The sequence below is a fragment of the Lycium ferocissimum genome, chromosome 6 (genome assembly GCF_029784015.1).
Source record: "Lycium ferocissimum isolate CSIRO_LF1 chromosome 6, AGI_CSIRO_Lferr_CH_V1, whole genome shotgun sequence".
Taxonomy (NCBI): Eukaryota; Viridiplantae; Streptophyta; class Magnoliopsida; order Solanales; family Solanaceae; genus Lycium; species Lycium ferocissimum.
Genome location: NC_081347.1, coordinates 16719276 through 16791364, shown reverse-complemented (window position 1 = coordinate 16791364; position 72089 = coordinate 16719276). Strand labels below are relative to the sequence as shown.

Here is a 72089-nt window from a genome sequence, read left to right as displayed (position 1 = left end):
TAAGCAACAACAATTCTACGCATCTATTGCAACAATTAGTAAGCAAAATAAATAAGTTCATAAACAAAAATTGTTCAATGACCACCTTGGCTCTAAATACCACAACTAATCAAAATAAATAAGTTCATAAACATCATTCACAAATAACATAAAGGACAAAATATTTATAATTATTTATGAAAAACTACTATTATACATATAAATAATTATAAAATTTATGTATATAAATTGGTTTAGTTCAGTTATTTATTCTGTTATTTTTTAATAGAACCATAACCAAACCAAATATTATCGGTTTTTAAAATTTAAAACCAAACCAAACCAAATATATACATTTGGTTTTTTTTAGTTATTTTCGGTTTGGTTTTGGTTTAGTTAAATTTTCGGTTTGGTTTTTTTTAACCAAAACGTGATTTGTAACAACCGTATTGTCTACTTGTTTAAACAACTAAAAATACGGTTGGATATTTTCTACAAAAACGAACCAAATACTTGTTGCAAGCAGAGCTTATGTCCATGATTTGTAGTTGTTGCAATAAATTGTATAGTAGTTGTTGTTGCCACAAGTGTAGAACTTTTGCAACAACTAAAATCATGGATATTTTCATAAATGTAACCAAATAAAATGTTGGATATCTTCTATACTTGTTGCCACAAGTGTAGAACTTGTTGCAAACCGGATAAATACCCGAGGGATAAGAACAAAAAAAATCATATGTTGGATATCTTTTCCTAAACCACGAACCATACGAGGCAACAACGAGAAAAACTTTCTATTTCACTACAAACACACAACAACAACAACTTTGGATTTTATCCAAATTTTTCCTAAACCCAAAACAAAAAAAAAAAAAATTCAAAACTTCCTTTCAAGATTTTTTTTTTTTTTGGAGTAGGGGGCGGGGGTGGACGGATTTTTTTTTAAAAAAAAATTAATTTTTTTTTCGGATGGGTGGGGAAGTAAGAAACCAAAAAAAAAAAAAATTTCAAAACTTCTTTTCAAGAAAAATCATTTATTTTTAAGGAGGGGAGGGGGGAGGGTGGTGCAAAAAAAAAAAATTTTTTTGAAAAACTTCCTTTTTGGAAGGGTGGGGGTGCAAAAAAACAAAAAGAAAAACTTTTCAAAATTTTTTTTTTGGGCGGGGGGGGGGGGGGGGGGGGGGGGGAAGGTTGGCGGGGAGGAGAAAGGGGGTGAAAAAATAAATAGAAAAAATCAAAAAAAAAAAATTTAAAAATTTGGTGGGGGATGGTAAAAAAAAATCAAATTTGTTTTTTTAATTTTTTTTGAGGGGTGGGGGTGAAAAAACAAATAAAGAAAATTAAAATTAAAAAAAAAAAAATTGGGGGGGTGGGGGCGGGGGAGGAGGAGGTGGGGGTTAAAAAGCAAATAAAAAATTAAAACTTTGAAAAGCAAAAAAAAAAAAAAACTTTTTTTGGGGGGGGGGGGGGGGGAGGGGGAGGGCGGAGGAAAGTGAAAAAGCAAATAAAAAAATTAAAACTTTTTTTTTAAAAAAAAATTTGGAGGGCGGGGGGGGGGGGGGGGGGAGTCTAAAACCATAACCAAACCAAGTAAAATAATAACCAATTTGGGTGGGGAGGAGGGGGGTTAGTGAAAAAGCAAATAAAAAATATCAAAACTTTTTTTAAAAAAAAAAATTACATCGGGGTGGGGTGTGGGGTGGGGGGAGGGGTGGGAGCCTTAAAAAGGGAGACTAAAATTAAATTAATAATTAAAAGGTATAAAATATCTTTAATTATTTATGACAAATTATACATATAAATAATTATAAATTTTATGTATATAATAAAAAATATCAAAACTTAAAAAAAAAAAAATTGGGGGAGGGGGTGGGGTGTGGGGGCTGGGGGACCGGGGGGGTGGGAGGATGAGAAGGGGGCTAGTGGGTTTTTTGAATTAAGTTGGGATCTTTTTGTATTTTATAAAAGATTAAGAAGTTTTAAAAAATACACTTTGAACCTCAATTATCTTAATCTCATATTTAAATGGGTTTTGAGATGAAATGGTCCCCACAAGTCACCTATACTAATTTCATAACTAAAAAGTCACCTTTAGTTAATTCTTCCATAAATCTGAGTGTTCAAACCAACTATTATGCTGAAACAATTGCTCTAAAGACTGGAATTATTTGATGCCTGAATAATGGAGTGAGCAAAATTTCCATCCAAAGTGACTCTATGCTTCTTGGTAACTGGATCATGGAATGGATACGTTTTCTACTCCCTGGAATCTTTTGGATTTAGTGTCAAGACATTAAAATTAAGCTGGATCAATTTGAAGAGAAGAAACTGTTGGAGTTTAGTGCACTTTAATATTAAAATAAAAATATTAAAGTGCATTATATCTTGTTAGGTTAATGGTTATAAATTGACAAGAAAGTGATGGTGTAAGTCATCTTACTAATTACCCTACCCATTTGGATTGGCTTATAAGCTGATCATTTTTAACTTATAAGTCATTTTTAACTTTTTTAGGTGTTTGACAAAATAGAAAAGTGCTTAAAATAAGCCAACAATAAGAAGTTGGGGAACCCCAACTTTTTTCTTTTTGGCTTAAAAGCCATTTTGCTTTGACCAACGATTTTACTCTTTTATCCTTGATATTTTCTTCTAATTCCAATATTACCCTTATTACTAAAAACCCTAAACTATCATCTTTCCCTCTCAACAACTTATTTTCAGCTTCATTGCTTTATCCAATCACGTAACTGCTTATTTATAAAATAAATTTGTACTTAAAAAGTACTTTAAGCACTTATGCTCAAAAGTCACTTTTTTCAGTTAATCCAAACGACTGTAAGACTTAAATCTTGTAACCTCATTGCCATGTTCTATCACAAATGTCCAGCCCTGGGCGTCCGGGGGGGGGGAGTTGTTGAGTCCCACTTCGGTGGGCTTTAGAGAAACTCAATCTCTTTATATGGTCTTGGGAAATCCTCCGGGCTAGCTCTTGAGTTGACTTAGGCCCATCCATTTCTTTATCATTCATAAGCATACAGATAGGGGCATTCTTTGGTTGAAAATCAAACCAAATCTAGGGGTGTACATGGACCGGGTTGGTTTGATTTTTTCAAATACCAAACTAAACCAATTCCCTCAGGTTTTTCAACCTCAGATTTTCTCGGGTTTCGTAAAAGTCTTCATACAAAACATATAACTTTTACTTCAAATATTTCTTTAGTCCTAGTATGATACAACTATATAATTAAGGTATTTCTTAAGAAAATAACACAAACGTGAGATGAATGATGACATTATATTAAAATATTCAATAAAAATTAAAATAAAATCGATTAAAAAATTAAATATTGCTTATTAATAAAGAACCTGAATAAATGATTATTATTAATATTTGAGAGTTAGGTAGCACCATAAATCTAGATGTTGGAATTTTTAATGGGACATTTCACAAATATTTGAAAATGTCACTACTTTTTTTACAGTCACCATAATGTGGATGACATTTTGTGTAAATGTCGTAATTTTTTTTATTTTTTTTGACATTAACCAAAATGTCGTGATTTTTTTACCAAAATTAATCTAAATGTCAGAAATTTTAAATGATATTTCAAAAATGGTGTAAATAAATGTCGTAAATTTCTTACTGACACTTATCTAAATGTTAAAAAAATTCGATACTAAAATTTACGACATTGGCTCCAAATGTGACTTAAATGTCGGTAAACGAGTATCCGACATTCAAGTAGCATAAAACTAGGGGCGTTTTATAGGCTTATTTATGGGGTGCACGCGAACCCATGATTTTTGGCCAAACTAGGTATTTTATGTACATATTTTCTATAATTGATGTGATATTATTAGTTAGCACTCACACTCTAAAAGGGTTAAATGGTGCACCTGGTTGAATGCAGAGTTATTTACAAAGAGGAATAGAGATCAATCCTCGTGTAATATTTTCTTTTTTCTCCCTTTTAGTGGTGCACCCATGTTATAGAAATTCTAGATTCGCCTCTGCATAAAAAGATTACATAATGTCATCGTATCCTCACTTTCTTGTAGTATTTTCTAAGATCAATCAATTCCATTGAATTGAGTATGATTGTATGTGTGATAGCATCTACTATACCCTCACTTTCTTGTAGTATTTTCTTAGTAATCAACAGTTGTTATGAGATTAATAATTTCGTAAACATTATCTGATGTAAAATGAATTCCTAAATAATTTTAATAATTTAACACATGTCAAATATCTAGAGCAACTGGAGGAAAATAGAGATGAGCCTAATATGCAGAAATAAATCTAAGATTTCTAGAAGATGGTGCACCACTAAAAAAAAGAAGGAAAAAATGTATTAAGTGAAATTTTCTAATCCTCCAAGTAAATAATTCAACATTCAATCAAGTACATTATTTAATCTTTTTATAATATGGGTGTCAACATATTGTATTGTACCAATTTTAAAAAAAAAATATATATAAAATATCTAAATTTAGGAAAAGATCATGAATCCCCGTGCCCAAAATTTGCTCGTGAATTGGCCCCTGCTAATATATACAAAGCAATAATTTGTGAGCAAAACCCGAACTGCCCTTATTTCCGATTTAGGTGCCAGCAAGTAATCACAAGGGTGATTTCATAGACGTGTGTTTGAAAGAGACCTCTAGATTGTCACTATTCACTAGTATAATCAACTCGTCTGCTATTATTTCGGAATTTTTTTTTACTTTTTTTCGAAATTAGCGTTTGGCCATGAGAATTCTAAATACAATTTGAAATTGTATTCCGAAATATAAAAAACTCAAAAACTTATTTTTCAAATTTTTCTTACTTTTCTTATTTTTTTTATAACTACATTTCACTAAAAAATACAATTTAAAAAATTATGACCAAACACAACTCCAACATCAAAATTTCAAAAAAAAAGTGATTTTTTTTTTATATCTATGGATAAACGAGGCCTTAAAGTCCTATCAATGAATTTCTCCATTTAAACATAACCCTCAATAAAGTGACCAACGCGTTCCCCAAGTAAATACCTTTTCTGTTCCAATTTATGTGATATAATTTAAATTTTAAGAATCAAATAAAAAAAATTGGCCTTAATATATTCGTATTCCCTTTAACTATTTTAAATTTATTAATTTTTATGATTTATATATCTTTTATGTAATTTTTAAATATGTAAATTATTTTTCAAAAAGCTTAGAGTCGTATCACGTGAATTGGGATGGAGTTATCAATAAGAATTTTTGGGTTTTTGTCGTGTGGTCTTTCCTTTGTCCATTCGTTTCCACCACAATTCCTCTGCTTCCGGCAAGTGCTACAGTCTATAAATAAAATCGTTTCAACGTTCAATTAGTTTTTAAAAAAAAAAAAAAAGTGGTGTCAATTCCATGGATTTTCTCTGGCTAGCTCTTGCATTCTTTGCCCTATTTTTCCTTCTTCAAGAACTACAAAAAAAGTTCAGTAAGAAGAAGAAACTTAAACTTCCTCCAGGTCCAAGAGGTCTCCCACTTCTTGGAAATCTTCACATGGTTGGTGAAAATCTTCACCAAGATCTCCATAAAATAGCCAAAAAGCATGGTCCCATAATGTCCATGCATTTTGGTCTTGTTCCTGTCATTGTTGCTTCCTCTCCTTATGCTGCTGAACAATTCTTGAAAATCCATGATTTAATATTTTCCAGTAGACCCTCTAATGAAGTTTCAGAGGGCATTTTTTACAATAGGAGAAATTTGGTTTCGGCCAAATATGGTCCTTATTGGCGAAACATGCGAAAATTGTGCACTTTGCAATTGTTAAGCAATGCAAAGATCCTTGCTTTTCAGCCTATGAGGAAACAAGAACTTGGGATTCTTGTAAATTTCATCAAACAGGCAGCTAATGATCGCGATGTGATTGATCTTAGTGCAAAAGTTGCGTCTCTCAGTGCGAATATGTCGTGTTTGATGATATTTGGGAAGAAGTACATGGACGAAGATCTTGGCGAAAAGGGGTTCAAGAGTTTGATTCAAGATATACTGCATTTAGCAGCATTGCCAAATGTTGCTGAATTTTTCCCCTTTCTTCGTGTTCTTGATCTTCAGGGATTTAGTCGTCGTACGAAGGAATTAGCTAAGCTTTTTGATGAGTTCTTGGAGAGAGTTATCGACGAACATGTTTGTGAATCTGGTGCGGGGAAGCAAGCGAATGATATGGTGGATACACTGATGGGGATTATGCAATCTGGTGAAGCTGAATTTGAGTTTGATCGTCGACATGTCAAAGCTATTTTGTTGGTAATGTTTGTTCATTCTAATTGCGTATTTTTTTTTGTTTTAGTTCAAATGATTAGGAGGTCGTACAAGTTCTTTTCCACTTAAAAGGGTGGCAATAAATTGGCAATAGAGTAACAACCAACCAAAATTATGAATAGTTTCACACCCTCCACTGACATTGACAAGATATTTCTATTACTAATCCGTTAGAAAAAAGAAAGACAAACAGAGTTTCGCTTAATGAGAATTTTTTTTTTAACCACACAAATGATATGACATGTTTAAAATACTTGTTTGATTTATTTTTTTATTAAAATTTATGTCAAATTAAACTATGACAAACAAAGTAAAATGACGAAAGTATATTTTTAGAACTCCGTTTCTCCAGTTGGATTTCATGTTATGTTTTTTTTTTTTTTAAACTATCCCTTTCTCACAAGATACATATTTTTTCCTTTCATTTTAGGTGAAAGTGTTTTTTAGAATTTATGGATTTAAACATGTCATTAACTTATTTATTTTTTTAATTTTGAAATCATTTAATGAAGGATAAAATGAAAAATTTCAAGATTAAATTATTTTTAAATATAAAAATATATAAATTTTTTAGATGAATTATAAGAAATGTGTCACCAAAAAAAAAAAAATGCTCCCTCCATTTCATATTATGTGACATTATTTTCTTATTAATTGGTACCATAAAGAATGACACATTTCTATATTAGAAACAACTAACTTTATACTTCTCATTTTATCTTTAATAATAATAAAAAAAATTATAATCACACACATGTTATATTAGGTTCAGGCTACAAGTTTCAAAAGTTTTATAATCACACAAATGCTATGCATGTTTAAGATAACAAGTTTTAAAGATCTTCATTTCTTTTTAAAATTTTGTATCGATAAAAATATGTTACATAAACTGAAAGTGAGAAAGTAGATGGTTTATTTGCTATAGCAGGATAGATCTAGAGCATTGTCTACAGATTCATGTGAACTTGTTAGTTTTGGTTCAGGACTTGTATATGCATTAAGAAATTTACTGAATATTTTATAAATATTTGATTGTAAACTCGACTGTTTTATATATTAGCCTTGAGTTCTTTGTCGGATTTCATAAATTTTAAATTCTGAATTTATTTGTATTTGCTACTCCCTCCTGTAAAAAAAATAAGTGAATTTCTAGAAGCTTTTCTTTGGTCCAAAATAAATGAATCAATCAAAACCCAAAGAGGTTATAGTTATTTTTGTTCAAAGTTTACCCTCTCTTTAAAATGGGTTTTTCAACTCCCAGCGCTGACTTTCTAAAAGTTTGGCGAAAGTAAAAGGTAATATTGTCAAATGACTTTTTGATTAGTGTAATCAATACAAAGAAACTATTTTAAGAACTAAACTTAAGTTCGTATTTATTTACCCCCCTTAACAATATTAATTAAATACCCCCTTAACGGCGGACTCGATGAGAGTGTTGTTCACCACTCGAGTGATTGGTCCACGTCATTAAATATTTTTTTAATTATTTTTATTTATTTAATTTTCTCTTTCTTCTTCATCCCTTCTCCTTCTAACCCCCAACCCCCGCTCCTCTCCTTCTTCCCCCAATGCTGCTATCTTCTTCTTCTTCAACAACATTCACGTATGAGCAACACCCAACACCCAGAATCAACACCAAATTGAAATACATTCATTTCTTCAACACAATCCCAAACCAAAAAAAAAAAAAGGAAAAACTAATTGTATAAAATTAACAAAACTCCACCCATTCCCTAATTCATAGCACAATTCATCACTAACCCACCCTATTCTTCTTCCATGGATTAAATGTTGGAGAGAAATAAATTAATAAATTAACGACTATAAATATTATAATTTTGTATAAAATAAATTGGCACTGTCAAAGAATACCACGAAATAAAGTATACCAAGAATTTTCATTTTTGTGTTTTGCTGCTGCCCCCATCCCTCCGCCCCCACTCACCCCTCCTCTCCTTCTCCTTATTTTTCAGCTGTTGCTGCTGCCCCCATCTCCTTATTCCCCACAACAATTCAAGTGAGTTTTTTGCTTTGTGTGCTTTTTAACCGAAGATTGAAGCTTCAAAGGATGAAATTGTAACAAAAAAAGTGGAGAAATAAGTGATTTAGATAAGTGGGTATTGTTTAAATTGGGTTTGAACAACAAGCATATCTAGAAAAAGAATATCTACTCTCTTCAATTTATCGTTTAAAGCATATCTGCTCTCTTCAATTTATCTAGAAAAAGAAAGGAAAAAAATAAAAAGAAGAAGAAAGAAGATGCGGATTGAGAGCAGAAGCGAGAGGATAGAAAAGAAAGGGAAAAGAATAAGAAAGAAAAGAAAAAGGAAAAGAATAAGAAAGAAAAGAAAAAAGTTAATTTAAAATGGAAAATAAAATATAAAGAAAATCTTAATATATCATTAGAAGATGACATCCGGATTTTAGTATTTTTTTTTCATCCCACGCGCTTTTAAGATTGAGTACACTTTCTTTGCTTTCAGGTTTCTGTTTCAGTTGTTAGGGGGGTAAATCTCCCATTCCAAAACATGTCTTTTCTCTTAGTGTAATCAATTAACTATTTTTAGGGGTATGGATATTTTGGACGGCGGAGAGTAGCATGAGTGTCACCTTAATAAAAAGAATTGTCTCAAAATAATTATCATTTTACGAATTTAATATTAAATTATATAAGTATTTTTAACTATACGCTTAGAATTAAAAAAGTAGCCCTCTTTAGTATTATCCTCAAAAATATCTACTAATTATAAATAGAGATAGTTTATTAAACTCTAAATTTTATTTATTAATTTTTTAATGGATGTGATTTTTGCTAATGTGATACTTATTTTAGCAAAGGGTCTTAAAATTGTCCTTTTGGACTTGGATATTATTGCTTTCTGGATTTTAGTAGACACAATTGCGGCACGTGAATGGTCTGCTTGACAGGTTTCTGTTTCACTCTCCCCATCACATGATCAATGAATTTTTTGCAGAAGATGTCCAGTCTATTTTGAGCCCGTTTGGATTGGCTTATAAGTTGCTTATGTTGTATTTAATTTTACCATCCAAAGAAATATTTTGTATTTAAAATAAACCCAAAAAATTAATTGGGTCGGTTGGTTTAAAATCAGCACTTATAAGCAAAACAAATTATAAGCTGCTTTTTTTAAGCCCATCCAAACAGGCTCTTTGTCAATAATAGAGTCTCTAGTTCCTTCGTTGAGATTATTTTTATTACACTTCTCTTAGTGACGACATAAAGTTGCTTATCTCTTCAAGTGTAAAACCGAACTGAAAAATGTGCTTTTAAGATTTCTGTCTAAAGTTGCGCAAGGGGCCTAGTTTTAACCTTTATAAATGATGCCAATCAAGGTATTCAAAATAGGGTAAAACATAGACGCACACATATTCAATCCTTTAGGTAGCTCTCATGCATTATTTTAACTTGTTATAATAAGTAACAGACCAGTATTATTTTTAAAGTCAATAATCTCACATTTTATTGATAGTTATTACCTATAGTTATCCTTAAAAGTATTTCAATGTATAATTTTGTTGCACTGTCATTGCATAGAAATTGAGTTTAAGGTTTATCCATTGATAAATGTAAAAATAATTTGCACAATCAGATTACTCAAAAGGTAACCACATATAAACCTTATTATAAGGATTATTAACTGACCAATTCTAATTTTGTAGAGTTCTCCAATTGCTACATAGAAATAGGTGTAGTACAATTATATTTTTCCATATGTAATATGCCAGTGTGTTTTTCATTTGCTTCTTATCTTTGATTGTACAATGCAAACCTTGGGTTTTCCAATTTTAAGTAATATGTTATGAGTTCAATAGCTAAAGAATATACTGATATATGCAGGACTTGCTGATAGCATCTATGGATACTTCATCGACAACAATCGAATGGATTCTAACCGAACTTCTAAGGCACCCAAATGTGATGAAAAAGCTTCAAAATGAGTTGAAGCAAGTAGTTGGCAAAAACAGAATGGTGGAAGAATCAGACTTAGAAAGCTTGGAATATTTAGATATGGTCATAAAAGAAAGTAGTAGACTCCATCCTGTTGCACCCTTATTGCTTCCTCACGAGTCCATTGAGGATTGCACGGTTGATGGTTTTCACTTACCTAAAGGATCCCGAATTTTGATTAACGTTTGGGCAATTGGGAGAGATCCAGATACTTGGATTGAGCCTGAAATGTTCAAACCGGAGAGGTTTCAGGGGAGCAACATTGATCTTCGGGGAAGACATTTTCAGCTTTTACCGTTTGGCTCTGGCAGAAGAAGTTGCCCTGGTTTGCAATTAGGGCTCACCGTTGTTCGTTTGGTGGTCGCGCAATTGGTTCACTGCTTTGATTGGGAGATGCCGAATGGTATGAAGCCGAACGATATTGACATGACTGAGAAATTTGGTTTAGTAACGGCTAGAGCGCAACATCTTATGGCGATTCCTAATTATCGGTTGCATATGTAAAGTAAATGCAAATGTCAAAATATGTCTAAGAGTTGCATATTTGCCTCTGAATAAGACGAGGATTAGACAAAAAAGACTGGCAATTTGCATTATTTCCACTTATATGTTGAACGTATTTAAAAGAATTATGTAATATTATCTAAGTTTGAGTCATTGTGAATCGCATCAATGCTTTTTAGATGCATTTTCATTCGGAACATCCCCACATAAAAATTATTTCACAAGGGGGTCTATGTTTTTGTGGCCACTAAGTTGGATTCGCTATTTTCGAGCTAAGTCACGTACTCCCTCCGTCCCATATTACTTGGTTCGCTATTTTCGAGCCAAGTCACGTACTCCCTCCGTCCCATATTACTTGACCACTTTTCCTTTTGCACGTCCCTTAAGAAATCATAAATAAAAGATATATTTTACTACTTTACCCCTATCTCACTCCAATAAATAGGTTCTAATCAATATTGATTATTTTCAAGAACATTTAATACTAAGGGTAAGATGGAAAGATTTAATTAATTTTATCTTGATTTTGCAAATGAACAAGTAATTTTTAATCAGTTTGGTTTTGATTTTCGGTTTGGATCGGTTTTTTACCAAACCGAAAATCAAAACCAAACCGATTAAATAAACTGATATTTACTTGGGTTAGGTTTGATTTGGTTTTGAATTTTTAAAAACCGATAATATTTGGTTTGGTTTTAGTTTTACTAAAAGCAAACGAAGAAATAACCGAACCAAACCGACAAATTTTAAACATAATTTTTATAATGATGTATATACAATATATTAATTTTTATAAATAATTTTAAATAATTTATATATTTTTAAGAAAAATTTTATTTATCTCTAATAGGCTAATGAATTTTATACCTTAAGCCGATTTTCCAAGAGAAATCCATGAATTCAAACTCATTTATTAAAAAAAAAACAACTATACGAAATTTACCTAGATTTTCTTTTTGTATTTCTAATAAACTTTATTCACTTAATTAAATTTATAAATCCTAAGACATTTTCTCCATAATGCAAGAAACTATAGCTACCACAATAAAAGGGTAATAACAGACTATAAGTTGGAAAATGATAGAAAATTCTCTCCTAATTGTAGGAAAAAAACATGAAAGAGAGAAATACCGTTAGTTTTCTTAAAAACCAAAAAACGGACCCAAACGGAACCACACCGACTATAACCAAACCGATGGATATGTATTATATTTAGATTGGGTTGGTTTTGGTTTTAACCCAAAACCGACCCATGAACACCCCTCCGGTTAGGGCACACGGCATAGAGGATAAGTCATAAGGCGAGTCAGCACTGCTACCACCGGTGGCAGAACCATGATACCGGAGAAAGCGCTAGGTCCGGTGTAACTTTACAATAGCTTCAGACCAAGAACGCAACGGTACCGCCTTACGTGCCGTCGAGCGTTACTAAGTATTTACGGTGTTATTACGTTTAATGGTCCTTTTCATTACTCATTATTGCCATATATTTAAAGCTCATTATGAGTAGGGGCAGAATACAAGGAATATGCACCCCTAGCTCTTAGTATAAATAGAGATGGTCATTTTTCATTGTAGAGGACACGAGATACAAGCTAATATACTCAGTTCCTACACTTATTCTTTGCAAAATCTTTATTCTTATTGTATTCTTTGTTACGCTCCGGTGCCACGTCTGACCAGAACGAATAAGCCTTAGTTTGGAATTGACACCTGCAGTCTGGGCTTTCCCTTACTTCTTACTTTGTTTACGCATATTTATATTATTTCAATACGAATATCATTGTCTTACTGGTTACTTAGATCCACGTTTCTTTGACCACATCTATAAATTCAACTAAATCGTTTTACGGGTAAATAGTTTGGCGCCTACTGTGGGGCCGGGACAGTTGTGGTTGTCATTGTGACCATTATTTATTTTATGGAAAAGGGCCTAAAATACCCTCGAACTATTAGAATATGTATAAAAATACCCTCCATCCACCTTTGAGCCCCCAAATACCCCTGCCGTCCACCTATGGGGTCTAATATACCCCTGCCCTCCACCTACGGGGTCTAATATACACTTATTTCTAGCAGCCCCATTTTATTGAGGACGTGACAGCATTTAATTCATACTTCATACTTTTCTATCTATAGGGCTTCAGAATTAGATAAATGAAGTTAAGAAATAGAAATAATCTTATCAAACTAGAAAAAAGTTATAACTAAGAGATTAATGGAACCAAATTAGATTTTCGATGAGCTAAAGAGACAAAACCTCCATATCAGTGATTTTGACGATGTTGTTAAGAATAAAACTGCAGAACGTCAAAAATAGTAAATAACTATGGAAAAGAAAATAATTCACGAGTACAACGCATAGTGTAAAATATGTTACACTATGTAAAATATACTATATAATTTAATTAGTATAAAGAGGATTCATCTTGCCTTTAATATTCTATAGGTAAATTATAATTATATTAAAAAAGGTAATAGAATTACTTAAGAAATTATTGTGGTTATTTACCTTTGAAATCACATCATAGTGTAAAATATTTTTGTCCATTGACGGTGCACCAAACTTAAACTCTTTTTTTTTTGTTGCTAATTTTAACTATTTTTTCCCTTTCTTTTGGTTTTTGTTAAATTACTCTTCCTTTTAGAAGGTTATATGAGGTTTATTAGCTGGATGAGAATAACTGAGCGAACAGTGGCTACCACAATTTTTATTGTTTCCAGCAGAAATAAGTGATAATTTGATAAAATTGCTTCATTTTTAGCCTTATTTAATTTGGGGTGGGGCGGTTTTGCCGGGTAGGTGGGTTGGGATCCGGTCAACATAATTTAAAATTAATTAGATTAGTTAATTATATGGGGTAACCAATTAACTGTTGCCATGTCATAAATGAAATGGGGCTGTTAGAAATAAGGGTATATTAGACCCCGTAGGTGGAGGGCAGGGGTATATTAGACCCCATAGGTGGACGGTAGGGGTATTTGGGGGCTCAAAGGTGGATGAAGGTTATTTTGGTACCAATTCGAATAGTTAGAGGGTATTTTAGGCCCTTTTCCGTTTATTTTACTAACTTCGTTTGAGTTTCCTGTTTGCCTAAGTATCCATTTCAGGTATGACAGGAGTTAACGACAACACAAATAATGGAAACCAACGGGGTAACCTCCCACTGGTACTGAATGGACAACCCCTTGAAACTGTCTTGCAGCCACCGCACGTGGAAAATCAAACAACAGAAGGAGAACATGACCTCAACACCGGAGCAGACGGTGACCCTACCGATGAAACTATGCCGGAAACCATCCAGATTCTGAGAGGGCAACACTATGGAACGATGGCAAGCGGGAACCAGCTGAAGAACTCGTTAAAGCCCTCACGGCATACCGGGAGGGGGACGTCGCTCCCACCGGGTACGCCAAAGAATCGCCGCCAATTTGAACACCACTGATGGAAGTAGGCAAACTGTGGGAAGAAATGGAGATGCTTCCGGAAACGAATCTGCTCCCGATGATCCTTTCCAGATTGAAGTCAAGCGGTTCATGAGGAAGATCACCGGGAAGATGGACCAAACTACCAAAGAGGCCAAAAAGAACGCGAAGGAGTTTCAGAAGCGCCTCAGTCAAATTCCCGAGGTACCTCCGGTCATCGAAGGGCCCGATTCAAAGAAATACAGTCGGCGGGCATACACACCCGAGGCGGCTCCGAATTCACCATGCTTGCTGACACTTTTATTAAAGCTCATGCTGGAGCAAAAAAGGTGAAAACCAGAAAGGCGGATATCTTCCGTATCGCTCAGGGAGAGTCGGAACGTCTCAGGGATTTTGTTACCCGGTTCCAAAAGGAACGTATGTTGCTACCTGCCGTACCGGACAAGTGGGTTGCGCAAGCTTTTACCAAGGGTTTGAACCCTTTAAGTTCGGATGCTTCCCAAAGGCTCAAGGAAAGCCTCTTGGAATTTCAAGCTACAACTTGGGAGGACATGCATAACCGGTATGAATCCAAGATCCGGGTGGAAGATGAGTTGCTGGGGGATCCCTCCTCAGTTTCCCCTGTGAAGGTGGACAAAGGTTTCGGACCAGACTGAAACTCCTCAAATAATTGTTTCCAACCGTACCCACCACCAGAAGCTGCCAGTGGTGGATCCGGTTATCAATAGTTGGATAAGCCTGGGGGAAGCAAAAAATATAACTCTGGGAAGAACGAACGGGGGCTGCTGCCTAAGAACAACCAGTCCGGGTTTCCTCTGAAGGCGACGGAGCATCCCAAACTCTCGGATTACAGTTTCATCATTAGCGAACCTCAAATGGTTGACGTTCTGAAAACCCATCCGTCATCATGCCCTCCTAGGCCGTTGCGATCTGACCTAAACTCGAGAGATCAGACGCTCTGGTGCGAGTTCCACGGAACCCATGGGCACAAAACCACCGATTGTAGACAACTCCGGGAGGAGGTGGCCAACATGCTTGCCTGGGGACATCTTCGGGAGTACCTGAGCGAGAGAGGAAGGAATAATTATGGTAGAGCCAATCCCGCCGAAGAGATGGACGCGCCAAATGCTCCCCCGCACGTCATTAATATTATTTTCGGAGGAGCTATGATCGCTGGAACCAGCTTCATAACATCAAGAAAGATGAAGAATTTGGTAACTCGAGAAAAGAGAACTCGGGAACTTCCAGATGATGATACAATTACTTTCTCCGACGAAGTCGCAGTAGGTGTCACCTTACCCCATAATGATGCTCTTGTCATCACCGTACTCATCGAAAGCTGCCAAGTCAAGAGGGTCATGGTAGATCCGGGGAGTTTTGCTAATATCCTTCGCTGGAAGGTGGTGGAAGAAATGGTACTTCTTGAGAAAATGATCTATCGGGCCAGACGCTTTCCGGGTTCAATATGGCCAGTGAGATCACCAAGGGCGAGATTGACCTGCCCGTGAAAGCTGGCGGGGTCACAAAGTTGACAAAGCTTTATGTGATTGATAGTGACAACGCTATTTTCGGGAGGCCCTGGCTCTACGATATGAAAGTTGTCCCTTCGACGCTTCATTTACTGCTAAATTTCCTACTCCGGACGGGATCAGGCAGATTCGGGGGGAGCAGTCGGCAAGGGATATGTTCATCATAGAGGAGCCCGCAGCAGTGGAAAGACCAAGAAAACCTGCCTTATAGCAATTACAGAGCCCGGGTCCTGCATCGGATGCAGATCAACAATCGCCAACGGATAGCAAAAATGATGTGAGGCCCGAGAAGGTTGAAGATGATTATGGGGTTCTAAGGTATTTCCAGCTCCCGGACGATTCAGCTGCTACCAAATCCATAGCCGAGGAGCTGGACCAAATAACATTACATCCAGAACTTTCGGAATGAAAGGTATACCTGGGCACAAGGTTAACCCCGGAGCTCAGGGAGACAATACTTGCTTACTTAAGAGATAACAACGATGGTTTTGCTTGGTCCCATAAGGATATGACAGGTATTCCATCTGACGTATCAACTCACAAGCTCGGACTAGATCTCAGCTTTCGGCCGGTGCGCTAAAAGAAGCGTCCCATAGCGGAAGTCTACAACAGGTTTGTTAAAGAAGAGGTAGCTCTCCTTACGGGAAGTCAAATACCCGGACTGGCTCGTAAATATGGTTGTAGTACCGAAAGGGTAATAAATTTAGGATGTGTATAGAATTTAAAGATCTGAATAAAACATACCCGAAGGATTCATTTTACGTTGCCGAGTATCGATCAAATGATTGAAGCTATGGCCGGACATAAGGTAATGAGTTTTCTCGACGCGTACTCCGGGTATAACCAGATAAGGATGCACCCGGAGGATTAAGAGAAAGCTTCCTTCATAACTAATTTTTGTACATACTGTTATAACGTAATGCCTTTCGGGTAAAAGAATGCTTGAGCCACCTATCAGAGGCTCGTGAATAAAATGTTTGAGCAACTAATAGGTACAACCATGGAAGTCTATATAGACGATATGTTAGTTAAAAGTCTCCGTGTCGAGGACCATATTAGCCATCTACAGGAAACATTTGCTATCTTGAGGTAATACAATATGAAGTTGAACCCTGAGAAGAGTTCATTCGGAGTCGGTTCAGGTAAATTCTTGGGTTTCCTTGTCTCTCAAAGGGGAAGTGAGATAAACTCGGAGAAGATAACGGCCATCGAAGATATTCCGGACACTCTGGAAGACGTAAAGGCGGTACAATGGCTGACTGGTTGAGTAGTTGCCCTCAGTAGGTTCATATCGTGGTCTTTGGAAAAGTGCCACAAATTCTTTTCACAGCTCAAAAAGAAGAATGATTTTAAATGGACACAGGAGTTCAGCAAGCACTTCGGGCCCTCAAATCGTATTTGTCCTCACCTCCGCTGATGTCCAAACCAAAGGATAGAGAACTTTTACTAGTCTACCTGGCAGTCTCGGAGGTAGTGGTAAGTGCTGTACTGATACGGGAGGATCAAGGTACGCAATTTCCTATTTACTGCGTGAGTCGAGTCATGTCAAGGGTCGAAACTCGGTACTCTCTCTTAGAAAGGTTGGCTTTCACCTTGATAATGGCCTCATGTAAGCTTCGGCCTTATTTCTAATGCCACCCAATTACCGTAGTGACCACCTTCCCTTTAAGAAACGTGCTCCACAAGCCCGAACTTACAGGGCGATTGGCAAAGTGGGCGGTCGAGTTGAGCGAATTTGATATTGAGTATAGGCCTCGCACTGCGATCAAGTCCCAAGTCTTGGCGGACTTTGTGGAGGATTTCAGTCCGGGTGTGGCCCCCCAGGCTCAGAAGGAAGCTTCTCTAGTTCAGAGGGCTGCATCTAGAGTTTGGACACTCTACACGGATAGGGCGTCCAATGTAAAAGGCACGGGGCTGGGGGTTGTACTCCGTACCCCCACAGGAGATGTTCTGAGGCAAGCAATTAATAGAGTGTCTTTAACTAACAATGAAGCGGAGTATGAAGCTTTGATTGCAGGTCTTGACCTAGCCGGGGAACTCAGAGCGGAAGTCATTGAGACAAAGTGCGACTCCCTTCTAGTGGTAAATCAAATGCATGGAGTGTTCGAAGCCAAAGATGAGCGTATGATGAAGTACTTGGAGAAGGTTTTAAGGTTGCTGGCTCGGTTTCAAGAATGGGCAGTGGTACATGTTCCCAGAGAGAAGAATATGAAAGCTGATGCTTTGGCCATTTTAGGCTCGTCCACAGAGTTAACGGGCCCAAACTCAGAATCCGTGGTCCAGCTACTTCACTCGGCTTTGGATCAATCAGGATATGATGAAGTCAATTCCACAAGCCTCGTTTGGGATTGGCGGCATGAGTTCTTGGACTACCTTAATCATGGAAAGCTACAGGACTCAAAGGCTTCTCGAGCTGTGAGAACCAAGGCGGCCCGATACTGTGTCGTTGGTGGCCTACTTCACCGCAGATGTTTTTTCGGCCCGATGGCAAGATGCATAGGACCTGAGGAGTCGGATTGCGTCATGCGGGAGGTTTAAGAATGCATATGTGGTAATCATTCTGGTATGAAGTCGCTCGCAAAGAGGTTACTCTGGGCTGGGTATTACTGGCCTCGAATGGAGGAGGATGCCAATGCGTTCGTTATGAAGTGTGATAAGTTCCAGAGTTACGCACAAATGTTGCATCAACGAGGTGAAGAGCTTTATCCGGTTATCTCACCGTGGCCATTTATGAAATTAGGTATGGATATAGTAGGGCCATTACCGGCGGGACTTGGTCAGGTACGGTTCGTGTTGATGGTAACAAATTATTTCTCTAAATGGGTCAAGGCAGCAGCATGCAAAAAGATCCGAGAGAAGGAAGCGATCGATTTCATTTGGAATCATATAATTTGCCGGTTCGGGATCCCAAAGGAAGTCACTTATGAAAACGGTCCGCAGTTCGTTGGAGCCAAGATCACAAACTTTCTCAAAGAATTGAACATCAAAAGGAATACTTTTTCTCCTTATCATCCCAGCGGTAACGGCTAGGCGGAGTCAACAAACAAGACGGTTATCCAAAATTTGAAGAAGATGCAAAGGGAGCGTGGCCATCAAAGTTATTGGAGGTGCTATGGGCTTACAGGACCACGGCAAAATCCAGTACCGGTGAAACTCCTTTCTCCCTTGTATACGGGGCAGAGGCATTGATTCCGATGGAAGTCGGGACCCCTAGTCCACCGTCCGATTGGGCACAAGAGTAGACCAATCTTTGAAGCAATGTCGGTATAGTTGGATTTATTGGAGGAACACAGAGACCTCGCGTACATCCGGATGGTTGCTCAGAAACAATGGATGGAATGATATTACAATCGTCGCACCAACCTCGAGCATTTCAAACTCGGGGACTTGGTGCTACGGAAGGTGACACAAAGTACTCGAGACGCAAATGCCGAAAATCTAGGTCCGAACTGGGAAGGCCCACATAAGGTGATTGGCATTGCAGGTAAAGGTTCGTACAAACTAGAGGACGAAGGCGGTAAGCAAGTCCCTAGTAATTGGAATGTTAGTTTCCTCAAGAGATATTATGCTTAGCGGGAAAACTATGACCGGTAGTGCTGCACTCTTTTTCCCTTCGACCAATTTTTGTCCTAATTGGGTTTTCGACAAGATATTTAATGAAGCAGTCTTTGCTCGGTCGTCAACAGGTTTTCCCGGGCATTATATAATGTTTGGAACTTCATTCTTTGCTTCTAAACTTTGGGGAGCTACCTATATATATAAACTAAAGATGAGGTGATTGTGGCTACGACTTAGGTAATTCAAATGTCACCATCGGGGACTGCCCGAATAAAGTATTCATATGTATCCGGACTGACCACGCTAGATGGCAGCCGAGGTTTTATTTAGCTCAAGATAAAGCCAGGGAAATAAAGATGAAATTCTTCTGATTTTGAGATATCTTTTCCATGCTAAGCAAGTATTTTCTTTGTCATGTTAAGCAAATTTCTTTACAGTGTTAAGCAAAGTACGGTAAACGGGTGTAATTAAATGTCGTACCGAAAAACTTTGCGCCAAAGCGAAAATGAGACGTCCTTTTCTAAGCACCGAGACATAAGGGCCCTCTCGTATAACGATTAAGACTTCTTACAAAGAAGATTAAGTTCGAAAAAGCTTAAGAGCTATTCCGCAAATCAGTACCAAGTATGATTCAGACAAATATTACTCCGGTGAGGCAATTGGAATTGTTGAAATCCAGACCTATCGCAGGACCAAAGTCGGAGAAGTGGCCAGTTGCACCCAAAGATTCAGGGGCAGAAATCAGTAGATGAACCCTGACTTCAGGGCTCTACTATCATAGAATCTTTTCCAAAGGCCCGAAAGTAGGAGACTATAAGCATAATTGTTCAAAAAGCAAAACAAGGACATGCAAGCCTTAGAATAAATAAAGCATGGGCACACAGGCCCATCAAATCAACAGGGAATCAAAAGTTAAGGGGAGGACGGACCACCATCAGCAGGTGCGGGGGCTCCCGAATCTCCACTCTCGAAGCTGCTATCCTCAAATGATCGTAAGTTCGCCATGGTAGACTCAGCGGCCACAAAATCCATATCGGTATATAGCAAGGCCTTCTCCAGGTCCAGTTTCTTGTCCAAAGCCTCCTGGAGGGCATCCCGGTAGGACTTCAGAATATCAAGGTCACGCGCATCAGACTGGCCTTATGATCCTGGCCAGCCCGGCGCCGCTGCAAACTTTCCCACTTTGCTTATAATAGGGCCTGGGAAGCTTCTGAGCATCTGAGCTGACCTCGAACAGCCTCCAGTTCGCTTGATAGACGACAGAATCGCGCTTGAAGGTCTTGGAGGTCGGAATCTTTAGCCTGCAAGGATTTTTTCTATTCGTCCAGTTGGTGGTTGGTTTCGTCGTAACTCAACCGAAGGGAGTGCTTTAAGGATTCAGATTCACGGCATCTTATTCGGAGCGTTTCAACTTCCTGGCCCAGTTGGCGATTCTCAGTAATTACAAAGTTCGGCACTTGCAGTTTCCCTACCTCGGATATGGCGGAGGTGGTGGAGGTGTGACATGCGAAGATCTAGTTGGCAAACTGGTACAACAGGGTTTTCAGGTTCGGACCGACCGGCCCTGTTTGAGTGGAAGCCTTACCAATTTCGTTGGTCTTTGAAGTGCAATGGTAAAGGGTTGGGACCTGCATGTTTCGAAAGGGTCGCTAGGCTTCCATGCTTATAGGGAGCCTCTGGCCCTGCCATTCCCGGGGAAGGAGGATTCTCCTCTCTACCCTCAATATCAATCACGCCCTAATTTTCTTGCATCTCCCTACAAGCCCCAATGAAGCGGGGCAGGGATCCCACACGGGAGCCTATTCCGTCAGGCGAGGCCCCGATAATTTTTAAGGGACTCCGAACTCTGCGCTTTCGGCTGCCGGAGTGGCGAGTGGCGGCGGACATAATGTTGGAAAGGGTAGGCTTGAGGGGATTTTCTTGGCCAACGATCTTTCGATAGAAATCCCTGCTTGCAGCCAAAAGGTTCCGTAGGGAATGTGAAGAAGTATTTTTAAATCTAGGTTCAGAATCTCACCGTGGTTCTTCCCTCTCCACCATTCCGCAGTCAACCTTTTCCAAATTCTGGTTACTCTCGTGGTGGCTCTCAGCAAGTCTAGTACCCAGTTCAACATCCCCGGCATGAAGCCCGGGGCCACATGGGCGGCTGCAGAGTTAGAGAAGATTATGCGGTGACGAATAAAGATTCGGGTAAACGAAAGAAAAATATTTATGGACTTACGAGTATAGTTCCACGTCTCTAGAAAGGGCTCCGGAGAGGCATGGTGGAGAAGATCTGTTTGTATCATCATAAAGCGATCGTACCAGCCCCGGTCAAAGTCATATTCGGCACTGGTAATCAGCCTACAGGAACCGCGGGGCAACAAATGGATCATTCCACCACTGAACAAACGCGGGGAATAGAGTGGCATCAAGTGGTCAGTAGTGAAGGCAAGACCGGCACGGTCAGCAAGTTCTTGAATATAATAAACGGTCTTCCATAGCTGAGGAGCGAGTTGGCCTAAGCAAAAGTAGTACCTACGGCAGAAGGTCTCGATCAAATTGGGAACCGGTAGGGTGAACCCAATGGTGAAAGGGTAGGTGTGGACCATGGAAAACCCCTCGACATCGTGGGTTATCCTGCCCTCGAGGCCAACAACGAGGGTTATGACCTCCGGAACCCAGTTGTAGTCAGTGTAAACTTGGGGAAGATCGTCGACGGTAATCAAGGATTTAATCTCTCCTATAGATTCATGACGAGTGTCTATGCGAAAGTCTCCTCTGTACACGCAATCAATGGGCAAAATTTCTGTGGCTAGGAACCCTAGGTCGATTTCTGTGGTAATGGATATGTCGTATACATTCTCATTCGGGGAACTATCAGAAGAACGAAAGGAGAAGGGGACTGAATTTGCAGGGCTTTGAAGAGAGAAGGCCATGGTTGAAGATGGTGTTGGTATTTTGAAAAGAAAGGTCTGTGTCTTAAGTGAGGGAAATTTAAACTTCATGCAAGGAAAGAAATAATTTGCTTGACTGGAAAGATTAGGAAAAGATTTGGGGGCTTATATAAGGAAGAAAATCTTTATCACCCCAAAATTCTAGGCGTCGGCAGGGAAGCCGAAAGGTCAATAGTCGCCTTCATTGCCTGGGGATACTTCGGTTAAATGGCGCAAAGAATGAGGTCTTAAGACGTTTGGGGTTCGGCGTGTTATTGGCAAGTTCAAATCTCCTCCACTTCCCGAGAAAATCTGTTCGAATCTCAAAAAGTGGGGGGACTATCTATATTGGGCAAAATACGAAGGATATGGCTGTACCAATACGGTTAGGGCACGTGGCATAGAGGATAAGTCATAAGGTGAGTCAGCACTTCTACCACCGGTGGCAGAACCATGATACCGGAGAAAGCGCTAGGTCTGGTGTAACGTTACAATAGCTCCGGACCAAGAACGCAACGGTCTGCCGTTACGTGCCAGCTCGAGCGTTACGGTTACAGTGTTATTACGTTTAATGGTCCTCTTCATTACTCATTATTGCCATATATTTAAAGCTCATTATGAGCAGGGGCAGAATACAAGGAATATGTGCTCCTAGCTCTTAGTATAAATAGAGATGGTCATTTTTCATTGTAGAGGACATGAGATACAAGCTAATATACTCAGTTCCTACACTTCTTTGTTACACTCCGGTGCCACGGTCTGATCGGAACGAAGAAGCCTCAGTTTGGAATTGACACCTGCAGTCCAGGCTTTCCCTTACTTCTTACTTTGTTTACGCATACTTATATTATTTAAATACGAATATCATTGTCTTACTGGTTACTTAGATCCACGTGTCCCTGACCACGTCTATAAATTCAACTAAACCGTTTTACGGGTAAACATTAGTAATGTGGTCAAGTAATATGGGACGGAGGGAGTACTTGAGAGCCAAATTTATCCATTGTCATTAGTGTGTGTATATATATAAGGCGCGGGATATACAAGAATGTGTCTTCCTCCACAAAGGGATAATGATTATATTACATACACTTAAAGGGGGGCGACAAAAATAGAGCGGGAAAGTAAATGTGCGGAGCATGCATAAGGTGAATTTTTCCATGGGTCCTCTCCATCTGAATCAATTCTAAACGGATGGTATCTCTATTTGGCGTCCTATTTAATTTAGGGATATAGGGATTAGGCATGTAAAGGAACTGAGATAATTCATCTCAATCTTAATATGCCGGGTATGTCTTTGACCAAGCCTGGAGGTTGACAAATCTATAGTGGCGGCTATTTTTTACTCTGAGTAAGAATATACAGCTTGAAGGAGTTTGATGTAGCAACAATTTTTTCTAAAGTACTAAACTCTGACGCTAAAAAGGATTAACATTCAAGCCGTATATAATATGGCCATAGCTAAGAAATTACTGACTGATTATTTGACCATGGCTAAGTTTCATGATGTTTCCGAAGCTAATTGAAGGATTCTTATCGCTGATTTTCTTATTAATTTTTTCCCAAGATAATGCTAGTTAAGGAATTTCTAGGCTATATGAAAGTACATTTCAAAAAATTATTAAAAGATTAAGAACTAAGTTTTTCATCGCTAACCCATCCAAGTATTATACTAATACATTGTATTTTTACTAGAAACGTCAAATTTTAGTGTTTAGTTTTTTAATTTGTTGAGTAAAAATAGATTTGTTTGTAGCAACGAAAGCTTTTTGGTCCCAAAACTAATAATATATGATAAGTCCGGAGACAACTTGATTTTGTAAACATTGACACCTGGAAAAGTTCGAAAATTGACTCCAAAATACATGCAACAATTATATAGTTAAACTCTGATACGATAAAGCGGAAACTTAAGATAGATTAGAATTGGTAAAATACATCAAATCACACTTAAACTATACCAAGAATGTCGAGTTCATACTCAGACTATACATGCGACCTATTATACACCTGAACATATAAAAAGTGAATTTAATACCATCCTAGAAGCTAATGTGGCACAAAAAAAATAGGAGAGTGAAATGGAATTTTAATAATAAAAAACTAATTTTTAAATTTTAATACTGAAATAAAAATTATAATTAAAAAAAAATAGATTTTAATACAAAAAAAAATTTCACTCCTCAAATTTCCCCCCCCCCCCCCAAACCCACCCCAAACCCTTCTTCTTTATCTTCATTAGCACCACTCCCAACCCCCCCCCCTTCCCTTCCTCCACCCCACCCCACCCCACCCCCCTCTACTCCTCTACCTTCACACCACCCCAACCCGACGCCCTAAACCCTTCTTCTTCATCCCCTCTTCTCCTCCACTTGTTGTTGTTGTTGTTGTTGTTCTTCTTCTTCTTCTTCTTCTCCTCCTCCTCCTCCTCCTCCTTCTCTTCTCTCCTTTTCTTCTTCTTCTTCTTCTTCTTCTTCTCCTTCTTCTTCTTCTTCTTCTTCTTCTTCATTTCAGTACTGCCACCCCCACCCCGACGTTCTGTGCAACCACCATTTTTACCACTGCCACCAGCATGAAAGAATTCCACTGTCATACAATTCTTTAAACCCACAAAATTTTTTCTCTGAAAAATCAATGCTACCTTCTCCATTTTGTTAAAACACTTCACTATTATATACAATGACCCTCAAATCTTAAGATTTTTCATAAAATCAAATACCTACATCAAACGGAGAAGAGACTCCTCGTCGGAAAAAATGGCATCGACAAACCCAAGCTTCCCGATCTAGTCTCAACCTCAAATCATGACACAATTTCTTCAAAAAAAAAATTATTTCTACCAGAATCCATGAGATTACAGGGTCAAAATATAAATAGTAAAACTCAGTTTGTAGAGGTCGGTGATTCTATTGTAAAAAATGGAGGGGTGGAGGTCGAGATTATGGTTGAAAAAAAAAATAAAGAGAAAGAGGCGGCGGATAAGAGTCAAGACTTCTGGCGAAATGGGGGTGGTGAAATTGGTGGCGACGGTGGTGGCGGATATGGTAGTTCCGGTGAGATAGGGTGGTGGTGATGAAGAAGATTTAATTATTGGAGGATTTTAATGGTTAATTAGGGATTAGTTAGTGTAAATATAATTAACAAAAGAAAAATCAAATGAATAAAAAAAAGAAAAAGAATATAATTTTTTTCTAGAAGATTTCCACGTGGCGCTGATGTGGCGTTGACGTGGCGCTGATATGGCGGCGAGTGTGTGACACCTCCCTTTGTGCAACTGGTTATGTGCGCATCAGGGTGGTATTGAATTTACTTTTTAGGTGTTTACGTGTGTAATAGGTCACCTGTATAGTTTGAGTGTGAACTCGACATTTTGGGTATAGTTTAAGTGTGATTTGATGTATTTTGCCATTAGAATTCAAAGATGAGAAGTGAAGAAATTGGGATGAGAAATAGAAAGATAGAGTAAGACCCAATTGGTAAAGGAATTATAGGCAAACTTAGGTATATGAAACCTAAACCCTCCTAATCGATTCCTACTAACGAACCTATACTATTTGATAATCAACCAAAAGTAATCCAAATGAAACCACAAATGAACAACTCAATTGAAAATCAATGAAAAGGGTTTCATAGCCAACAATAGAGTCCACCATAATTAACTATCACTAATCAATTGATTAGTACTACACTAAACTACCAATTAAACTATCACTCAATTTAGAGTATTCATCTCAATTCAACATAATCTAATTAAATGAGATGGCTAAGTCTAATATTTATACTACTAGGTTAAAGTAGACTGAACTAGCTTATTACAAAAATATCCTTAATGAAGTAAGGGCCATGTTTGGTCTTCTTGGATGATGGATTGTTTTCGAAAATTAGTCCTTTTGCATAAATAACCACCTTCTAGCCTTTAACCACCCAAGCTTGCAATTGTAGCCACTTTAAGAGGCAAGCTTTGGGCCTTGGGCTCTTGGTCTCTTGACTTCTTCCTCCATGCTATCTTCCATATCTTGAAGGCCCTCCAATGACTCTCTTTAAGTGCTTCCATAGCATCATTCCCTATGAACATGGCTTCTAAAGCTTGAAAGTCCTTGTCTCCGCTTCTAGTACAAGTCCTTGGAGAAGTTTGAGTAATTGAGCCATTCCATATCGTATCAAACTCAAAGAATCCGCCACACATAGAATGTTGCGTCATATAACGAAATAGGACCCCTAATTATCATTCTAATAGAGACTTTTAAGTAATTACCCAATAAAAATAATTTTCAAAATATAGCAACGAAGAGAATAGGTATCCTTGATTTTAGGCTTCAATTTTGGTAGCTATAGTGCCAAATTTTCTCTCTCCCTCCATTTCCTTAACATTCTCTCAACTCCTCCAACATACTCCTATGCATCACTGGCACATTCACTCAAGTTAAACAGCTTTGCTCTAGCGAGGGGGTGGAGGGAGGAAGTGCCAACGAACCACCTTCGGCGGAAAATTACATGTTTATATATGATTAAAATTATTTTTTATGTATATATAGTAGACATTGAACCCCCATTGGCTTCTTCGTGTGTTTACTTTTTCATATTTTGAACCTCCTTAGAGAAAATCCTGGCTCCGCCACTGTCTAGCGGACAGGTCTTCTAGAATTCTGACGTAAAATCTAAAAATTCAGCAAACAAATCTAGAGCTTCGACAGACAAATCTGCAATGAGAGTGAGGAAAATTGAAAAAACAAATTTGGAACTCAATGAAACAGACATCAATGGCTAAGAAGAACAAATCTTGCTATGGCGATGGTTGTGTACAGATTTTGACCCAGCGAATTCTCTTCTTCTTCTTCTTCTTCTTCTTCTTTTTTTTTTTTTTTTTTTTTTTGTATTTTAATGTTTTTTTGACTTATTTAATAGAATGAGTGGTGGTTGTCGTGGTTATGGTGGATTCTGGTGGTGGTCATGTTGTTTTCTGGTGATGGTTGGGTGATGAAGTAAATGTATATTGAGTATGTATTATTATATGCCACGTGTACATACAATGATATACACATGAGATACAAATGACATACAAGAGACACATCACTGTATGATGTATGTATGTCACTTGTATCTCGTGGGCATACATACATGATACAACATGCACGTGACATACAAGTGATACATGCTATTATGTCAAGTGTATGTTATGTGTATATATTGACACGTATCACATACAATGATACAAGTATATATGGAGAGAAGAAGTTATCGAAGTCATGGGAGATAACTCCGCTAAAAAAAGAAGGGAAAAAAAAGAGCAACACGCAAATCTAGTCATTTAATTTGACTTTTCAGTGAAACTCCGGCAAATATTTAGCGGAGAAGTGGCGGAGCAGTGGTGGATGGAGGTGGTGCAATGGTGGTGGGTGTTAAAACAATGGTGACTAGGGTTTGCAGGAAGATCAAGATAGGAAGAAAGAAAAAAGAAAATAGATCTCCAAAATTCCTACTTTTGTGGGATTTGTCGGAGATTGTATATGTTTTGTAAAAGAACTATTGCTATATTTTTAAAATGGAATAGTATTATTTTTTATGATAAATATGATTATATTTTTAGGATATCTATGAAAAAGTGTCATTCTTTACAATACACATTAGAAAGTATCACATCAATGCATTATGAACTAGGCACGACAACCCTTGTCATGTTAATAATCGAGCAGTGAAAGTTGCTTAGATCACGATACTAAGGCCTCATTTGTCACAAGCAAGAATCTTAATTTTAATTATTCAGATCTCAGTCATTAAATCTGTTTATGTTTTAGGTCTAAGTCTTAATCATAAGTGCATTTGTTTTTATAATTTTATAACCACTTAATAGGTTTGAGTAAATCTGAATAATTAAGATCGATAACAAAGTATTAATATCGTTAAGATGTTGATCCAAAATTTTCTACAAAGCTATGCAGTTTATTACTACTCCATCCATTTTCACCCCTAGTCGTTGCCGCCGCCCACCATTCTCAACTATCACCACCCACCACCTACAACCACTATCATCAGCCACAATCACCCCCCCCCCCCCCCCACCAATCATGTAAGTCAACTGTTACCACCATTAGCTACTATTTATAATCATTACCACCAACCACCATTACAACTACCAATCATTAACGACAATCAGCCACCATTATATATCACCAACCACCGGCATCATTCACCACCATTACATATCACTATCGTCCACCACAATTGTTAGTTGCCACCACCATCATGATCAATAACCACAGTTAACCACTACTATCAACCACCATCACCACTTGTTACTACCAAGAACCACCGGCATCATCAAACACAATCCCCCAATCGGCACCCACAATTCCACTATCTCTAGCCATCATCAACTCCAACAGTCATATAATTTTTTAAATTATTTTATTAGTATTAAATTAATTTAGAATTTTATTTAAATTATATATTGATTATTCTTTAAAGAAAAATAAATTCGATATTTTCATATATTGAGAAAACAATCTTAATTAATTAGTATTCAGATATGCATTCATGTTCTGACGTCTTAATCTTAATGAAAGTAAATGAGGCCTAAATACCCTACTACTCATTGAATTAACTTTTGTAAGATGAATCTTTTTTTTTTAATCAAAACCTACTTTGCATTTACAACAAAAATAAGAGTATTGTAGCGTCTATACGAAACTTATTTCCTTCTTATAACTTTAGAAGTTTAGGTTAAGTACCACAAGTCGCAACTGGCCACTTGAAATACATTGAATCAGGCATATGCTATGATAACTAGTGATGAGGGTCAGAAGTCCATTGCTGCAAGTATAGGTGTTGATACCTAATTTTTGACCTCTCATAATTTATTTTAATTACCCAGAGACCTTGGATATTAAACAGGATGAAATATGTATTTTTAGAAGTCAAAATGATTTTTATAAAATTACTCAGATAATATTTTACCATTTATTTCGGTAAATATAATTTCTATAATAGTATCAATCATTTGGAAATTAATTTACATATTTTTACGTATTATTGCAACAATCATGATACATTTTCTGAATTTAACCAAGGAAAAAATAATTTACGAAAAGTATTTATTTAATTGTTTAAATTGTTAAATTGCCAATTACCAAGTATTTCACTCCGTGTAATTCAAGGAGTTTGGTTAATTAAATGAATTAATAATTTTTACCCTTCAATTCACTCTTGCATATTCAATTATTGGAATTGCATCATAGTTAATTGAGTGATTTAATTATGATTAATTCCATAAAATTGCTTGTTGTATGGCTAAGTAGCTACAATTGAAATAATCAATTGCTAGTTTAAGTATGATCATCAATTGAAAGGCCAAATCCATGCCACTTGAGGTCATTATTGCAAAAATAGCCTCTTAATTGTTTGATTAGCTTAATTGTGACTTTATTTTAAAGGCCAAATCCATTGATTTGATTAATTGAGGTCATTTTTGCAAATTTTACTTTAAGTTGGCCAATTGAACCAAATAAGGCCATAATTGGAGTAATATATTCTTAGATTAAAACAATTAAGGTCATATTTACAAATCTAGGCCCACTTGCATAATTAGCCGTGTTCGTTTAATTTGTTTAATTAATTAATCGTTTTTTACCATGATTAGAGGATTTAAATTAAGTGATCGTTCTTAATTATGGTCATTTATTAAAATAAGCGTTGAATCCTCACATATATACATGTATACAATACATGTGTATACATGTATATTAAGTATCTATACACGTATGTGAAGCCCCTGCCCTTTTATTTAAAGTTTTGGACCGAGCCCAGTCCAACAATCGGACCGACCCAGCCCAAAAGAATATTAAGAGGGGCAAAAGCCTTATACTCCCTCATTTTCACATTAAGCCAACCCAAACATACCCCTACGCGTCTCCCCCCCCCCCCCCCCCCCCTCCCCTTAAAAAAAACCCCCCAGCCGCCACGGTATCCCTTCTCTTTCCTACATCATTCCTCGCCATTTTTGGCATGTTTGCAGAGGTAATTTGCTTTCTCCAGGTCTGTGTGACCTTATGGAGTAAAGCATTTATTGCTTCTCACCTATTTCTACCACAACCCAGCCAAACAAGGTACAATTGTCTCTTTTCTTTGCTTTTTTTGGCTTTCAACGGTCATACTTCTGAGAAACCTTAATAGGTTTTGTTTTGTTTGATTTTTGAATACTTTATTATTATTGGTTCATGAAGAACCCCACGATTGACTTCGATTCGAGTCAAATCTTACCCTTAATTTGCTAATCTACTCGATTCCTAGCCGTAGATGTTGGTATTGAGAAATGCAATGGTAAAATTTGCAATACTCCCACATCGTTGGAAAACTAAGGTTTTGAGGAATTGGGGTTCTATAAATAGAACCCCCAATTCTCTTTGTTTGACAGACCTAGACACTGAAAATTATCAGATAGTCTAATACACTCGAAATACCTAAGTTTTATGAGCATTTTGCTTCAAAACTTTAAGAGTTCGTGTTAGTTCAAAACTTTAAACAATTTATTTTGTTGTTTGTATGGGTTCTGTGGTTCGAGTTGGGGGCTTTTAAGGAGCAAAAAGGATCTCCATGTTCATTCTCGACACTAGGCTAAGCATCAATGAGGTAATTCCTCTGTCCCTTTTATTTTTCTTGCATTTCTTTTCTAGTTTAAATTATCTGTGCCTATGTGTTGATATTAATTTTAGCTTGGTTAAGCATGTTATGTGTTAATTTAGTTAGCCTATGTGGTTAAGCATGTTCCTGTGTTAAGTTGGTTTAATTTGTTTCAATAAGTATGTTTAGTAGTTTAATGTAGTGAAACATATTTGTATATCAGTCTTAGTTCAGTTTAATTTTTAGTTAAATATGCCTGATAGGTTAGTTTAGCCTAATATGCTTTAACTAAGCATGTTTTGTTAGTTTGGTTAAGTTTGATCTTGTTGCTTATCCTACTAAGCTTAACTATGTTCTAAGTTGCTTAAACCTTGTTTGATATCCTTGTTGTTTGATTCATATCTCATCCAGTTGTAGGAAAAAGCTATGCCTATTTATTGTAACTTTGTACATTATATAGCCTTTGTATATCATCTGAAACTTGAATCCATGTGGTTCACCGCTAGAATGTTTGTCAAGTGCAATGTTTGATCTAAAAGCCTGCTAAGCATATTGATATAGTTAAGTCCCCTGTGGCTGATTATCTTGCTGTTTGATTATGCTAAATCTTCACTCATGTTGGTCAGCTACCTATGATCTAAATATATGATAAGTAGATTCCTAAATTTTTCTGTGACAGTATAATTGCACACTTAACTCCCTTTTCAAATCAGAGTAGACTGATGTGATATTTGAAGCATGCCTATATATTTGTTCAAGTGTTGGAGTTTAAAATCACTTATGATCCCTATCTGGATATAATATGATTATTTTCTCTATGGTGTGTTGTTTGAGTTCAATACTGTCTTCATAGTGTTCTATTAATGATAAGTAGAACCCTTAAGCCTATGAGATTGAAAAATGAGTTTGCTAAGACTAAAATGGCATTTACTTGACTTGAAAGTGACCAAAACCTCTATGTGTCTCTTTTTATGACCCTGTTTCAAACTATGGGATTTGTCCTTTGGTCTGTGACCTATCACTTGATAAAATGAGTGACCAAGACTTCTGTATGTTCCCTATTGGTTCTGTTTCAGATTATGAAGTCCATGATATGAGTTTAGGTTGATTGGTTTGGTATTCTAAAGTCTCAGAATGTGTGTAGAAGGATTTAAAGGATTTTTAAATGCAACTTGTAGAATCTGTGAATCTATTTAGTATTCTAGGAAGCTTATGATACATGTTTGAGGTCCTATTTTGGTCAAATATAATGAATAAATGTTGTGATCCCCCTCTGAACCTGTCTACTCCCTTATCTAAAAAGTATCTTGTGAATCAATCCTGTATGACATATGCCTGTGTTTGCAATAGCTATAACACTATCATATACTGCTTGTTTCAAAATGACTTTGAGGCCTGCTACTCTGCCTGTCTGTGTTACGTCTATGACTCTGTGTTTTGTTTTCCTTTGTATATGTTCATGATGAATGAGAAACTGGTTGTAAAAATATGAACTTAAGTATGATCTAGAGTAAGTGTCTTTGGTTTAGTATATATTTTGGTAGTTAAAGAGGTGTCACTTAGTATGTAGAGGAACATGAGTGTGACTTACCTAGGATCAAAAGAAAAGGGAAGAGGGCTTTGAGTTTCTAGCTAACTCAGTCCAATTCCCCTATCCTAGATATGGGACCCTCCTAATATGTAAAATAACAAGTAGAATATATGTTTGTGCTTTGGATTTTCTTCTTTCTTGGTCTAAAATTGATGCCTTATGTTGCACCTTAAACTGCTTCAATTCTGTTGAATCTCAGGACCTGTGTGTCATGTATATTGATTCTGTGCATTATTTGCCTAGCTTTGATTTGGTTTGCTGATGCCTATATGAATTCTCTGAGTTTAAATGCATTAGCATGATTATTGTTGGTTGTTTCTTCTCTTGTGTGATTAACTTTCTTGTGGTAAATCAAGGGAATATACTCAAATATATAGAATATATTCAGCCTATATGCACTCAAGTCTATATAAGTTGGTATATTTGTTGTATATAGAGTATATCATCTTATTGGTATAAACTGTTGTGGACTCTTAGAGCCCGTTTGGATTGGCTTATAAGTTTCTTATAAGTTGTTTTCAGTTTTTTTGAGTGTTTGGTTGACCAGCTTAAAGTCATTTTGTGCATAAAATAAATCAAAAAAAATAATTGCACCCGTTTGACTTAGCTTATCTAGAGCAGCTTATAAGCTAAAAATAACTTATAAGCCAAAAAAAAATAAGCTAGCCTACCCCAACTTATTTTTTTTTGGCTTATTTTAAGCCCATCCAAACAGGCTCTTAGTAATTTTTGGGTTTGTTTCATTCCTTCTAAAAATTGGGCCTCTGAATAGTATTTATACTTGGCCCATTCTGTCTACTTTCGTTTTAATAATTTGTTTGGGCCCTAAACTTGTTTCGCATTACTCAGCTAAGGCCTGTTTGTTTTAGATTGTTTATTTTTGTGTGTTTGCTTGATTTGCATATCTTACTTTGCTTAAATGATGAAATTATATGTTTGTTTAAGTGCTTAGACCAGCTACTAATCCTTATCCCCTTCATGTTTTATGTGATTCCATCTCGAGCCATTTGGGACATTTCCCTGCATAAACTTGTTGGGCCAGAGGCCCAACTATCTTGTTCCATCGAGTCCGTGAGATAGAAAGAGTAAGGGAAGCTAATATATATTGAAGGCCCAACCATGGGTAAAAATGGTGAAGGCCCGGCTATGGGTGAAAATAGCTAACTGGTGGGCTTAGGTAGGCCCACCAGCCTAAACTTTTCCTTTTACACTTATTTAAAATGTATTTGTGAAAACACTTGTGAATTATTGGAATCCAATGGATGTAGAACTTAGGAAATAATTAGTGATTTAGGGAAGTCGCCAAACTGGTTTTAAAACTCGGGTAATAACCATTTTCTAAGATTGGAACTTAACCACAATTGTTAAAGCTTAAAACTGTTTCAAAGTCACGGCTAAGTTTAATGAACAGAAAGATAGGATTTGATTAAGTTAAAATTGAACCAATGTCAATGACTTCAAAAATGACTAAGTAATGAAGTTTTGGACTGATATCCATGACTAAAATGGTAGACTGTTTAATATTCTCTTAAGATTGAAACTGGGTTGAAATGAGCCAAATTTTTAAAGAGTTCTGCAATATTGGAAAACCATTTTCTGGACCTGAAATGCTTTTTTGCTGAAAAGAGGAGTGATTTGGACAATTGTAAGAACTGGAAATTGATTCTAGGCTTATAAAACCTGTTGAAATTGGACTGCTTTTGGGCCTGGAAGCCCAGAACTTAACTTAGACTAAAGAGCAAGCCTGTTGGGCCGAGTTTTGAGGAATATGATGGCTTTGGACTTAGAATCTTTTGACCTTGTGGGTTTCAATGGTAAAATCGGACTTAAAGTAATAAAACTTGTAATTTTCTTTGTATATATGTATAAAAATTGGAGGTATACTCCATATTTTCTGTATACATATAATAAAACTCATAAGAACTAAACTTATTTTATTAGGAGTAAAACAGTAGTGACTCTACTCAGGAGAAATCCCAAATGTGTCTTAGTCTAGCTGTAAAATGAGTAGAACACTCGCGATTTTTGAACCCAAGACCTGCTTTTATAAGGGGATATTTTGCCAAATTTTTCTTAACTTATGATATGAATGAAATGACACTTTTTTGGTGGAAACTTAAACATTTTTAAGCAAATAATTATAATAATTACACATTGAAGTTCTTAGGTCAACCGTATTCTACGGATCATTAATACTAGGGTGCGTTAAACCTTCCCTAGGGGATCACCAGAAGCCTTACCTCGAACTTTGGTCCAAAAGGATTTTTCTCTCGCTTGAATAAACTCTTTGAACCCGATTTTTCTAATTTCCCTTAGTAAATTAGGTGGCGACTCTAAAAACATAAAATTCAATTTAGAGCACCAACAATCTCTTAGTAGCTTTTATGCATCCGTGTAAAAATGAATCGTAACAACAGTCTGTTAGGATCAAATCCTACATCTATGGGAAATGTTGATATTGCTATGTTCACCAGAAACAGTGGTCAAAGTCAAGGTAATCAGAAGTTCAAAAGAAGTTTTAATCAAAACTACAACCAAGGTCAAAGTCAATTTTGTGAAATATGTAAAATGAGGAACCATTCTACAGAGAAGTGTTACAAAGTAGTTGGATACCCTCAAGATTACAGGTCTAAGAAGAGACCTTATGCTCCAAATTCTGAGTACAACAATCAGTATAGACAGCCTACAAATAATTACCATGGGAAGGCAACTGGAAGCTCAACTGCTTATAATGTGATAGCTAAAAATGATGGTCAAGTTAGTAGAATGTCTAATGCCACTCAGAACTTGCAAAATGTGACATCAGGTGGTTTAACTCAAGTGCCAACATATGCATAAGGTGGATATAATCAGAACCAAAGAGGACATGGTGGACCATACTTCTCAAGGGATCAATATGAGCAAATTGTGCATATCTTAAAAGAAATTTCGAGATCGCATTCTCAAAGAAATTTGCAGTATTAATACGCCTATGCTTGCATAAAAAAGTATTAACACTGCCTTACTTGTATCTAAAAGCTTACAAGACTGGATAATTGATACTGGAGCTACTAATCATATGGTAGCTGATAAAGGATTGTTAGATGAAGGAACTATTGTTCAAACAAATGAACCAAAGAAGGCGTTCTTGCCCAATGGAGATGTTTCAGTTTTAACACACACTGTTTCTAGGACTCTCTCAGATAGAAGCATCATTAAGAATGTTTTTCACATACCTCAGTTTCAATTTCAATCTTATGTCAGCGTCACAGATCACCAGAGAATTTGTTGCTCAGTTAACTTTTTTCCTGAATTTTGTGTATTTCAGGATCTTTACACTGGGAAGCTGAAGGAGATTGGTAGATGGGAGAATGGTCTCTAAATCTTAGTTAATCAAGCTCATAACAAACACAGAAGAATTGGTCTAAACGCTGGAAACACAGGTCAAAAGCAGTACACTTGCAACAATACAAAAGAATTCAGTTGTGGGATAGAAGGTTTGGACATATGTCTGCTGTTTCTTTGAATAAAGTACTGTCAATAAGTGCACAAACAATAGCTGAAAAGGTCAAGAATGTACTATTTGTCCCTGTGCAAAACAGGCTAGACTAGCATTTCCTATCAGTTCTATTAAGACTTCTAATGCATTTGAACTTGTGCACATGGATATATGAGGTCCTTATAAGTCTGCAACATATGATGGAAATAAGTACTTTCTAACTGTGGTTGATGACTTCTCAAGAATGACTTGGGTGTTTCTTCTCAAATTAAAGTCTGATGTATGTCTGATTATACAGTATTTCATTAACTATGTCAAAAACTAGTTTGATAAGTCTATTACAGTAGTTAGATCAGAAAATGGGACCGAGTTTGTTAACTCAAGATGTGACACTATGTTAAAAAACATGGGCATTGTGCACTAAACTAGCTGTGCATATACCCCTCAGCAAAATGGAGTTGCTGAGAGGAAACACAAGCACATACTTGAGGTTACAAGGGCTATCAAATTTCAATGGAAGATTCCTATCAGATTTTGGGGTTTATGTGTTCAAGCAGCTGTATATATCCTTAATAGAATGTGAAGTATTATACTTCAACATCAGTCTGCATATGAAAAACTGTACAACAAGAATCCTATGATCAGTCATCTAAGAGTTATAGGTTATCTATGCTTTGCTAAGAACATGACCAACTTAGGTCAAGGTCTAGAGTTGCTGCCCTCATGGGATACTCAGCAACACAAAAGGGGTATATCCTATATGATCTGCAAGGGAAAACTATATTTGTCAGCAGAGATGTCCAGTTCAAGGAAGACATCTTTCCCTTTCGAACCACGATAACTGATCCAACTACACTGTTTTATGAGAAAACTTCATCAGACATATACTTATATGATAATGAGTCAACTGAGCATCATCAAGTGCCTATAGAACAAGAACAAATGCCCTCATAGCTAGATCAACCAAACAGTCACATTGACAATCAACCATCTATCCCACAACAACACACATTACCACAACCAGAGAACTTACCTACACAACAACAACTAATCCTACCAACAGAACCTGAAAGGAGATCAGGTAGAAGCAAAAATCCACCAATTTGGATGAAAGACTTTGTGTCACTAAATATTCATCTTGATGTTCCATATCCCATATCCAAATGCATTTCTTACAACAACCTCTCATCAAACTACCAAGCCTATATAGCAGCTACATCAAACATTATTGAACCAAAAACCTATGCTGAAGCAGTTAAGGACCCTAGATGGGTAGATGCAATGAAGAATGAAATAGAAGCTCTTGAAAGCAACCACACATGGGAAACCGTTACTCTTCCACAAGGCAAGAGTCCAATAGGATGCAAGTGGATCTTCAAAGTGAAGTACAAAGCAACAGGAGAGATAGAAAGGTTTAAAGTTAGACTTGTAGCAAAAGGCAACAGTCAAAAAGAGGGGATTGACAATCAAGAGACTTTCTCTCCTATGGTAACAATGAAAATTGTAAGAACAGCACTAGCATTATCAGCAATCAAGAAATGGCATATACATCAAATAGATGTATTTAATGCATTCTTACAAGGTGATCTCAATGATGAGATCTATATGGAAATGCCACAAGGATTTTCAAGTCAGGGGGAGATGAAAGTGTGTAAACTTATCAAATCCTTGTATAGATTGAAGCAAGCACCAAGACAATGGAATGCAAAGCTTACTGAAGCTCTATTGAAAGCTCAGTTTCACCAAAGTGAATATGATCACTCACTATTCATCAAACACACTGCAGAAGGAATCACTATAGTTTTGGTGTATGTTGATGATATGTTGATAACAAGAAGTAGTTTACAACTGATAAAAAAGACTAAAGAGACATTACAAAAGGCATTTAAGATGAAAGATGTTGGTGAACTTAAGTACTTCCTTGGTATTGAATTTGCAAGGTCTGAAAAAGGAATATTGATGCATCAAAGAAAATATGTCTTAGAAATGATTTCAAAAACTGGATTAGCAGCTAAACCAGCTGCAACTCCTATAGATACTAATGTAATATTAACTACCAAAGTGTATGATGATTACTTGAAACAAATGCAGGCTACAAACAGTTCGGCACATATAGATCAAAGAAAACATCAGAAGGATCAACAGAAGAATCAGTTTCAGACTATACAAAATAATCCACTTACAGATCAAGGAGCATATCAAAGGATCATTGGCAAGTTGCTATATCTAACCATGACAAGGCTAGCCATCTCATTCAGTGTTCAAACACTAAGTCAATTTCTACAGCAGCCTAAACAATCTTACATGGAGGCAGGATTGTAAGATACTTGAAAAAACAATCAGGCCAAGGAGTCCTTCTATCAAGCAAAAGTAATACAGACTTGATTGCATTTTGTGATACAGATTGGGCATCATGTCCCATTTCTAGGAAGTCAGTTTCAGGATACTTAGTCAATCTAGGTGACTCATTAATCAATTGGAAGTCAAGAAACAGACAACAGTCTCTAGAAGCTCAGCAGAATCAGAATACAGAAGTATTGCATCAACTGTGTCTGAATTGGTATGGATGCTGGGATTACTAAAGGAACTAGGGATTGATCACAAGAAACCAGTTAACATTTTTATTGACAGCAAGGCAACCATTCAAATTGCCTCAAATCCTGTATATCATTAAAGGACCAGGCATATAGAGATAGACTGTCATTTTATAAGAGAAAAGATAATGCCAGGAATGGTAGCAACCAAGTACATCTCTACAATGGAGCAACCAAGTGACCTATTGACAAAAGGACTCACCAGGGTTCAGCATGAATACTTAAGTTCCAAGCTAGGTATGCTGAATATATTTGAAGTACCCCATACCTAGCTTGAGGGGGAGTGTAGAAGAAATGGAATAAAGGCTTGTAACTAGAAGGGCATAGTTGTATTTTCACTGTGTCATTAAGTGAGTTAATGGTGTCACAAAGTCAGTTAGTCGGTTAAGTAAGTGGTAGTTAGTCATTTAAGATATATGTATATATATCCTTGTATACACAATATACAATAAGTTGAATGAAGATGAAATAAGAATATTTCTCCCTCTAAGACTCAATCTCTCTTCTTCTTCTTCCTCCTACTTCTAAATTCTGCAATCTAGATTTGTTTAATTCATAAAATCACAGAACACGTTGATAATCCAACAGAAAATCAGTAAATTTGAAATGAAAAAATGAATCCAAGAAAGCTAAGAAGAAATCACATTTTATTCTGGTTTAAAATGAATTATATTCTATATTAAGAAAATGTTTTGAAGTGATCAACCAATCATTTTAGAACAAATGCAACTTAGTAGTACAGCGACAACTATGTTTTAGCTAAAATACCCTAAGCCATGATAACCCAACAAAAACAAACATTGAATTGGAAATGCAAAAACAAATCCAAGAAAGTTAAAATGAAAAAAGAAATCCCTCGTCTTCCGGTTTAAAGTGAATTATATTCTTTTTTAAGAAACTTTTGAATGATCAACCAATTTTTTTTGTAACAAATGCAATCTATATCTATATATAATATAAAGTTAGGCAGAGACAAGGTGATGTGGCACCTCTCTATGGCTAGCATTTTATCTTTTTTCTCAATTTCTTGCTTTTTTTTCCCTTCATTTCTCTATATAATAACCTACTAATTATATGTATTAACTAAAGAAATGTTCCTTGGCAATAAAGCCCAGTAACCGCCTAATTGAGTCAAGCCCACGTTGCGGAGCAGTAACCAAATCTTTATGATACGTAAATGTGCAGTGTTGAAAAACTGAAAAATGAATAACTAGCTCCTTTAATTCTCCTAATAACACCTTAATATACCCTTCCACCTTAATATACTCTTCCTACGTGCCGCTCCCTTTCATGACTTTTTTTGCTCTTTTTTTCTTCTCATTTTTCTGGTAACAGGATCCCTTTATCCCTCCAAGATACTTGACACTACAAAGAATTAGAAGCATGATGAGTTCTGGATTTTCTTTTCTTCGAAACCAACCACAATATGAGTAAAAATGCTTGCTGTTAGTGTATGGAAAACAATGTCTTTTTACTTTCTTTTATTTATTTGATCCAAGTAAGTTATAGGGCTGTTATTTGCTCTCCTTTATTTCATTATTTATTTTGAATTTTAAGAATAATTAATATTAGAAGGGATGCAGATCATTCCCGTATGCTGCTTAATTTGTGAGAAGGTAAATTTTGTACCAACATATTTTTTCTGTTTTTTCCTAAAAATCTATGATTCTGCAGTGTCTTTTAACTGATGTATAACATAGTCCAATAAATTCAAGGGTTTTGTACAAATTCAGATGAAAGAACTTCTTCATTGTTCCTCAGGTAAAAACTTTCTTTCTTTCCAGTATTTTTTCGGGTTAAATCATCCAATTTTTGTTTATTTGTATTTGTAATTAACTTACATGATAACCTATTAACCTGCAGTTGGAGTACTTGGAAGTTGAAATAAAGGGGAATCAAAGACCAGTGGAAAAAAAAAAAGTTGAATTCATTAGCTACCCAGCTTATTTATGGACTGAGAAAAAAGTAATCAAAGTATATTGCTCTTGCAATGTTCATAAAAGCAAACGATCAAGAACGAACATTTTCGATGTTACTATAAGTGCACATAAAAATAAGTTTTCTCCTTCTCCTTTTTTGAACCTTTTGCTTCTCTTGTACTTAGAAGGTTTTTATTTTTTATTTTGATGAGTTAATTATGTTTTTCAAATTATAGGATGAGTGTTTTGAATAGAAGAAGCAAAGGATATTTTGCAAAGAATTACGAGAAGAAAAGACAGCAAAGAGAAACCATAACTTGCGACGTCACTTCATTTTCTCCCTTCTTTTCTTTTCCTATTTTTAATTTCTACCCTTATCATTTCATTTTTTTTGTTTGTTTAATGGAATGCAATTTGTTAAAGTTCATAAGTTTACTACTGTCTAATCTAATACATTTCTAATAAATATTATTAATAATGAAAGGTGAGATGAGTTACATATGACCAAAGGTCTTCAATGAATATTTACTTTTATTTGCTTTACACTAATAAATATTATTAATGAACATATTTAAATAACAATATGAGCGGAGTTACATAAGACCAAAGGTTGTCTTCAATAAATATTAGTTTTATGATAATTAAAGGAGTATTAATTATCAATATATATATTACCTATATGTATTATGAAGAGGATTGCTCCTCGATTACTATGTTGCTATAAAGCTATAAACTTAGTGATGCTTTAATTTGGATTTGTTTTTTTTATTTTAGATTTTCATATGTATTTTGTTATACAATTGAGTTTTGATTTTCGTGGTATGTATATCTTACAATACATATTTGTTTATTTTTTGTACTATGAATTGTTTTATATATTAACCGGGCGAAGCGCGGGTAAATTAACTAGTTTAGTAGAACAACGACGTACAACAATATTTTACTTAAATTTTACATTTATTATTTTTTAAATAAAAATAATTTTTATATATTAAGATGCTAAGAAAACAAACAGTCTTAATTAATTAGTATTCAGGTGTTAATACAACATCTTAATATTTAGATGTGCATTCAGATTCATACATTTAAATCTTACACATTTTAATATTCAGACGTGCACTCAAATTTAGACGTCTTTATCTTAATGAAAACAAATGAGGCCTAAGTATCCTATTACTCTTCAAATTAACTTTTGTAAGATGATTTTTTTAATCAAAATCTGTTTTGCATTTACAACTAAAATAAGAGTATACTAGTGTCTAACCCGAAACTTATTTTCTTCTTATAAATTTAGAACTTTAGGTAAAAAACCTCAAGTCCGCAACTGGCCACTTGAACACATTGATAATCCCATAAAAACATTAAATCGGAAATGAAAAAATAAATCCAAGAAAGCTAAAAAGAAATCCACCTCGTCGGTTGGTTTAAAGTGAATTATATTCTCTATTAAGAAACAATTTCATAGTGATCAACCAATTTTTTTGGAACAAATGCAAACTTAATGGAACAACGACAACTATATTAAATACCACAAGTCCACAACTGGCCACTTAAACACATTGATAATCCAACAAAAAACTTTAAATTGGAAATCAACCAAGAAAGCTAACATGAAAAAAGAAATCAACCTCAACTACTGGTTTAAAGTGAATTATATTCTTTATTGAGAAAAACACTTTGAAGTGATCAACCAATTATTTTGGGACAAATGCAACTTACTAGAAATTAATTAGTATAACAAACAGTCTTAATTAATTAGTATTCAAATCTTAATACAATATCTGAATATTCAGATGTGTATTCATATTCATACATTCTAATCTTAATACACATCTTAATATTCAGATGTGCACTCAGATCCACACATCTTAATCTTAATAAAAATAAATGAGGCTTAAATATACTACTACTCATCAAATTACTTTAATCTTAATAAAAACAAATGAGGCTTAAATATACTATTACTCATCAAATTACTTTTGTAAAATGATTTTTTTTTTTTGTTAAAATCTACTTTGCATTTACAACTGAAATAGGAGTATAGTGTCTACACGAAATTTATTTCAGTCTTATAGCTTTGAAAGTTTAGGTAAAATTACACAAGTCTGCAACTGGCCACTTGAACACATTGATAATCCAACAAAAAAACATTAAATTGGAAATGAAAAAATAAATCCAAGAAAATTAAAAAGAAATCCACCTCGTCTTCTGATTTAAAGTGAATTAATATTCTTTATTTAAAAAAGTTTTGCAGTGATCAATCAATTACTTTGGAACAAATGCAACTTAGCAGAACAACAACATACTCAGTGTAATCCTATAAGTGGGGTCTGGGAATGGTAAGATGTACGGAGATCTTATCTTTATCTTTATGGGGTAGAGGAGTCCGGAACTTTTTTAACCCAAAAAAAATAAAATTGGAACCAAACTAACCCATTAAAAAAAAAAAAAAAAGAACCAAAGTAGGCTTCAAGCACAGAATCTGTGCGTGAAAGGACCAAACTGTAACTTTTTGAGTTTGGTCCTCTGTGTGTGAAACAGGGTGCCCTTTTTTTTTTCTTTTTTTTAAGCTATCAAAATCACATTTTTTTTCCTACTTTGGGCAAAGATTAGTTATGTTTCAAAATCCCGAAATATCAATACGTTATATAGAACTTAATATATTTTTTTGCGTACAATAACGTCGGCTCATTACATCAAATATACCTAAACATTTGGATCGTTGTTTTAGGGGTTGTAAAGTATCCCGAAGTAAGTTTTGTTTGCTTGGAAACTTATCATTTTTAGATCTAAGTGTCATATTTTATAGGGTTTTGATTTAAGTGTTTTGAAATAAATAAAAATATTATATTAAAAAATAACTCATCCAATACGAGAGGTTCAACTAAGGTATAATAGCTCTCATTCAATGCTCCCACCAAGGTTTGATCCCATGTTGTTGGCATAAAAATAAGTAAGGAAAAAAGAGCGGCTAAACCACTAAGCCAAATTGGTGAACGCAACAAAGTAGACACTTTTTATTTTTTATAATGTTCACTAATGCTATGAATCCGCGACTTACGTAGCACAAAAAATAAAAAGTTGAACCAAACTAGTATAAAATCTGCTCGAGGACTTTATAATGGCTCAGAGTCTTTCAATGGCTTGCTGAAATTTGCTCGAGGACTACCTGTCACCGCAATGGTGAGAATGACTTTTAAGCAGGTGGTGGAGCGATTTGTGGTTAGGACAAGGCGGAGCGAGCGATATTAGCCGACGGCGGGACATGGATGTCAAAGCCCTTCAAAACTATGGAGCATTATAGAAAAAAATGTGAGCGTCACCAAATGACCGAGTATGACCCAATTCAACATGTGTGTATGAAGTTAGGACGGGTTATTACAACGGTAAGGGTGGAAACGTGCATACCGTTTATGAGGCAACAAGAACATGCACTTGTGGTAAGTGGCAAACGTACCCACGCCGCGTTCTCATGCTGTCAAGTGCTTCGAGAGAATGAGAAAACGGTAACAAATTATGTGGCGGGGGAATACAAGGTCCACGAGTTACCTTAGAGCATATTCCGGCCAATTCCACCCACTTGGTAATGAAGCTTATTGGCCAAACGAGCCGTTTTCGATGGTTGCTAACAAGAATTACATCAGAAAATTGGGCATTAACTCACGGAGTCGTAGACCCAATCAAATGGATGTTAGTGAAAGAACTTACTCTCGCAAATGCTCTATATGTAAGCAATATGGCCATGACAAGCATTCGTGTGGGCAACAAGGCCGTGGTAGTACAAGCACGTCTCGAAGTAATAGAGCCTCTAGAACTTGAAGATTGTATTGTTATTGTAATTTATTATTGTATTGCTTTAAATTAGTATTGTAATTAAATGGAATGAATTATTTTTTAATTAGTATAAACCTCTCGTATTGGATGAATTATTATTAAATCAAATATTTAAATTTGTACATTCAAATATAATAAAACACTTAAATCAAAACCCTATAAATATGGCAAGTTTCAAAACTTAAGTTTCAAAACTTACTTCGGAGCACTTTAGAACCCCTAAAACGACGATCCAAACGTTTAGGTGGACTTGATGTAATGAGCCGACATTATTGTACGCAAAAAAAAGATATTAAGTTTTATAAAATATTGATATTTTGGGGTTTTGAAACATGACTAATCTTTGCCCAAAGTATGAAAAAAAAAAGTGATTGGAAAGGTAACACAAAAAAAAAAAAAAAAAAAAAAAAAAAAAACAAAAACAGCTGACAATATCTATTCCCGAATTTCGTGCGTGAAAGGCCGAAACTGAATTTTTGCAGTTTGGTCCTTTCATGCACGAATTTCGTGCGTGAAAAGTAGTAATGTATTTTTTTTTTTTTGGTACTAGTTTGGTTCAACTTTTTATTTTTTGTGCTACTTAAGTCGCGGATTCCTAATGCTATCTAACTCGTTTTCATAAATTGAATTTCGAAGCTCGAAATTGACATTCAAAACATCATTACCACGGGATTAACATCTCGAAATAGATTTTTTATCATTAGACTTTTACTAGAGAAGAATGAAATTTTTGCACAAATTTGGGGCAAAATTCAAATTGAATGGGATAACAGGCCTTTTTTGGAAAATCGGCTCTGCCAAACCGCCTTGCGGCAGCTTGTCCGCGTAGATCTCAAAAAAATACCCTGAATAAAAAAAAAATCGCGTAAATCGGACATCCGAGCGCAAAGTTATGACCATTTAAAGTTTCAACAATTTACAATTAGTTTTCTACCTATGCTTCTGTCCTTATTTTTTATTTACGTGAGTGAAGAGGCATATGTATACTTGATGTAATGAGCCGATATTATTGTACGCTAAAAAAAAAAATTAAGTTCAATATAAAATATTTATATTCCGACGTTTTGAAACGTGACTAATCTTCGGTCAAAGTATGAAAAAAAAAAACTTAAAGATAACAAGTTTCCAAACGTACTTCGAGGCACTTTACAACCCCTAAAGCGACGATCCAAACATATATGTATACTTGATGTAATGAGCCGACATTATTTTACGCTAAAAAAAATATTAAGTTCTATATAAAATATTTATATTCCGGTATTTTGAAACGTGACTAATCTTCGGTCAAAGTAGGGAAAAAAGCTTAATTTTGAGTTTGATTTTCAAAGAACAAAGATGACAAGTTTCCAAGCGAACAAAACTTACTTCGGGGCACTTTACAACCCCTAAAATGACGATCTAAATGTTTAGGTATACTTGATTTAATGAGCCGACGTTATTGTACGCAAAAAAATATATTAAGTTCTATATAACATATTGATAATTCGGGGTTTCGAAACGTGACTAATCTTTGCCCAAAGTATGGAAAAAACGTGATTTTAATAGCTTAAAAAAAGAAAAGAAAAAAAAAGCACCCATTTCAAGCACAGAATCTGTGCGGAAGCCTACTTTGGTTCTTTTTTTTTTTTTTTTTGGTTAAAAAAGTTCCGGACCCTGGGATAGAGAGGTTGTTTGCGGTACCCTTGGCCAACTTAGTAAATCAACGACAACTATATTTTAGGTAAAATACCACAAGTTTGCAACTGGTCACTTGAACACACAGATAATCCAATAAAAAATCACTAAAATTGGAAATGAAAAAAACAAATCCAAGAAAGCTAAAAAGAAATCCACCTCGTCTTATGAACTATATTCTTTATTTAAGAAAAAAGTTTTCTAAAACATGATTAATTTTTGCCCAAAGTATGGAAAAAACGTGATTTTGATAGCTTAAAAAAGAAAAAAAAAAAGAAAAAAAAGGCACCCATTTCATGCACAGAATCTGTGCGTGAAACCTACTTTGATTTTTTTTCACGCCTCTGTGCGTGAAACCTACTTTGTTTTTTTTTTTTTTTTAATGGATTAGTTTGGTCCAATTTTTTTTTTTTTTTTTTTTTGGGTTAAAAATGTTCCGAACCCTGGGATAGAGAGGTTGTTTGCGGTACCCTTGGCCAACTTAGTAAATCAACGACAACTATATTTTAGGTAAAATACCACAAGTCTGCAACTGGCCACTTGAACACACAGATAATCCAAAAAAGTTTTCTGAAGTGATAACCAATTATTTCCAACGCAATTATATTTTGAATTTGATCCCCAATTTGGTCCCGGCGGGGCTCGAACCCGCGACCTTCGGCTCATAAGACCAACGCTCTAACCAACTGAGCTACGGGACCTTACATGACCTATGGTACTCTAAAAGAACTAAGATTTTACATTATTTTCACTACTATGCCCCCTTAAACAGATTACTCCTCCATTTCAGTTGGAGAGAACTATAATATTACAAAGTTTTAATGAACAAGATTGACAATTTAAAAATGTTATTTGAAATCTTATCTTACAATTTAAATTAATGTTTAGAATCTTATTCCAGTTGAAACTCCTTTATGATTTTTAAGCTTTCAATTCTAATTAAAAAACAAACATGCATAGGTTACAAAACTTGAACTTTCCGTCCCGCAAAGTATTGCACCAAAAGAAAATACAAACTAACCAGGCTAAATTAAATGTGTTGCCTATTAATACTGTCTAGAGATTACCATTTACATTTCAAAAGCTTATCACTTGGACAAATCACATTGCAAACTACACATCTTTTAATATATACAGTAATAATAGATATAAAAGCAAAGATAAAAGAAGAGTTATTGTCACAAAGTGATACTTATTTGGCAATTACAATAAGTGAAAATTTAGCGATTCTTTGATGAAGCCATATGCCCATATATTCATCTTGTCCACTTATAATTAACGACTAGTGTTACATTTTTTTTTTTTTTTTTTTTGATAAGCGTTAAATAGTGCACATTTGAATAAAGATTTAAATTTTGGCCTACGTACGTTGGCCACTAAAATTTGGTTTAGTAAATAACTTAAATCAGCTAAATCCAAATTGGATATTGGGAAGTTAGTATTATAACTTTCCGTTACTTTTTAACTTTTCAGGGTGATGGAACGTAAGAAATCTCTATTTTAAACTCTCTCAAGAATATGTAGAATAATGTATCCATCAAAGTTGTTCCGCAAGGTTAAGGAAAGAGATAGAGAAGCAATTTAGGAAGAAGAATAATCGACGAAGAAGGCTTCCACCCAATATCAAGATTGATCAAGGAAACGTCATGAACTCGAGTATGGTATCTTGATTAAATTAATATAATTTTATGTAATGTGAAAATCATATAATTCCATGATCTTGAAGTAATGTTTAGGATTTATATTAGATTGTTTATGTTTACAATCTAGAATTGTGAAAATTCTTATATGTAGTATCAGCGCATGATAAAGAAACTAATGGTTTTTCATCGAGATTAAATTAGTTATATTCTAATTTAACGAATCCTATATGAAATTAGGAATATATAGTTATTGAAATGTTATATGCTTTGGGATTAAAGTCTTCTAATTACAAGACCTAGTTTAGATACAGGTCGAATTGGCCTACCGCATTGCTAGATTAAGAGTCTGTTTGGATTGGCTTATTTTAAGTGTTTTTAAGCCAAAATAACTTTTAAGCATTTTTATATTATTTGGATAAGATAAAAAATGTTTTTAAGTCAAAATAATAAAAATAAGTTAAAAGTCATAATCTAGGATTAATCATAACTTATATTACGTTTGTAAGCCATAAGCTATAAGCTTATCCAAGCAGGCTCTAATATTGTAGTATTCTGATTTTATCGGAAGAAAAGAGTGATTATTATTTTGTGGACTCGCTATTTTGATCCCAATTAAAATTAGAGATCATATATTATGTAAACACTAATATACACAGTGATGTAGATGAATAAAATTATATACTAATTTCTATCGAGAAGAAGATAGTATCTTCCAGTCTGAAGAAATTAATTTAATGTACAAACTCTTGAATTTAACTTTGGTAGTTGAAAAGAGAATGAATGTCAAATATCAAATATCTGGACTTTCTTTCCAGAACTACTTCATCCAATCCATTCTTCTACTAATATTATAATTGCATGTTACAACTAACAGAGTTTAATTTTTATAATTATAGTGTAGTGCAAAGTATTATTGCGCTATCCAATTTTCAGAATAATAATACACATAATTGTTCATAATAAGTGAAATTAATTACAAAAAATATTTAAAGTGGAGATCTAAAAAGTTAAAATCTAACGACAATTATAAAAATTTCAAAGTACTTATTGCGCTATCCTCAAAAGAATAGAACCAATCTTGTAAAGGCTGTGTTTTCAGAATAATAATTTTTCACTTGTATTATGTTCATAATAAGTGAAATTAGTTACAAAAAATATTTAAAGTGGAGATCTGAAAAGTTAAAATCTAACGACAATAGAAAAAATACATAAAACTCCCCCTTAACTTGTCTTCAAAACTCACTTTAGCAATTGTCTGAAGTGAATTTTATACCCACTCAAAAGAATAGAACCAATCTTGTAATAGGCTGTGTTTTACACTCTCCGCCTAATTAAATTTTAAAATTTTACTCTTTTTTCTATTCCTTGTATTATTTCGTTCATCTTTTTCTTTTCTTTTCTTTTTTCCGCAAAAGCCACAATTCAATTTTTTTTATTCTTTTCAACCCTTCATATCCTGTATTCTTAGCAAACCCACTTTCACCGTTTCCAAGCTTTCTCTCCATTTTATGAAATCTCGCTTTGTTTTATCATTTATGTACTTGTATTCTTCCTTTGTTTTATCATTTATGTACTTGTATTCTTGCTCTGTTTTTTAATTTTATTTTTTGGTTCTTTTTTCGTACTAAACTCTCCTTTTTCTTATTTCTTTGGCTTTAACGATTTCCCATTTATGAGATTTGAGGTTCTTTACACAAAATTTGTGTTTTATTTTCTTTTCCTTCACTCGAACTCGGTTTCTCCATCTATGAGATCTGAGCTTTTTTGCAAAAAATGTATAGATCAGCCACAGAATATCTAACACATTTACAAAGGCATTAAGCACAAAAGTCAAGAAATGGTTGTAGCAAAGCTCGAAAATTGCAATGAAGTGTAAATGGAGTAGTGTAAAACTCCATTACTCTTTCTTCTCCTCCGAAACGGCAATGAAGTGTAAATGAAGTTAAGGTTGTGGCAATGAAGAAGAAGGTAGCTTTAGAAGTGACTTCACCGAGAGGTGAATCTAGAATTTCAAGAGGATAAATTTAGCTTAAATTTTTTTCTTTTAAAAGATGCAAAAATGCATTTAGAAAGGTTCGATCCCATAACCTTAAGGATTAAACCCAATATTTAAATAATGCTCTACTCGATTTAGTTTGATCATGTGTTCCTTCAGTTAATATTAGATATATTTTAAGAATTATATACATAATATATCGAATTTAATCGAGTGATCATGTGTTCATGTGATCCATTTTTAATAGGTCGATTTGCCCCTGATTGTACCTCTTTGTTTTGTACAGTTTCATGGAAATTAACAAAACTTCCATTAAATTGCCAAAAAGGTGGTTGGAGAAGACAATAAAATAAACAGACGAAGAAAAACTAAAAAGTTAAAATAAAAGTGGGACCCACAAGTTTCATGTCTCAAAATCAGAAAATTCACATAATTAATATATATATATATATATATATATATTAATATTAATATATCAAGAAAAAAATATTAAGAGTATTAATTATATGTTGGCCATTAAAAAAATGACATATGTATGATTTATCAATTTTTTTTTTTTTTTTTAAATTCTCTTCTCACTCACTTCTAGGAATGTGAGTGCACTCTCTTTGCCATTTCACTACTTCAGGAATATTTAATGCACTATCGATAAGAATAGGGAGTAGATGAATGCCCATAAAGTTATTGTGCTAAAGTATATTTTGTAGATAAATTTAGGGGGATTTTATGTATTTTCTCAATGATAAACAATGAAAGTTAATTTTTTCCACAGTACCAATATTAACTCCACCCTTGTTGCATAACAAAATTTCGAAACTATATAGGACACTGTCCTTTCGTTCTAATGGACCAAAGTGGTTTGAGGAAATAAGATCTCTTGGCATTTTTCAATTTGAATTGAAAAAAATATCTTTTTCAGATTTCTTATGTGAAAAAAATAAAGATCTCTTATAAAAAGATCATAAAATTAAAAAAAAAATATTATAAAGGATCAAAAATTCATTTCTCCCAAAGTGTTGTGCGCACTCACAATTAATTTTTAAATAGTGGAGAAACTTAATATGTCTATCAACGTGTCGTCCTTGTACTTTGGTATGCATTAATAGCTGGGAGTCTAATGTAGACATGTACGAAATCAGACATAAATTTTACTGTTTCAAAGTTTAGGCATATCAAAACAATTCAGGTTATCTTTAAAAAGTTGCAAAGAAAGTATTAAAATATATACAATGAACGAAAAGCTTATATGCTCACCTATAAAAAAAAATTGGGCACTATGATGTGGTTAAATATTCAAATTAAAACTATGTTGGTTGTGTGGATATCAAAAATGCATATTTGGTTATTTGTTCCTGTTAACTCGAGGAGTAATATAATGAAAACTGAGTTTGTGGCATGCTTTGAGGCCGCAAGTCAGGCTAATTAGTCGCGGAAACTTTATCTTAGGACCTAGGCTGGTTGATAATAAATACAGGCTGATGAAAATTTATTGTGATGATTCTGCAACAGTGTTCTATTCTAATAATGACAAGCATTTGAAGGTTCTAGACATATGAAATTATAATACTTTATCATTAAAGACGACGTTCAGAAACATAAAGTGCCAGTTGAACATATAAACAGATAGCTTATGATTGCAGTTTCCTTGACGAAAGATCTACTACCCTAAATATTTATTGAACATGTTGAAAGAATGGACATTATTGATTGCAATGAATGATTTTATAGAAAAACTTATGTTTTAAGTTATTGACACTTTGAGATCAATTATGTATATATTTTTAAAAAATAATTTTTATATATATTTTAAATATTAATTTTTTTGCTCAATGGCTTAAAAAATTACCTCATATTTCTATGTATGAAAGATATTCAAAATTTTTTTAATATAATTTTCATATACAAAATTTTGAGCGAAAAACTTTAAGCCTTGAATATTGTATGAAAATTGTTCTGATGTTGTTGTAGTTGTATTAATTTTCAGAAACCTAATATGAAATTTATATACAAACAATGTGAATGAAATTCTAAGTGCTTGAGGAAGATATACACATTTCATCGTAAAATTTTAAGCGAATGTTTAGCCCAAGATATACACATTTCATACGTTTTCCCCTTTTTAAGCAAGATATACACATTTCACAAAAATTATTTTAAGAATGTTGTATTCAAGTTATATCTTATTAATTTTACGAGAAATCGAACTTTATACATGAAAATGTAGGCGAAATTTTAAGACATGAGCAAGATACAAATTTCTTGTTTTTCTACAATTTTGAGCGGATTTTTCCAACGAGGCCATTAAATTTTAACGCTTTTTTCAATGTGCATTTCATACTTTCATTGTTTTTGAGCAAAAAAAAAATATTAATTTTTTAAAAAATAAAAATAAATTTTAAAAAAATATTTTTTAAAAAAATAAAAAAATATTTTTTAAAAATGATTTTTTAAAAAACAATTTTTTTTTTTTTTTTTATGTATACATGATGTTGAGAATGAAGAAAACTGGATTTTATCTTAGATAATGATATTCTAAGATATTACCGTTCCCAAACTACTTCATCCAATCCATTTTTTTCACTAATATTATAAGAGCATGGTATAACTAATTTTTATCAAAGTTACAAAGTTCTAAGATAATTACTTTACTATATAAATTTTTTTCACTAATATTATAAGAGCATGGTATAACTAACAAAGTTCGACTTTACTATATAAATCTATAAAGCCGGGACATAGGTCCGCTGACGTGGCACTCTAAAAATTCAGTATTAGTAATTATCTTTTTTGTCAAATTTTTGCCCTTTTCAATAATAAAAAATACTACTACTTAACAAATAAAAGAAAGTTCGCCATCTACCAGAATTCAACCATCGCGTCGAATCTTTACCGAAACGTCACTTTCCCGCCCTCCTCTTTTTCGTTCCAGGTAAAACTTTTGTTTGTAGTTTGTGCTGCCTTCCTCTCTTCTCTCCTTCCTCGTCTATTCTCCTCGGGAGACGCATGCTCAAGAAATATTATTCCTCAGCGTCTTCAGTTCAAAATTCTCACGAAGAAGAAGAAGAAGAAACAGAGTCCAGGTAAGGCTTATTCTTCCCCACAAAACAAAGAGGACGGGTGGTCATGCAGTGTGTAACAACGGTTCTCTTCTGCGATTTAAAATCTATGTTCTGAATCTTTATTTTTAACGGGTGGATGGGAATTTGGGGAAGAAGACGTGTTCTCATGGATTTCAAGCCACTCTTTTCCTGTTCCTTCTCTCAGTTTTGGACAATATATATGGGGGCTCACTGCATAATAAAAGGCTAAAGCACCATATGGTTCTCATATCAACTTAACAGGTGTATTGACCTTTTTTTTTTAAAAAAATCTTTTTCAATTGACTCAGAATATCTTTTTAGTTCCTATATTAATTTTGTTCATCTTTTTTTAACAGAAAACATTTCGTCGATTAGTTTTCCATTTTTGTTCTTGTGTTGGTATGTTTGAATTTTGGATAAACTAATTGTTTATTATCTTATAAAAATATTGAAGAGGCAAGTTTACAGTAAAAGAAAAAAAAAAGATTAGTGACAAAGTTGTAAGCCATTACAAATCAAATTAAGCATAAAAGTAGAATATTGTGAACACAAGAAGTTGATACGTACGTCCGTATATTTGAGCATGATGATGTCACGATCCAATTCAGCTAACTCACGCGGGCACCTACCTTTCCCATCTCAGTAGGTGAATCCTCAATCCAACAGTGGCAAAAACACAATAATTAATTAAATAAGCAGAAGAAATAAAATCACGTAAGTCTCACGGTAATAATATAGCAAAATATGCGGAAGTAAGAAAATACACCCCAGAGTCTAGTCTAGTCCATACAAGAGCATCTAACTAGAATCTACAAGTCTGAAATATTAATAATACATCAAGTCTGAGTATGTCTCGGAATAAAAAATAAGACATAAATAAAGAAGAGTCTTCAAGGCGGCGGACGTCTCGTGCTCACCCTGTAGACTCTAAGCAACTCTCGGAGCGACTGTTAGCCACGAGAAACAGAGGTAGATCTAATCTGGAATTCTGCATTCATAAAAGAATGCAACAAGTGCGCAGTCGCACAAAACCAAGATCGGTAGGTATCATAGGCCGACTAAGTTTAGCTAACATAATTCTGACAATAAAGCAAGAAAAGCAGATAAATCAACAAGTATAAGTCAAATAAAAGCCAGAACCAAGTACACGTCATCACCTAGGTTGAAGCATTTAAACCCAAGTGTGCCAAGTCTCAATATATCCAATCCGAAACTAAACAACACAAGTAAATCACCAGATCATCACAATATAAGCCATAATGCAATGCAATGCTATGATGTATGAATGCAAATGCAATGCAATGATGTGTACACATGTACTCCGGACGGAAGTATCGACGTCTCGGTAGCACAACCCAAGGTGACTCGCGAAGTCTAAGTGCTACTCGTCCCGGATCTTTGCCCAACAAACAGACGAGACTCCGGATCTTTGCCCACGGAGGATTTTCATCAGCACCACCCAGGGGGACCCGCGGAGTCCATGCACTCACTCAATCCACGATTCCGGGACAAACATCGAATATCGGACTCTCACATCACTCTCATCCAAATCGAGCCCAGCTCATCACAGTGTTTCATGAAGTATCAACAATGTATCAACAGTATATCATGAAGGATGAGAATGTGTGCAATGTAATTGTCAACATCAATAATTGATCAATATCACAAGTACCAAACACGGGTACGCCAACAATATCATGGAACACTACACAAGCCATATAGAACACTATCCGCATATCAACATCAACAAGTAAAGTACTACAATATCACAATCAAGATATAACAATAGTCCCCAATATCTACTATCATCACGTGGCATCAAGCCAACAACAATAGAACAATCAAGTCACAACACAACGGAGTGGCTAGCCCCAATCACACAACAGGGCCCAACCTAAGACAATATCCAACCTAACTTCATACCCGAAGGTTTACATGCTGTCTCTGACAATATCATCTAAATATATGCTTCGCTACACAAAATCTCACCAAAGGTTAGTCATAACCTACCTGGATGGCCGAACAGCAATACGCCAACAATCACTCTTTAGCTTTGCCCTTCCGCTGAGCCTCAAGATCAAGAAAGTCTAGGCATATTCGAAATCTAGATTAGAAATCATGAAAATCGATACCTATATTACTATCATTCAAATTAGGTCAAAACCAACCCTAGAATTTGGGAACGGGGGCCACAAGGTCAAAACGAGAAATTCGGGGGTAAGATATCCAATTAACCACTAGGTGATCAAAACCCATCAACTAATTGCTAAATTAACTCAAAGATTCACCCAATTTCGAAATCCAGGCAAAACCCCCAATTTTGGGTATAAAACCTAACTCTTAGATTCAAGAATCTAACACTAATAATGAAAGATACATGATTAACAACCTTAGATACATCATAATCTAGCATAAACCCAATCAATTTCATCATTAAAAAGCCTAGATAGAAAAATCCATCAAATCCACTTTTAATCTTTCATTACTAATGAACTAATAAGGAAAAAAAGGTTCTAAGATGATTAGGAATAATGAATTAGCAAGAAGGTTAGGAAGACTTACCACCAAGAATCTCCTCTAGGAATCCACTAGAATAGTTCCCAAGAGCACAAATTTCGGAATGGTATTAAATGATAGATTAAGGGCTTTTGACACTTCATTTAATGAACTAATTGCCTGTCCCCCGCTTCCACGACACTACTACCGCTCCAGCGGTCCCATGACCACTATAGTGGTCATGCCTAATTGGCAAAGACCGCTTCAGCTGTTAGGTGATCGCTCACGGCCATTTGCTGCCGTGCCGGTGCCGCCAAAGCGGCACTCGTACACTAGAAACTTTCCCAAGTTTCACACTGCAACTCGAATTTTTGACTAATTCCCGTGGCCATCTGCTCACAAACCACATACACAGACACAGACACATAAAAACACGCTACGAACGCACCCGTGGCCTCGGAATTCCCAACGGAGGTCTCTTTGACCGAGTCAACCCTCGATACCTCAATTTCAATTTTCCAACCCAAGTCCCAAAATGCATCCGAGTGCATTGGGAACCGAACCAAATATACACACAAGTTCTAAAAGACCATCCGGATCTCTCGGAATCGACAAATTTTCGAAAAAATGTCCGTTTACCCAAAAGTCAACTTTGAGTCAACTCTTTTCGCTTTAAGCCCAAATTTCACAAAAAGTCGCCCGAATCAAATCTAAACACCTCAAGAAGCATGTCAACGGTCCTCTTAGGTCAAAAATGAGCTAACCAAGCTCGGAAAAGGGTCAAAAGGGCCGAAAATGCAATAACGACTAAACGGGTCGTTACAGATGGACTATTAGTAATTATATGTTTAAATTATTAATTTGATTATAATTATGTTACTATCTTTAGTACTCCATCATTCTTTTTTCCTACACTAAGGCTGCATTTGTTTTTTTTTAAGATTAAGATGTCTGAATCTGAATACACATCTGAATATTAAGATTTGGTCTGTAGATCTGAATACTGAATGATTAAGACTGTTTGTTTTTCATCATCTGAATGTGTGTAATATATCACTATTTAAACATGATAAATATATAACTCAAATAAAATTGTAATTAAAAGTCATACCAAGAAAATATTAGATATAATATTAACTTAAACAACAACATTATTATTTGAGAGATAAATTAAAGTATTTAAAAACATAAATGAATATTTTGTGTTTGATACAATTATTGAACTATCTGAATTATTAAAAAATGATATATCGATAAAAACGATTGTTGTAATAAAAAGTAATCATAAAATTTAAATTCAACATAAATTAATCTCAAATATAGTTATGATTTAGCAGCATAAATATTAGAGTATTTAAATCACTAACTACCAATCATCAAATTTTAACATTCCAACATTGGAGAAAAAAGTTCAAATAACTTAAATATAGAACTCTCAAGTATTTCATCTTCTTTGCATTAGTTGGAGTGCAAGTTGCTCCCGCATATCGGTCATTATCTGAGAATCTTTAGCTGTCCAACTAGGTCCATTTGTTTCCTCCAATGCTTCTTCTTGTTGTCCTTCTTCATCAAAAATTACTTGAGGCTTGATTAAATAATTCATCATTGATGTGCTTCTTCCTGATAAAATTATTAACTGCAAAGCATGCAATAACAACATCTCTTTGGATATTAATAGGATATGGAGCCATTTTGTCCAATATAGAAATCTTGCTTTCAGGACTCCATAAGAACGTTCGATAGCGTTTCTAAGCTGTGCATGAGCATGATTAAACTTTTCCTCCTTAGTTATGGCACGCCTACGATAATAATCTCCTAACCAATATCGAATATTACGATACGATGCTAGAAATCCTCGAGTATTAGAATATGCCGCATCACATAGATAGTATTTATTTGACATTAAAATAAAAATGTTATGTGATCCTATTGAAAAGTTAAATAATCATTTCAATTGTTTAAACTATATGACTTACTAGATGGAGGAAATGAAAAGCCATTTTCTGGATTAGACACAATCTCCGTTAGAACACGTGCATCATGTGCTACGCCTTCCCATCCAGCATAAACATAAGTGAAGACCATATTGAAGTCACATATTGCTAGAACATTCTAATAGCATTTACCTTTTCCTCTTTCTCTGTAAACAATTTGTTGATTAGCAGGAACAATGGCATGTACAAATGTCCCGTCTAGTGCACCTATTGCTCCCTGCCAATATATAAATATATGTCAAAAAAATGAAGAAAAAAAATTATTTCTTGTGAAATTCTTTAATGATAGTTTAACAAATAATACCTTAAAAATTCTTCGTAATCTGTTATGAGCGCTAGGAATATTCATATTTGAATCATATGTTGTCGATGCTATCATCTCTTTTGCAAACTTCATCATTGCATCAAGAACCTCATGAAAATACTTGTGAACTGTTTGCAAAGAATGTTGAAATCTTCTCTTGATAACGACATAGCGCTCATTATGTCCTATGATGGTTAAAAATATTTCTATCTTCTCTTCGACAGATATATGTTTGCTATCTATAAGCCATCCATTATGTCTAAAATGTTGACATAGCCGAACATAAGCATCACGTGACATGCGCATCAATGCTATACATTGTCGATTAGAGCCGGACAATAGTTCTAATGTAAACTTTTGACTAGATAAAGATGATGTTAAATCTCTATTTCTTCGATCATACTTGAGTCTATAACGATTTCTCTGCCAATACAAGCTCATCAACAATAATATTTGATCATCAACATCCATGTTGAATCTGTTTTAACAAGAAAAAAAGATACAATACACAATAATATGCACAACTAGCTATATATTTATAAAGATAAAAAAAAATTACTACATAACAATAATAAAGTGATTATAAAAAATTATTCTATACTCATCAAGCATAACAACACACAGAAATAGTGCATTTCACCAATAAAGTATGTTCCATAAGCATAATATAGTACCAAAAGTTCCAAAAATTAAATTCAAAACAAATAAAGACGATATTCCATAAAACCTGCATCTAATATAAATACTAGCTAATCAGCAAAATCAAAGAATTCCCATTTTTTCCCCATGGTTTTGACATAGTTCTCTAATTTGTTAACCCCTGACAGTTTCATCCATGTTTTCTTGTAGCTATCACCTTCACAAAATATACTAAGAGCTGCAGAGTACAATGGCTCTCCCCATCCAAGTCCGTCTAATTTTTTGATACATTCTTCTTCGTCAAGCGCGTTATTTTTGTTAATTAATAACTCCAATGCAGCATTCATCTTCTCATCAATTGGCAATCGGGATGTTGTGTTCTTTCTTTTTTTTCCTAAATTCTTGTTTTCAATCGGAATTGAAGATTGAGATGAAGAATCTTTAGAAGCTCCATCATTTTTATCACCAAGTCGATCCTCAATGTCATCAAGTGAATCTATAACTATATGAGTAGACACGGAAGCGGTACCATGCTTGTCGATCAAGAGTTGTAGATTTTGACTCAAACCATGAATGCCTATTGTCGTCAAATAATGTTGTACAAAGTTCTTAAGTTAGATCTCCTCAATGTCTTGGCCTTTGGATGAGCCTATCCAAATATAAGAGATTATACTTTCAATATACACTTTAAACCGTTTCTCCTTAAATAAAAAAGCGAAAAAATTTATTAGATAATGAACTAACCGTTATGTACTCATCCCACTTCTCATTAGACATTCGAATAGTATTAGTTGTTGGATCATAAACATTGTCAGTCTTTTTAGTTATTGGCAACCAAGCTTGATATTTTTCATTTAGATAATCATATTGGTTCTTCATCTTCTTTTGTGTGACTACAAAGTCATGAGAAGTCTCAAGAACAACCTTAGCCTTGTTCCATGAATCTGGCTTCAAACTACTTCCAAGTCTTCCATTCAACGATACTTCTTGAATACAAGTTTCTAAAAAAGTTTTTACTACCTCAGTTCTCCAAGTCACTCTTGAATTTTCTCTAGCTTGTTCCATCAGTACCTACAGGAACCAAGTTAGAAAGCGGAAATGAATATAAATGGAATAGATTACATTCAACTTCACACTTGCACTACAGGAAACCAAAAATAGAATGACTTTTGTGGGAAGAAGCTAAGTATTTGAAAATACTTGCATTTTATGCAACACTATTTTTCGATTAGTGTATTCCAAAAAGAATGACATACTTCTATGTTTGAAAATAATTTAACTTTGAACTTTTTATTTTTACCCATAATGACATGCTACAACAATCTTATGGCACGTTCCAGACCACAAACAAAAATCTTTAATTCATTCTCTCTTCAACTCCATGTCCCGTCAAACCTACGTTATATAAATTGGAACGGGGAATTTGTTTTTAAAGAATTTGGTGCAAAAATATCTGGATGATCCAGACAATGAACCATAAATTTTTTCTCCCTCAAATTCTTCAATTAAATCCACCACCAACTTTAGCTCAAACAACTTGTGATAACCAACAAATAGTTATTGGAATAAGCTTGATATTATGCTTTAGATAACGGTACATATCCTCTTCATCTTCTTTTGTGTGAAAACTTGGACTTTTAACGATCCCAAACCTTGTTCCATGGTCACTTTCAAATACATTTATGACGATCCCATTCAATGTACTTCTTGAATAAAAATGTCTAAAAAGTTTTTACTAGTGGATCAGTCAATCGAATTTTGCACATGTTAACCGAAATATATAATTCTAATGATCATAACATATAGACTAATACAACAAGCCTTGTCGGTAGCTTAGCTTGGAAATTTGAACTAAAGTAGGATCAAACATTTAATAATCTAAAAAGTGTGTACTTACAACATGACACCCACGTATAAGTCTTAAGAATACACCTAAAATTGGTTAATCTTTGACTCTCTCATTTTGGTTCAATCCACACACATTTTCACATGGTATAAGGCTTGTGCTTTCATATTTTCTAAGAAGAGCGATTACAACATATACTTAAAACTAGTTTTTCTTGATCAAGTTTTATACGAGAAGTTGGGGGGATATATGTTATGATAATGATTTGATATTTAAGGTTGGTTTATGATGGGGAACTTGCAAATATTGGGACATACCTAGTGACAAAAAATATATTATTATACAACATATAATTGAACCATGAATACATATACATCATTTACCAAAAAATAAATCTAACTTCTGAAACTTGTGGTTCAAACCTAATAAATCTACGTTGTTCGATTTTGTCATAAAGTGAATTTATTTACATGAGTTGGAAAAAGGTCATTCATTTTGGCAGAGTAAAAAGAAAAAACTCAAACAAATTCCGATGGAGCGTAATCCATAGTGATGGCTAGTGATGAATCTCTTTCTACATGCTATGCTACATCATCCTTAACATAATTACCATATTACTACACATGAATAATCAGATTGCATGGAATAAATCAACAACATCAAGTTTCTCCTTTATGTCGCAAACAACAAATTCAAGAAACACCAACAATATTTATCTATATTTTTCGGACTCTTCAAAAATGTCGGCGGGTGCGTGTCGGATCTTTCAAAAGCAGTGTATTTTTTGAAGAATCCGACATAGGTGTGACAACAATTTTGGAGAGTCCGAGCAACTTAGTTAACTATACACCTTGGAGCTAACTAACAATGCAAAAAGGACAAAAGAAACTTTAACAATTTTGAGTGCAAAAACCTTTGCTTGAATATCAAACAAGCTAAGAGTCTATCCAGATTATCAGTTGATATTCAAAATCCTAATTCAACAAAGTCCTATAGAACCCCTAAAATCTTTGGGACAGTAAAATAAAACCCATAATTTCACAAGAAAATAATACAACCAACAACAAATACGAGCTAAATCGTAGATGTTTCGATGGAATGTCAACTTCAAGGCACTCTCTGAAGGCAAAAATGTTTAGTTAACTTGTCCTGCTGGCCCAAAAGCTAACCCATGTAACAACTAGAATTGACCCATTTTTGGATTTTGACAGCTCCTTATTAATAGTCTAATTTTTTTTTTTTTGTATTTAAACTAACAATGATCTTATTTTTGCTTTCTCTTCTGTAATCTTCACATCTGCTTAATGTTATTAAATAAAATGTGTATGTAATTTACCAAAAAACAAATACCAAGAATATTGTGAATATACAATTTAATTAACAAAGAAATCTTACCAGTAGAGCAAAGAATTTCAGCCGACTGTTACTTGAAGAAACATGAGAAAGAGAGAATAGCGTTGTTGGAGAAAGAGAGATAGAGCCGAGCTGTTGGAGAAAGTGTCACGACCCAAACCGATGAGCCGCGACAAGTACCCGACCATTGTTGGTCAAGCACTCCTATGCCTGCATTTACCTCTCACTGACTATCCTGGGCCCATACACAATCTGTAACTGAGCTGGACTGTCTCCCGAACAATCAACATAAGAGACACCATATCGAGAATTCACGGCCAACACATACATATAAACACAAATACTGAGAGTATTAGCGCAAGCCGATTGGCCGCTTCATATATACTGTACAACAAAATAAGTGCCGACGAGGCTGCATAACAACACGACTACATATCACTGTCTACAGACCTCTATGGAGTACAAGCGTAGAAAGGACGGGGACAAGGCCTGCCGTACCCATATATGTACGTAACAAGATGGCATACCAAACGGACTAAAGCTCCGGATCAATAGAGCGTACCGACTGCCGCTGAGGGGAGGTCAAATGCCGTGAATCGTCCGATTGGCTACACGATCCGCGGGCATGAACGCGGCGTCCACAAGAAGGGATGTCGATGCGAGTAATGTGTGCAGGGTATGTAAGGCATGAATAATAACATACGAGGGATACATAGCATGAATAATAACATAAAGGAAATATAGACCATATCGTAAGATAAAAGAGTAGCCTGTACATATGAGTGCCTCTTAGGGCGGATGCCATGCATGCTTAACTTTCTTTGAAAAACATTTCTTGTTCATGTATACATAAAATAGAACATATCATGTTGCCGAGGCGTCGGCTCCGATCCATTTAGCCACATATGTCCCGCGTCCGGGATGGTATCATGTCATATAATACCAACTGATCAGGTGGTTACGCGTCTATAGCGCTCTGGCCCTCTTTCCCATATACATATACATGTATCATGTTCATGTATCATGTACATATATCATGTTCATGTATCATGTACATATATCATATAAGTAGCATGCAGGAGAGCCCAAGGAAAGTTATGTCTTTATCGGAGTGACGTAAGGTCTGTAACCTCCGATTATTTTATGGAATAATCATCATCGCTTTGTCTCACCTTGAAGGAATAATTATTATAAGGTGAGACTATCAATGAAGAATAACATCAAGAGAAAACATAGAATAGGATCATATTTCTCATAAGGCATCAATTCATATAATTTGGGATCTTTAAAAATGGTCATCATCCATGAATAAAATTGAGAAATCAAGAAATAGCTCAACATTCTTATATCGTCATTGAAATCGTAAACTTGGAACCTTTAAACACGGAGTCATCATCATCATAATCATCGTAGGAAAATATTCTCATCTTTGACATCATCATTATCATTGTGAAAACAGGTTCATCGTTGTTATCATAAGAGCTCACGGAGCCATAAATCTCTGATTTAGAAAATACGAACATCTTGGAAAACATTTATGAATTATTAGGAAAGGAATTATGCCTTGGAGTCATAAACATCTAAATTTTTAAAACAAGGAAGATATGGAAACATTTATGAAGTCATAACATCAGAATCATGCCTTTGAAAAAAAGGGACGAGCCTTAGCATACTTGTTCAACCTCCTATTGGCTACACTTATGCGTCCGAGCTCGCAAGTCTACATTTAAGAGGATTTACACTAACGTTAGCCTCTTTATCGCACACTTATTCCAAGTTTCAAATCAAACTATTCTATATTATAAAAATCGGGGTAAAGATTTCCCCTGTTTATATGCCTAGCCCGAATTCTCAATTCAACAACCAACAATAATCACAATAATACCAACATTAACCATAATATTTCAAACTCCAAAATACTTCATAAACATCCCATATGGTGTTTGTCCAATATTTCCGTCACTAATTAATCATTTTATAACAATTTTACAGCTCCTTCTCCGTAAATAAACCAAGATTAACGTTAATAGCAGGAGATTCATACCTTTCTCTCGATAATATTGCCGTATATTCGCTTCTCCACCTTGAGCTTAAGCCACGACGCGTTAATACACAATTTTGTAGCTGTAACTATACGCCGTCTGGACCGGGATTTGAGAATTATACCTGGTTTTTGGATAAAAAGTTGATCTTTGGAATGTTGGGGAAGTTTCTGGAATATTTGGGGAGGTTTTGGGTGTGTTTGGTTGAAAATAAGGGGGCCTCCCCTTTTATAGAACGGTCCAGGTTCTGCCCGGACCGACTTAAAATTAACTCAGCGCGATCGCGCCCCCTTTGGGCGCGTTCGCGCAGCCTTAATTTTTCTGACTGCGCGTTCGTTCAGTAAAAAGGTCATAAATCTTGATCCCGATATCGTGTGAGGGCCCACGAACTATGGTTGGAAATCTATTTCAATTATCTACAACTTTCAGTCTTGGTATTTTTCCAAATTCCAAAATTATAATGTCAGTTTGGCCCCTCTAAGTCAGATCATCCAAAAATGTTTCCTTAAATCGTCCTTTTGGAGGGCTTATGCCCATTGTCTTAAGGGTCCTTCTTACAACTTGCTCAACTTTCCATGTACTACTCATATATATCTTCATATGTCCTTTATAAAACTCCGGTGTGTGGGCCCCACTTAGTTGCAGCAACGAGGGCTTTTCCTCAAGTGCCATATGAACCAATTCACCCCATATGGTCTCCAAATGTCATATATATGTTATTATTACATTCTTATAATATAACCTTCATCCCGAACCCAGGTCTCAAAATTGCTCAGCGCGTTCACGACGCGTTCGCGCTGTATTGGCCCTCGGCCTTCTGCGCATTCGCGCCACTCCTTGGCGCGTTTGCGCGCAACCATTTTCTGGTCTACCATCCCGACTTGTAACGTCCATATCTTTTACCCCGATGTCCATTAAGAGCGGTTTGTTGTGTTGGAAACTAGACTTTTCGAACTTCACTTTAGAATTTTGTTTCACTTCAAAACTCTTAATTTACTAAAACATATTCTTCCTTCCAGTTAGACCAAAATTTCCGTACCAAACCTTGCCCAACTTTCCTTCAAAGCCTCGGGAGCTTAATCTCTTTAGTTCACTGATTTTCCAATCCTCCTATAACCTGTTATACGAACTCGGACTCTTATAATCGTAACATGAGCACCTATGATCTTGCATCTTCTCAACAATAACTCCGATATCTGCAATTGAATAGCGAATACCTAACGAATCTCAACGTACAGAAGCTACGGGGTGTAACAGAAAGAGAGAGGCTTCAGGCGTAAATAGAGAGAAAAAAACGACAGAGATTTTTGGGGAAATAAAATAGGGCTTTAAAAAGTGTCTGAATATACTGTTCAGAATATTCCACTCATCTGACCGAATCAGACATTACCAGACCTATTGACAGATTATTTTTTTTAAAAACCAAATGCAATTAATGGGATGAAATCTTAACCATTCATATTCAGACCCCCATTAAGTGCAAACAAATGAGGCCTTAGTACAGGATCTCTTTGGAAGACTAGTGCAAAGTGGTGTAATGAATAGCCTAGACTATCTGAATAGCTATCCCTAGTAGTCAGTTTTTTAGTAGACCATAGAAGCAGTGATGCTATGATAAGTTGGGTCTAGTCTGTCCAACTATCAGTCTATTTCGATTTGCTTGTACATATCTATTAAGTAATGAAAGTTCCTTTAATTACCAAAAAGCTTAATTACCATAATTAAGTTTTCAACTAAATAGTTATTCTATTGTTTTTTTCTTCAAAATTATTATATCTACCCTCGCCTGAAACTTGGGATGACTTAAAGTTACAATAATTAATATAGTGTACCATGATATAATTGAATTTGATTTATCTTTATCATATCATTCCTAGAGTTAGTAAAATAAATCCAACTATTGTTAATGTAAAACAAAGCATAGTTACAATGAAAATTTACATGATATCATGTTCATAAATAATAACTCATACATAACGTGCAAGGAATAGAAGAAAAATAACAACTATATATCATCATTTTTTATTTGTTAAAATGGGAACTATTTATATTACTTATTTTCTTATGTTGTTATTGTTGACACCCAATTTTGGCCCATTGCATTTCTAATTAATTGATCAAGCTTCTTGAATTTTATTTTGAGCGAAATAGTCATTCATAAAATGGTAATATATATATATATATATATATATATATATATATATATATAGAGAGAGAGAGAGAGAGAGAGAGAGAGAGAGAGAGAGAGAGACACACACACACACACACACACACACACACAAAAAATGGGTTTACAAAGTAATGTGTTTTTAATTGCCAGCTTAAAGTCATTCACGGCTTAACTACTATAATTAGTCCGTTATTGCGAATATATATATATATTTTACTTTGTTAAGTCAAGAAGCTTAATTAGTTAATATAATTAATCTATCTCAACTTTATTTCAATTTGGTTATATTTTAAAGATTGGTTTTGATGGAAAAGTATTTGATTGCAAATTGACATTAATATGGCTGCAACTTTAATGTTTTGGTTATAATTAAAACACGAAAGGCTATTTCATTAACTCAATTGGGAGCATTTTTAAACCCCAAGACCAGCCTTTTATTTTAAATCATTTACTCCTCTCCTGATGATTCTTTGGAAGCTTCTATGAGCAATGTCATGCCTTCCTCATTAAGGTTAACGCCTCTACTTGGAAGAGCATTATTGTGAATCTGGAGCTTCCTCATCTCATTGGTTTTTAAGTTTTTCATGAGTTGTTCCATAGTCATAATTTCTAGATCTTTGGCCTCCATGACAACATTCCCTTTGCTCTCCCAGGAGTGATACGATTCCTAAAGGAAAACTCTAGGAATTCAACAATAAGATAAATGCAAGAAATTAAAATGATAGAAGCAAGACACAATTAGTAAGCGATTTATGAAAAACATTGGATTGGTTACCAAATCCTCCCATCTAATCCAACTAAGAGCACCTATACTAATTGAATTTCAACAAAGAGACTCAATTGATTCCACAAGTGAGCAACTCAGTATGAAGATCAAGGACAAAGGTTCATTAATAACTAAGAAATCACACTCTTAGAACTAAGGCTAATCAACTAAAAAAACTATCAATTCAAAGATATGTTTATCATCATCAAGCTAAACCTTCTAAGCTTTAAGAGCTACTATTTATTATCCAAGATTATTACAACTAGGCCCAAAAGTGACCATAGAAAATCTTGAAAGAAAGCCCAAAATGGACTAAGCATCCTCAAATATGGAGCCATATGCGATCGCATATGGGAACTTGCGGGACAGCAAGTTGGCCACATCTAGTGGCAATTTGGCTCAGTCACTAGTTGGGAAATGGTGGAGATCTGATCTCATGAGGCAGTTTGCAATCGCATTCTCCACCGCATTCTTGGCCACATCTTGCACTTCCCTCTTCCTTCTCGTTCCATGTGATCTTCAAAATGTTGTAGAGTTTTGTGTGTTGATCTCCAAGGGTCTTCAAGGCCTCCCTTTGCATAAACATAGCTTGCAAAGCTTGAAGCTCCTTGTCTTGACTCCGAGTAAAAGGTCTTGAAGGAGATGCTCCTTTTGATATCGTATCATACTCCCCTTCTTCGAGAAAATTCGTCCTCGAATCTAAAGGATCACCTAGAACTCAAGAAGATAGATCACTTACATTGACAACATTTTGAACATTATACTCACTTGGTAAGTCGATCTTGTAGGCGTTGTCATTGATCTTGTCAAGAACCTTGAAGGATCCATCTCCACTTGGGCACAACTTTCCTCTCCTCATTTGCTGGAACCTCTCATTTTGAAAGTTCACCCAAACGCAATCATTGGGTTGGAAGTCCACCTTCTTACACCCATGGTTTTGTTTTTTTTGTCACCTTGGTGTTGATATTTTCTATGCTTTCCCTCACCATTGCATGAATCTTCAACATTTTGTCTGCCCATTGCTTTGCATCTATACTTATAACAACATCACTAGACAAAGGATTTAAGGTTAAATGATCAATGGATTAAAACCATAACAAACTTCAAATGGGGCCATGCAAATAGAGGAATGGAGAGAACGATTGTAACGCCCCGTTGGGACGTTACCGTGAGTTTCTCGAGATTCGTGTCCCAAAAACATCTTTGATCAGTACAAATTAGTCACGCGAGAAATTTGTCCTATTAAAATTAATTCGGAACCATGTTGGAAAGAATTAAAATCGTAAAGGGCCACTGGGCCCAGTGATGCGCCATAGCGGGCTAAAGGACGAGATGTCGTGACATTATTCTTTGCCTTGTCAACCGCTATAGCGGTTTCCTTATTTCCCGAGCCGCAGCCCTCGCCACCTCTCTTTTGCCATAGCGCGACCAAACCCAAAAACATCATAGATTTTACCTAGTATTTAAATTCCATTTCGGGACTTGACCCCATTTTTCTCAAAACCCTAAATCTTAGCCGCCACCTGGGGCATTTGGAGAGCTACTCTCATGGTTTCTTGGGGAAGGTAGTCCCTGTATCTCATTTACTTCATCTCCCTTTCCATTTAATGTTCCATTTCACTAAGAGTTCATCCTTTAAGCTAATAAAAATGGAGGTTTCTTAACTATTCAGGTCTAAGATAATAAAATGGAATTTCTAAGCTTTAAATCTGGGCATTCTTGGAAGAATCCTTTAAGCTCTTAATTTAGAAAGATTGACCAACCTCTAATTTCTAATCTTTCCTCTATTTTGTAAATGGGTTTCAACTTTAGTTCTTGAAATTGGGATTTCCTAAGGAAAGGAATATAAATTATGACTTAGGTGACTTAGTTAACAATAAGACCCGGATTATTAGTTCATGAAAACTTAGAAAATCTAGTTGAGAATAAAGTCCAATCCTTCATTTGCAAACCCGAACTTGAATAATTTTCATAGATTATTGACTCTTCTTCTTTTGGGTTCCTTGACATTCCAAGGACCTCCGTTGTGGGCCACGATTCTAAAATGTGAAGTTGAAAATCAACGGGATGTTCGTGGTACCTACTCGGCCTCGAGGTAGGTTACGGCTTACTTGACTAGTGTCACACCCTAACCTTATTAGGGTGTGATGGGCACCCGACCCTTACCTAGGGCCGAGCGAACCCTCAGACTCTTACTGCATACAAAATCGCATGAGACTTTTTTAAATCAAATAGGATAAAATACATAGCAAAATTTTTCGAAATATTCTTTCTCGTAGCCTTCAAATCGAACAAATTTATAATCATACAAAATTCAATGCATGACACGGACCGACATATCGGCCGACGAAGCCGCTTAAGGTACCGACAACCAACACCCACGACGCCGTGTCGCAAAGTCTCTAACATACATCCGAAATCATAACAAACAAACTCGACTTGGCGACCCTCCGAGAGAATGGAGCTTGCCATCTCTCGCCGAACACCTTCTACAATAACCCTATTTGGGAGTACTGCGTGGCATGAAACGCGGCCCGAAGACAGGGGGGTCGATGCGGAAAATGTCGAGCATGTAAGGCATGCAACGTAAAACGGAGAACCATAACCGAAACATACGGGACTAAAAGATAAGTACATTAGTCAAAATGCCGGACGCCTATTTTATTTTTCGGACACAAACCGACATACCGTATCCGTATACCAAAATAGGAGTACAGAAGGTAAGGAAGTCAGCCAGAGTACTAAAATGCTTATTTTACAATTACAGATCGCATGTCCGAAGAGGTGCAGAAAATACAGAGCGTACCGGTGATGTCACACGTCAGACGGAGTGCAGAACGTACAGAATGCTCAGACGAGGTCATATATCGGACGAAATATCGAATGTACAGAATGCTAAGATGATGTCATATATCGGACGTAGACGTACAGAGCTGTATCGAACAGACCGTAATCGTAGTCGGACGTACAAAGCGCGCGTCGGACGATTCGTAATCGAGTCGGACGTACGAAGTACACCGGACAAATCCGTGAACGGAGAGCTAGCGTGCGAGAAATATATCGATGACATTCGTAATCAAAATCGAAGTATGGAGGCATAATAGGCGAGCCTTATCCAAATCGGGGATGCAAAAGTCCGACTTACAAAATCGTCATCGAGTCGAAGTACAAAAAAATGCGGACCTTGTCCGAATATCAAAATGCTTATTTTCGGACCACGTAGATTATGCATAACGGATCATATATTATCATAAGCATATGTTGATAACGGATCCGGCCCTCAGTGAGGGACGCGTGTGTAACCCGCCCTTAGTACGGGACGCGGTGAATGTATTTATCATATGCCATCCGGCCACCGTCCCCATATCATCGGATCATCATATCACATACATAAACGAGCCGGCCCGCCTATGAGGGACGCGGTGAACAATGCGGTGGAACACGCACGATAACGAACACGGCCCGGTCGCAGTGAACAGATACATATACAGAGGCATGCGCACGATAACAGATCCTGGCCCGGGACGCAGTGAACATATACATTGAGCCTTGCACGAGCAGAGTAGTGAGAAACCATATACACATAGATCCAGACTCGATGGGTAGGTATACTTACCGACATCAGAGGATTCAGAACAAATTTCGGGTTCTTTCGAGTTAGTATCAGAAAGTTATGAGCTTTTTGAAATACAGGAACCTCTTCGGACTTTTTAAGCGATCCGAGATCGTACGTGAAGAACATTAAGGCTTATAGAGCATACTCATATTAGAATACTCGGATCAGACGACTCATACCCGAATACACATAGCAGAATACTTATATCGGACGCTCATACCAGAGTACTCATATCGGAGTCATCATATCAGAATGCTTACACCAAAATACTTAGATCAGAATACCTATGTCAGAACACATATATATCAGAATATTTTTTTTTTTGAATACTTATATCGGAATACTTATATCAGACTATTTACATCGGAATGCTTATATCAAAATATTTAAATCAGATCATTCGTACCGACGCATTTATATCAGAATAGTCAGACCAGAATGCTCATATCTGAGTTACGTACACTTATATCATATTCGGAACAATAGTCAAAGGTTTCCTTAATTATATTACGGAAATAAGGCAAATAGAACAATACAATTAAATCTCGGGGACGGTGGGCCCACCTCGGTTCAAGTCGGGTAACGAACATATAAACGTGGTCATTATATGCCATTGGATCATCCTCAAAGATTTCAAGGCATTCCGCTTTCATTTTCAAAAGTTACGGACGTTTGAACATTTCTTTACAATAAAGCGTAAGTTATTTAGTTCAATTCTACTGAATGAAAAAGGGATAAATATAAGCTCGGATTTCTAAGAGTAGAGTCATCCCCGAGGCTCAAATCATAGCCTATCACATCTAGGACATGCCAAGAGCAAGAAAGGGTAAGCCTTACATACCTTTTCTGCCTCTTACGCTACTCCAAATTCCGGTTCCAAGTTCGCCAAAATCTACAATTTGGTCACATTTACCAAACATTAATTAGGGCATTAGAAGTTGATTCTCAAAATAGCACTTGCCTACCGAAATTTCGGGCAAAGATTTTCCCCGTAAATACTCCATCCCGCCAAGTTCAACTTGGCCAATTTCAATTAACAACAATCCGGAATTCAACCCGGCCAAACTATCAACAACAATGCCAATAACCGACCCAAGATACATTCTAATAAAGACAACCTTTGTCATACAATTCAACAACATTTCACTAATACTTGATTCGATTCAATTCAATTCATACACTACTTCATCTCTAACCATATTAAATCCTCATTTTTCATCATGAAATTCACAATACAACCACTAGAGTATCAATTAGAATCAATTCACTACAACTTGCCAAATTATCCTTCATTCGGCCACAACAACTACTAACATATTTTCATGAATTTTCATCCATTCCTACACACTAGAACAACAACCAAGGCGCTAGATAAAATTTGCTCACCATCCCTTCACAATACAATCAACGTACACACCATATACTCACTATACACCCACGGCCACACTACTCATATAGACGGCCAACAACACAACATGCATAGTTTCATGTATTGCATCCATTCCTTCACTCTACAACACATACAAATCATCCATAACATCAACAACAATCAAAATACTAAATAAAACAATTGAATCATTGCCCTTGCAAACCATCCATGCATACAGCCACACATCCATATCCACAACACACAAGTTTTCCATACTTTTCATTCATCTCTACATACTATAACATATATAATCTTCCATAACATAATAAGAACATGAAATTCTTACCTTTTTCCCAAAACCTCCACTTGCCACTAAAGTTGTTTCCTTGCCAAAATAATTATACCATGTTGAAGAGAGTCTTGCACTTAGTAGAAATACATGAAGAAATAATTTTTTTAAACAAGATTTCCTGTGGGGTGTTCTTGCACCCTCTTGGCCGAATAGGCCATCCCCTCTATCTTCTCTTTTGTTTTGTTTTCTTTCTCCAAATTTTTCTTGAACAAATGTGAAGACTTCTCCCTATATATATATATATATATCTCTTGCAACTCATGTGAGGGGCACATGCCCTTTTTCCAAATTTCTCTAGAATTTTCTTAAACTTTATGGCAAAGATGACTTATTTTTGTCATCTTTTCTTTCCTTTTTTTTTTTTTTTGTTTTGGTCACATGGCCAATATGGCCCCCTTTTGGAATGTTCATGAACCCTTTTGTAAAATTCCCATTTTGCCCCTCGACTTTTCTCAATATTACCATTTTGCCCCTAGCCTTCCACATTATTTCCATTGACCATTTTTGCAATTTCACTTTTTGCCCTTAACTTCTCACAATAT

The 72089-nt window shown here is 35.4% G+C and overlaps 3 protein-coding genes and 1 non-coding gene across 4 annotated transcripts; 2 read left to right on the top strand and 2 right to left on the bottom strand.

Annotated features, from left to right (window-relative positions):
* Positions 1 to 5228: 5228 nt before the first annotated feature.
* Positions 5229 to 10900, top strand: LOC132059433 (cytochrome P450 71AU50-like). The gene is made up of 2 exons (XM_059452061.1): positions 5229 to 6258; positions 10133 to 10900. Exons 1-2 carry the CDS (start codon positions 5374 to 5376, stop codon positions 10745 to 10747), a joined length of 1500 nt encoding a protein of 499 aa, XP_059308044.1. The 5' UTR covers positions 5229 to 5373; the 3' UTR covers positions 10748 to 10900.
* A 4148-nt stretch (positions 10901 to 15048) lies between these two features.
* LOC132061171 (uncharacterized) lies at positions 15049 to 15681 on the top strand. The gene has a single exon (XM_059454028.1). It carries the CDS (start codon positions 15049 to 15051, stop codon positions 15679 to 15681), a length of 633 nt encoding a protein of 210 aa, XP_059310011.1.
* A 30827-nt stretch (positions 15682 to 46508) lies between these two features.
* TRNAI-UAU (transfer RNA isoleucine (anticodon UAU)) lies at positions 46509 to 46582 on the bottom strand. The gene has a single exon. It is a non-coding gene; the product is annotated as a tRNA-Ile (tRNA).
* Positions 46583 to 58143: 11561 nt separating this feature from the next.
* Positions 58144 to 61371, bottom strand: LOC132061170 (uncharacterized). Its single transcript, XM_059454027.1, has 4 exons — positions 61275 to 61371; positions 58778 to 59104; positions 58636 to 58682; positions 58144 to 58594 (listed from the first exon to the last, which is right to left on the bottom strand). The coding sequence occupies exons 2-4, from the start codon at positions 59096 to 59098 to the stop codon at positions 58144 to 58146; spliced, it is 819 nt and encodes a 272-aa protein (XP_059310010.1). The 5' UTR covers positions 59099 to 59104; positions 61275 to 61371.
* Positions 61372 to 72089: the final 10718 nt, after the last annotated feature.

Excerpts from the sequence above, each read along its gene's own strand:
- LOC132061171 (XM_059454028.1), top strand. The coding sequence starts at position 15,049 with ATGGTTGACGTTCTGAAAACCCATCCGTCATCATGCCCTCCTAGGCCG.
- LOC132061170 (XM_059454027.1), bottom strand. The coding sequence starts at position 59,098 with ATGGAACAAGCTAGAGAAAATTCAAGAGTGACTTGGAGAACTGAGGTA. Across the intron at positions 58,683-58,777 it reads AGTGGGATGAGTACATAACG|GCTCATCCAAAGGCCAAGAC; the intron begins GTTAGTTCATTA and ends ATATTTGGATAG. Across the intron at positions 58,595-58,635 it reads AGATCTAACTTAAGAACTTT|TCAAAATCTACAACTCTTGA; the intron begins GTACAACATTAT and ends TCATGGTTTGAG.
- LOC132059433 (XM_059452061.1), top strand. The coding sequence starts at position 5,374 with ATGGATTTTCTCTGGCTAGCTCTTGCATTCTTTGCCCTATTTTTCCTT. Across the intron at positions 6,259-10,132 it reads ATGTCAAAGCTATTTTGTTG|GACTTGCTGATAGCATCTAT; the intron begins GTAATGTTTGTT and ends TGATATATGCAG.